Below are 70974 nucleotides of genomic sequence, written 5' to 3'. Positions count from 1 at the left end.
AGACAGAGGGCTGAAGGTGAACTGCTGCACATTTCCATTGTAAATATTTGTCACCCTACACTTCAACAACTCAGAATACTTTAAAAATCTCAGCAAGATGGGAAGTTGTAAACTCCACAGAGGCAAAACAAGAAGACTGTGACTCCTTCATGTGCTGAGTGTTCACATCCTGATCATTACCCTCATACACCCACTGCACTGTGTGACTGCACTCATCAAATGTCGACACAGAGCACTTTAACTTCACCATATCAGTGTCCTTATGTTCAGTCACTAGTGAAGATAATAGATATTGTGAGAGAAAGACAACAAGAGTAAAATTAACTTCATCACTGTAATCATAATGATTGTAAAGTTTCAGTATATTGTTCTAGCAAGACAGTTTGAGCTAAAAACATGATACAGTGAGGTGATGCTACAGCAGCTGGAAAAGATGGCTGTTTTTGTGGTCTGAGACCTGTTAGTTTCTCAATATATCTTGTAGGTTAGTTTTTCTAAGAACTGAAGCGGAAGTGCTTTAAGAAGAATGGGTGCAACAGCAGCAGAGGTCTGAAGGTAACAATGATGTAATTAACACCAAGACCACAAAAGGCTCACAGTAACAGGCAGGTCAAACTTTAACAGCTTACCAGACAAAGAGAATACTCCACCTCTGCTCAACTTGTATTTTGACACTTTTGTACCACAACAAGGCAAACTGAACCCAGAAATACATTGCAAACAATATTAGATACATGCTTAAAGAGAAAAACACTTAGAAATTAAAAAAAGCTTTTAACTTTCATTCAACACTAGCACAACCATCCCTGAGCTCTGCCTGAGCCTGGTTGTGACTTCATCAACAATATCTTTGAATTACTAAATCCCTTTATGGACAAAAAGCTTTTTATAACAATACATCCTGGAATTTTTCATGGTTGTATTATAAGAGCTGGATAGAGTGCCACCACTCAGCCTGTAAGGCAATGTTTCCCAGTGGCCACACGTGGTATTGCAGAAAAAAAAATCCCCCTGCACCCCGGAAGGCATTTCCCCATCAACCATAATTATAAAAGAGATGTCAATGAAACTGTCGACAGGACACCTCAAACTTTAAAAAATAGGTCAATTAGGGTTCTGTGTAATATGAAGTTTTAATCCATGGAGGTTTCATATTTGTAAAACTTATCTCAAGCAGAGAAAAGCTATTTAAAATCATGTGATGTCTATTCCTCGACTGGAGAAATCAAAAAACAACAAATTATGATTAGAAAATATCACATAATTATAATATACATACAAAAAAAAGAAACTAAGCACAACAGATTTCTCACCTGAAGATGGAGGGCTGAAGGTAAACTGCTGCATTTCTCCAGTGATATCATCTATCAAGTTACACTTGAGTAACTCAGCAAGATGAGAAGTTGTAAACTCCACAGTAGCAGAACAAGAAAACTGTGACTCCTTCATGTGCTGAGTGTTCACATCCTGATCATCACCCTCATACACCCACTGCACTGTGTGTCCACATTCTCCATATGCAGACACAGAGCAGTTTAACGTCACCTTATCAGCGTCCTTATGTTCAGTCACTGGTGAAGATGGAGATATTATGAGAGAAAGACAACAAGAGTAAAATTAACTTCATCACTGTAATCATAATTATTGTAATGTTTCAGTATATTGTTGTAACAAGACAGTTTGATCTGAAAACATTATGATATAAATACTCACTGCTAACAACAGACAGATAAACCTGAGAGTCTTTAACTCGTTGCCGTCCTGATGTGTCGTACTGTCTGCAGCTGTAACGACCAACATCCTCAACTGTGACCTTCTTTATAACCAGAGAACAGTTTGCTGTAACACTCAGTCTGTCTGATTTAGCTCCAGTATTTTTTATCTGTCCAAGTTCAATCAGCGCTACTGCTGCTGTGTGTCTTGAATGCCTGAAGATCCAGGTAGTACTGTCACATTTATCCTGATCAGTCATCACATTTTCACAGGACAAAGTGGCTTCATCTCCATCTCTGACAGTGATGTAGAGGAAAGTTTTACCAGTTACTGTTGTTGAGAATTTAAGAGAGAAATGTGATAAATGAACTGAAATAAGAATATGACTGTACGTTACAAACAAACAGCATACTGTATGTGACTGTCTCGGATACAAGAAAGTTATTAAAAAGAAATACCATTGTGCATTATCTTACCTGTAAACTGAAGCCCCAGAATCAGAAATAAAAACATTTTAATCCATCTGAGTTCAACCATCGTGCTTCTCTGTCTTTCTCTCTGTCTCCTCTCACACTCATAGCTCTCAAAATGCAGACATAAACTATCTACTTCCTGTCATAAGCGGGGCGTGCCTTTGTGGCTTAAGTCTATTTTTCACACTTGTTGGTCATCACCTCTTTGTAGGTGGAGTATATTATTATCATTATATAGAGAGACCACATCCTTTCCACTGCTGTATTTCAAACTACGTCATGTTTATGAACATGGTCTCATCACATAATTTCACACTAACTTGCTGTGTGGCAGATACATCCTCTTGGTTAAGAAGATAAAATACTTAATTGATCCCTGTGAGAATATTGATCCTCTGCATTTGACCCATCCTATACTCACACACTAGGAGCAGTGGCAGCCACAGTGCAGCACTCTTTTACTGACAGGAGTATTAACATATTTTTGATGGTGAGGGGAAACTGGAGCATCCCACAGAATTGTAGAAGATCGTAGATAAGATGGTATTTTAGTGGGCTGAAACCTGTACATTTCTCCTTATAACTCTAAGGTCAGTTTTTCTGAGAACTGAAGCGGAGGTATTTGGAACAGTAGCAGAGGTCTGCTGGTTTTACCTTCTAACAATGATCTAATTAACACCAAAACCACAACACTCACACTGACAGGCCATGGGGTTTGAAAGAAGGCGGTGTGCATGAGTGCAGCAGCTCTATGCTCTGTGCAAGAGGTCACAGCAAAGACTGCACTTCCTGTGCTCAGGACGTACAACACAGAAAGGAAGCTGCTCATGGCCTTTTACTGAGCAACAACAGAGAGCCTGCTAATGTACTGCAGACCAGGGTTATTATAGTTAACTAAAACTAAAACTAGCAGTGAAAAAGTAATTCAGTTAATTGAAATAAAAATAAAAATGATAGTTTAAAAATAACTAAAACTAAACTGAATTACAGACAAAATCAGCTTAGTTTTCATTTTCACTCTCTGTTCAGTTTGACTTCTTGAGATAACAGGCTTTTTCCAGTAGGTGGCAGCAGAGCGGGTACATGCTTGATGTGCATGTTGCGATTTTCTATAAAGAAGAAGAAGAAGAAGTTCAAATCGGAAAACAATACACAGCCTAATATGGGAATATTTAGAGTCCAACCCCGCAGTAGATAAAAGTGTGGCGATGAAGAGTGATAGGAACATTTGTTGGATACAGCTAAAAGGGGCAAATCCCACTAGTGTGAAAGTCCACCTCGGAGGCTCTCACAGAGAAGATAACTAACATAAGCTCAGCCAAAAACACAGCAAACCTTACCTGAGTGTTGGCATTGTTTCTTCCTTTTCAGCTTCAACAAATCAAGGCTTTCCTCTTAACTAAAACTAATCAATTCCACAAAATAAAAACTAAACTAAAACTATTTAATCACTTGTTAAACTCACTAAAACTAAACTGAAATAAAAAAGCCAACTGAAAAGAGGGATGAAGACTGCAGAGAAAATCACAAGCGGCCTACTGCCCTCTCTGGAGGACATTGCCACATCACACTACTTCAGCAGAGCCACCACCATCATCAAAGACTCCACCTACTCAGGTCACCACTCCTGTGAACTGTTACAGGTCGGCCAAGACTGGGACGCCAGATTCAGAGACAGTTGTTTCCCTCAAGCAATCTGCACTTTAAATAAGGTAAAGAACTGAAGACAGTGTCAACTCATGCTGCTACACACCCACACTTTATGATGTGCAATATACATTATTTATTTATTCCATTCTATGTTGTGTGTTTAATTTTATTTAATGTTGTATGTTTTAGTCAGTGTCCTGTGTGTTTATGTTTGAACCACAGAGTAGAAACTTTAATTTCATTGCATGCATATACAATGACAACAAAGGCAGTCTAATTTAACCAGATAAAAAAAACATCACGTTCATCTCTGAAAATCACCACTAATACCCCAGCAGTATGTTTCTGATGATAACTGGTATGCTTGTTAGTGTGTGTTTGTCCCAGAAGTGTGTCCCTCCCAGAATCAGTCATCACTAATAACCTCGTCTCCAGTAGCTCTGTGTAAGGCAGACGCTACTGAGCATGTGTGGGACACAGTTCTGTTCACACCGCTGTGTTAACATGGCAATATTTACTAATTAGCATTACACACAATGTATTTTTTTATCAGTTTAAATAGTACACAGTTGCTCTTAAATCAGGACAGTTTTAATTTTGACCTGATGGTGGTGTTATACAGTATGAAAGATCATGGCAGCCTGCAAGGAAAATTCTCGATTCGTACTCAACCTGAACCAGACTGCATGGTCCAGTCATCTACACAAACATCTTCGCCTGAAAAACACGAATCGATGCCACCCACTGTATGTTTTCTTTGGCTGCACTTCGTGCCAAGAGCGTGATAAACTGCACCTTCTGTCCGGCGCTATTTAATGTGGTGACTCAAAAGCACACAAATACATTAACCAAGTGGAATGTTCTGGACCTGAAACTGGATGGTCGAACAGGCCCATATATCTTCTGTGTGCAGATGCTGACCTTAACTGACCTGTGGAGGTTTGTATTCCAGCAGGCATCATGATTCATATGATTAATTTGTTAATTTGTCAATTAAAATCAACTGTTTGTGACAGTGGCTCCTACGATACTGTAAATGATCTTAGAGTCTAGTGCTTGGTTTATCCATTTTAGGACTTCTTAGGCTCAGCGCTTCATTACCATTGTCCACAAAGTCCAGTTTAGGCTGTTATGAATCTAACAATAGACTTGATAAACTTTAGAGACTGACCTCCCAAAAAAAAAAGGTACATCACAGGCTATGTGGACAGATTTCCTCATTCAGAGGAAGAGGGTTGGAGTGGGTCTCCACCCACTCAACACTTCCTTTCCACCGCTGTATTTCAAACTAGATATTTGTATTTAGGAGCAGCTTGTTGTTGGGGGAAGCTTGAACCTGACTTGTGGACATTTTCATTCCAGCCCAAAGAGCCTAAACGAAGTTTTGCAGGTGACTCAGGTGAGCACTGGTGGCTCCTGACGTCACCCTCCATTATATTTAGTTTTGCGGTATTGCACATATGGTCACGGTGGCTTAGCATGGAGAGCAGAGCAGAGGCTGACAGCTTTACAGAAGCTTTACTCCCTCTGGCAGAAAATGACTCTCAGGCTTTTGAACATTAAGACTCGATTTGGAAGTCTGACACAGCAGCTGGTCGTCATAACAAGCCGTCTCACCCACAATCACTTCTCAGGGTTACCGACTTAACGGGATTTTTCTCCCAGATTCCCATTTGGAAGGCAGACAGAGCTGTGTGCTGCTGAATGCAGAATGAGATGAGAGGAAATCTTATACTGTGACTCCTCATCTGTACTTCCTCTTTTCCTTTTGGCATTCCTCTTCCTAAACACCACCACCTGACATTTAAAAACAGGGGAAAGAATTAAACCAATTTGTCAAAGAGGAAACATGCAGGTATCAAGGTATCATTTCAGGAGATAGTTCTTCTTCTGCTGATTATTAAAGGTACCGCATGGAGCTTTCCAGTAAATGTACATATTAAGGATTTTTCACCAAAACGTGTGTGTTCTTCAGGCACAAATAATTGTGTTCAATCTTTTTTCCCCCCATTAAACAGTAACTTAACCCTAACCTCTCACCTTGCTGAAGTGATGCACAGGTGTACATCAGGACCTTGTGACATCACTGCTGTGTGTGTTGTCACAGGCAGCGGTGGAGGAAGTACAGAGACCTTTTAAACTAGAATTACAACAACATTTAAAATACCCCTTTAACCCTAAATCTGACAAATTTGTACTTTTACTCTGTACATTTTAAAGTATCACAAATAAATAACCCTCTTGAGCTTTTCACATTTTTATTATTATTTTCTTGTTTTATTGTTATTATTTAACTTCCCAGCCCACTGTAAATGTTTTGATATGAGACAATATGTATCAGTACAAAGAATGAGCATTGACCTTATTGGACACTGTAATGACAAATCATTAAATATTCAGAATTTTTCAATATAATCAAAAGAAACATGAATGAAATGTGGACGCTTCTTAGACCTCTACATCATTAGAATTTTTAAGACATTTAATGCTATTAGGAAAACAAGAACAAATTTGTGTTTATCAAAACTGAATGAATAAATAAACACTGAGACTTTAAAATATATCCAGAACTTGAACCTTTGTGTATTTAGAAATTATGTCAGACACGTTGAGAATATTCCACACATCCTGTAAATATGCTTTAAAAAAGAAAGAAAAGACAGTGTGTGATTGGCTGTTTGTCATTCAAAGAAACTTATATTACTTTATATTAATCTCTAAATATGGAGAAATCCTCTAGAGAGTAAAAAAAACACAGCGTCACTCTCCTGTAATGCAGTGAAGTAAAAGAACTGATATTTGAATAGCTTATAAATATACTGTCAGTGCAGTGAAGCTGTGTTACTGGAGTCTGACCTGCAGATGTCGCCAACAGTCTTCTCATCAGTCAGCTGATTTAAAAAAAAAAAAAAATCTCTACTGTTGAATCTCTCACATGGACACATTATTATATCTTAAATGGCTCCCGATCAGAAAATGCTTTTAAACACAGAATGACTTGTTGATTTAGAAGAAAGCATTGCATGAGTTTTTATGTTTAATTTTCAGTATCCACAAAAACTGTAGAGGAGGAACAAATATGATTATAGCAGTGAAAGCAACATGAGGACAAATATTTTAAAAAGAAATCTAAAATTACAGTAAACCAGAAATCTTTATTTTTGAGCTGTAAACTTAATATCATGGAAAACATTTATGAAATTAGTTTTCTTATAGGATGCAGTTCTTCTGTCTTTACGAACAATAGTTAATGATTTCTCTTTTTATTTCTCATGTGTTTTTATGTGATATTAATTATCTTGTGCTCTAACGATAACAGAGCAAATACAATATTTGTAGTCTTTGTTGATTCTTTGCTGGAAAGAACAAGAGAGAGATTTATTGTTATTATTATACAAACAGGGATTAACTGTAGACAACAACTAAATCCAAAAAATATCAATATTTTACATTGTTGTTTGTTTACATCAGCAAGAAAACAGGCTGATGTTTAATATGTACAGTTATGATCAAATGTGAGTCATCTATACGTCAAAGTCTTCAATATGTGAATACACCAGGAAAAAAGGGTTTACAAAATGCTTATTGGGTCTGTGTGTACCTGATATTACTCATGTTGGGGGGACATGAATCTATTTATACAGTTAATTTGAGGGTGAAGACTTGGTATAGGGAAACAAAACAAATAACAGCAAACAAACAAAAATAAAAAAATAATAACTATTCATGTTCAAAAAGGGAAATCAAGAACTTTTCCAGTCCTACCCCTTTTTTATATTCTAACAATCAAATCAAAGTATTAAAAACGTATTAAACAAAAGAATCAAGACAACTAACAAAATGAATGTAAATCAATGTAATGTCCTCTGAAGTGAGTGAGTGTGTAGGTGCACGTGTGTGTGTGTGCTCTGAATGTTTTCCAGCGGCAGCAGATAAACAGACTGTTTGTTGTGGCTCAGTGAGCCGCCGCTCATCTGCAAATCCACTTTTCTTCTTCTCTCACATTTTGTGTCACTTCAGCAAACAGCAGGAAGGCTTCAGTCCAAACTGCTGCAGCTAACCGCACGTTATCTAATGCTAACTAATGCTTATGGATGTATTAAAAGAGTTGGGTAGGGCGCTGCTGCTCAGCCCTATCAGCCGATGTTTTTTCCCCCAGTGGTCACTCATGGGAATTGCAGCTAAAAAATAATTTTCTCCATAGACCACCACTGTGGAAGAGAAATCTGTAAAACTGTTGACAGGACACTTCGAACTGCAAACAAAGTATATTATGATTCTTTATGTTATGAACTTTTGATTCATGGATGTTTCACATTTGTAAAACTTTTCTTGAGCAGATAAAAGTCATTTAAAAATGTGTTACTTCACCACAATGTAAAGTCTATAGGCTGAGCACAAACCCGTGGATAGGGCCAGCAGAGAAACACTACTGCGCATATTCGGTGGGCCACATAATGAGGAAGCAAACAAGGAAGCTAGAAACTCTTTTTGGCATGTGCGCTATGGCTGTCACTTTTTATTCGAGATTTTAAAACATTCGTTCTAATGGATGAAAAGTTCATATTTGTGCTGTAATGAACTGTTAGAAATTTAAGCTGCAGTCTGCAAATCATACCATGTGAAGTAGTTTTCCTTAAGATCCAAAATATACAGCCTCATTTGACCACATATTATTTGGCACACTCAACCTTACGTGCGCTAGGGAGGGGAGTGCACATTAAAAAATAATTAGAATTTGATTTCATTGCACCAGTTTAACAATTCTGACTGAATGGGTGCCATTTTTGGTCTGGCGTCTGACTACGAATCTTACACAGTTGTGACTCCTGTTTCATCACTTTAGACTTACTGTCACTTCTAGCTCCATAAAATATGATATTAATCAGATAGTAATCATTATCACAATTTGGGATTTCCATCATTAAACTGTAATTGTCTTCAAGCCTCCATTAAGACTGAAGATGTGCAGAAAGTGACTCCCAAAACAAACTCATCACAGACCGTCAGACAGTCAACTTATCTAATTGCATCATCTGGAGTCTCACTCACACATTACCTGCTATAATTATAAACATCTTTGGGGAAGTTCTGCAAAAAGCAGCTGGTTTCCTGTCATTTACAGAGACAGCTGGATGGATTTCTTCTCCACTGATCATTTTGAATTCAGTGATTTTTGAACCTGAGAAGATGCTTGTATTATATATTTTCTCAGTGAACTCCAGAGATCAGCCAGTCAGCCGATCGCTAGCCTCCAGTCAGACTTTGCTCATTTCTTGTTTGCATAAGAGGAGTTTGTCTACGACCGTTTCTTTACACTCTGTTGGTTCTAAAACTTTTGAAATCAGATAAGATTTAATCACCGCAGTGGACAGCTGGTGGTCAAAACCATTTCCAACAACTCTTCAGGAAACATCTTTATTGATCCCCCACAAACAGATTATGTTAGTGTTTACTGACTGAGCTCTGCCATAATTTGTTCTTGTGGTAAATGTCATGTCATTCAATATTTATTTGTTCTTGAATAATATTGTTTTAAGAACCAGGGTGCAAACCTACAAACAGACTCCATTTAAATAAGATTTTTTTTATTTTATATATGTTAAGTGTTAAATATGTTCAGTTATAGGTTACAAAGCAGCATTTGGAGTCCTGTCCTAAAAATTTTGCAATTAATGTGTACAGTTGGGAATTTGGTGCAAAGCAAACAGTGTTTTCAGCTTTTTAAAGACACAGGCTGATGGATTTCTTTAATATTTAACCCCAGAGGATGCTTTTTGTCCTCTCAGCTCTCAGATTCTTTGTTAGGAAGTTTTGAAAGCTCACTCAGTGTTTGCAGCCACAAAGAGCTGCTAATTTGCTGATAACATACAGCACAGATGTGTTTATCACTCCACTGTTTGCTTTACATTGAATGGCCCTGCTTGTGGATGTTAAGTGGAGGTCAGGAACATGGCAGCAGGGATTTTAGCATGAGTGAGAAGGTCTTTGTATGTAAATTGAGCTCTTTGTCATGTTGGCTGTTGCACATTCGCTTGAGCCTGCATACACTGAGAAAAACGTAATATGGTTTTATGAGTAACGTTTGAAGAGTAAATGTCTGAATTAAACATAGACATTCTTTATTCAATGTCACTTTTGAAAAAAAGACAACCTTGATGACGAGGACATGAGTAAAAGTATTTAAATTTAACATTCCTGTTTTTTTTCCACAACACAACACACATATATCATATTCTGCTTTTCAGATTAATATTTAAAACAATAGTTCTGGAGTTACAGCAATGCAAATATGCAGTACGGAAGATGAAAAGTGACAATTTACATCATCATTATAATAATAAAATTTATTTAAAGAGCACTTTTCAAGTTACCCAGTGCTTCACAAGGCAGCAAAAATACAGAAATCATAGGATAAAAATGTATTAAAAGAGAACAAATAAAAGCAATTTGAAAAAGCAAGAATAGACAAACCATATTTACTATATGCTATGCTGACTTGGCCTTGTCGTGTTTACAGGGAAAACTGAGCTTTTTAAAACATGATGGCAGTGGTGCAGCATTTAATCGGAGGAGGAAGAAGAAGAAACACATCAACAGTAACAACAATGGCGGAACGTTTCATGCAAGTACTCTTTATTGTTTACTTTGACAGCTTGTTTAGAGTTAATCGTAGCTATCTACCACCTTTCTCTGCTCAAACTGCTGGAATTTGCTCGATATCAACTGAATGGCAAGAACCGCCGCAGAAACAGAATGTGTTTGGTTCCCTTTTTTATAATCTGCATTTTCAAAATAATTGCACGTATAAATTGTACAGTAGGGAGCAGACACATTTGACTGTTTCTTCATCCTTGGTTTTCTGTGGCTGACTTACTCGTCTGTCCTTGGCACGAGTTGGAGTATTTCCTGTTTTGAGATTTATTCAAAATGGACAAAGGTACTTGAGGAAATGAGCTGTGAAACTTCTGATGTAGACGCATGCCAAAAAGGGTGCTTTCAAATTTAGATCGATTTATTGTAGATGTCATCTTAATCTAACATGCCACTTTGATCATTTTTGTCACATTTCAGCTGACAATATAATATTAAACCTAATTTAATACTTCCTCATTGAGTGGAACAGAATGGCTAAAAGTATTTGCTTCTCTTACGATAAGCTAGGCGGTATCAGGAGGAAGTTGACTTCGTTTGTGTGCATTAGGAAAGAGGATGCAAATTTTAATAATGTATACCTTAACTTTTACTTGAGGTAAAAACAAAATGTTGTAAACACCCAAAGACTAATTTGTTTGCTCATCACAAATATTAGAAATCATTTATTAAGCTTGCTGATTTAAGCTTTGTCTACATACGGGCGGGCCACCACCGATGCAACCATTGGCGGGGCGTCCCTAGACAATTTTTCTTTGTTTAAGGGGGTCACAAGCAGGAACAATCTGAAAAACTGTGCTCGATCCTCTGATTGTCCAAGGTTTTATGATCAAATTATCGAAAAGCAGCATAAATGACTGTAAATGTGATTTTCTTCTTTCCAAGTGTATAAATGCATAGAGATAGATAAAGATAAATTACAATATTGGTGTCTCCCTACCTTCAAAGCAGTTCGTCCAACATTGAATTCATTTTAAAATGCTCTTCATTTTAAAACTTCAAATTCATTTTGAGGCTCCAATGATCAAAAGGTGTCCAATTGTTTTGATTTAGGAAGGCGTTCAGGTTAGTCAGGACACAAAAACTCCCAGAAAACCGAAATTGGGAGCATGAGTTATGGGTAAGCCTTGTCAAACCCTTTATGTCAAACTCTTTATTTTAAATTCTAGTTCAGCTCCTGAAGATATCAAATATATCAATAGTTTGGTGAAATGGGTTCAAAATGAATCAGAAGAGACCTAGAATATTTCCATTTGATAAAATGGTGTGTAAAAAATAAAAAACATCTTCATCAGCACTGGATACATAGGTTAATATTTAAAGGATTTTCTCATAAAAACGTAACTTATGAGGACGTTTGAAGGTAAAATAAAGACCAGATGTGGTTAATTCTCATAAACAAAGGCACATCTCTGCGGCGAGGTGCGACACGTTTCTTCGGATTCGCCGCCTCGCTGAGCTTCTCCGTTTGCTTAAGAAAGCAATCAGCACGTTATGAATAATAATGACCTTTTTCTGACCAAGAATAATGGGAAGGCTGCATGCCGAGCTGCTCGAGGTCAGAGCTTAGCGAGTGAGGCTGTGTTTGGACAAGCAGCGTTTACCACACATACACACACACATGCATACATATGAGGGATGTCCTCACAGCTTCGCATGCACTCGTTCTGTACAAACCGTGTAAGAAATAAAATCAGACGGCCTTTTAACACCTCATACATCAGCCTTACAAATATATTTGTATTTGCATCTCAGTACTGTCAAATATGGAGCAAATATTCCAAAGCTGGTTTGCGTTTCCGTGAGTTAGATAAATATTCTTAATGTGACATGATTACATATATTACCTACATATTACATATAAGAAACGTATGATTTTGACTTCAATCTCTACTTACGACACACACCGTGTTATGCTACAATATCCAGCATTTCTTTTATATTTGTCTTTATCAATCTGATTACTTTCATTTAACAGGGACAATGTGCAATACATTTATTGTTCCAGACATACTGTGGCTAAAACCATATATCTGTCGGGCAGAGGCCTCCAGTGATGTGAAAGTTACCAGAGTTAAAGATAAAGATTTAGTGACACCTGTAGGTCAAACGTTACACTTCTCACACTGAAGTTCATGACAAAACACCTCTTAAACTAAGGAACAAATTCCCTGTTCTGCCTTAGCTGAATAAAAATGCTTACGTGCCAAAATTAATGATACAATATTTTAAATATTAACAATGTAAAATGAATCATGTTGAAGTGCTCTCAACAAGGTGATAAAATAAAAATCACTGGCGCTTAGTGTGTGGTCATCCTCCCTTTATATGTCACTTCCATCTTAGTGTACATTCACCAGATTACTCATGGTGAACATGCTGACATTAGCATGCTAACAAGCTTACCTGCTAAATGTTGCACACCAATGTTAACGAGCTAACAGGCTAAACGTTACTTGCCAGTTGAAGGCATGTTAATATTCCCAACTTCAGCTGAAAACTCAGTTTAAAGGCAGCTGAGGGTGACAACATTTTGGCACTTTTTGTGATAGTGGTGAGGGTGTTGTAGTCAAACTGAGCTACGAACAACTTTAACCTTTCAAGACATGCTGACACTGCACAATTGGTAATATTGAGGCATTATTTATCTTGATGTCATGTTGGAGAAGTGCTGGTTTGCAAAGACAAGAGCCTTTTGCCTGCAGCTCTTTATCTACCAGCTGACTGTGCCTGTTTCTCCTGGTAGCATTAATGATTTTTAACATTTACCACTGATCTGTTGACCTGAGAGGACTGAATATGTCCATATTCAAATCAGCATATATATAGCATATATAGCATATATTTAAGGGGTATTTTCACCATAGAGTGTCTCAACACACTTTACAAAAATAATTGATAGATTCAATCATACTTTTTCTAGTTGCCTGTTATTTATATATTTATACTGTTAGCTTGTCACATGTTAAACATGGTAAAGAGTGAGCTCATCAGGAGGGGGGTCTTAAAGAGACAGGAGCTAAAACGGCCTGTTTCAGACAGAGGCTGAACTGAGGGGCTGCATAAAGGACCAATATAAGATAAATGAGGAGTTGTTTAACTATGAATTATGCAAATATATTCAAATAGAGCCCCAGAATATAAATATAGGAAATGTTCAGAATATGTTCCCTTTAAGATAGAAACTACTACCATCATGTCTGTCTAAACCATAGAATGTATAGAAGAAATGGACGTAACATCTGTGACGTCAACCATTGGTTTGTGGAAGCCAATAGTTTCGGATCTGGGCGGAGCGGGGGAGGTTGCTATGGTTACGAGGGCTGGATCTCGAGGACATTGGTCAATCAACCTGTCAATCACGACGTACCCACGTCCTAATGCATACCCTGCTTTATCATCAAATATAAAATCAGGGAGGCCAAAATTTCACAAATGAACATCATACTGCATTGAAGAAGGCTTTAAACTAGCGATTGAGACCATAAACACATTTTGAAAACGTTTACTGAGGTTAGAAATCAAGTGAGAAGTTGGTGAATTCTCCATTGACTTGTATAGAGACGGAAGTCCTTTTGACACCAAAACGGTCACCCCTTGGTGGCCTTTTGATAGAATGCAGTTCTAAGTTACTTCCGCGTTGGCCTCATTTCAGAGGACCGGAACTCCCCGCCTGGTCTAAACCAACTTTTATTTAACTGTAGCACCAAAAACAAAGGCCTGCTAACCTTAGTGACAAATGCACTGTGTAGCTAAACTGGGCTACACAGTTCAAGAGATGTCAGCACTCAGAAATCACTGTATATCATAACTTTAATGGTGCACAGCTGATGCCTGTTGAGATGATTTGTTTCAGCTGGTTTTAATCACCAGCAGATTCCTGGCCACTCACAATTGTGACAGCAACACTGAGGAAAGCCTAGAGCTGATATATGTCTGCGTGTGCTACTGTGCACCACTACAGTTATGATATAAAGCGATTTGTGAGTGCTGACATCTCTATTTGTTTACTCTGATTTTTTGGACTGGCACCTGATATTCTGAAAAGAGAGCATCAGTTCTTTCGTTTAGTTGGCTACACAGTGACCATGGAAAAACTCTAAAAGTCAAGCTTATACTAAAAGTTTAACCCAGTTTAACGATATAGAGCTAAGCTCAACAAGCTGAGCCTAAAATAGCCACTGAAAAGATATTAAAACCTTTTGGATTTAGGCAATAACACAGTCTTATCTCTGGCGTCACCCACAGGACAAAAAAGACAACAAGCTGATGTGAGTAATGCAAAAATAATTCAAAGACTTTGTAGATGATTTATGAGGTGATTGTGTTTATAAGACCCCACATATACACTATAGTAAATGCCTTTTTTCCGTAATATGAACAAAATGTGTTTGTCTACAATGAAAACTCTACAAGATACCTTTACGTAAAATTGCTTTTCTTTGGCACTTCAGTTTTCAAACATTAACAGTGAGCTGGGAGGAAATTTTGGGATTTGAGGTGTAACTTAACCTACATTTTTTTCACCCCAGGTCTACAACACAAAGGCTGTGTCTCTAAATTTTATGTTAATTTGACCAAATTCTGAGTCTGTGCTGCTCTGTTTGTCTCCTCACCTCCCTCCTGCTGCTGTCAGAGCATGTGTACACTGAGTAAACCTCCACATGCTGACGACCATCTTCCGCATATTTGCACTCAGGGCCCTCGATTGATTTCCGGAACAAACTTTGAGAAAAACACTGCTGACAGGGTGAAAACCAGCAAACGTGTCTTGGCTTAAAGGGAGGGGACTGTTTTTTATTTGGTTTATTTAAAGGATGTGTGTCTGAGACAGGGATGTGTGCTGCGGGAGGTCGAGGTGAGGTCATGTGGTGATGGACATTTAGACGGACAGCAATCAGAAACAGCAAGATGAGGGAAAACTCAATGAACACTAATGTCACCTGCCTAAATAAATGTCACACATGTGCCTTTAGCTGCTAGAAAACTGGTTAGTCACTCCCAGCCTTTTTAGTGTGACATTAATTAATTGGTATACTACAAGTGTTATTTTTAAAGTATTATTATTTACAATTCTGCATATGTTCTAAAACTCGAGCATTGATGTCGAACATCTCCCTCAAAAACTGAAATTTCTCATTGGTAGCTGATTTCTCTTTTTAAAGTAGAAAAACACATTATTCTGTCCACATTGGATTATGGAGATATCCTGTATGCTCATGCTGATGCCACCACTGTTAAACCGCTGGATGCTATCTACCACAGTGCTATTTGATTCATTACAGCAGGCAGCTATCGCGTCACACCCCTTTACAAATGACTCATTTTACTATGATTTTAACATTACCTGCCCTGCTCATTTTAATCCTTTCCGAAGCGTGTATAAGCATAATTTTCCACCCACCACAGTAATCATTACAGCTGCAATGACCAACTGTTTTTCAACTAACTCTCTGCTCCTCCTGTCATTTAAATCCCATCTGGAGTGATGCCCGTGTATTTTAACTCTCTGGAACCGAGTGTACTGTTGCTACACTAGACCATGTTCCATGAAACATTGCATACTTTTAGAACTGTTCATGATATTGGTAAGCTTGTGCTTCTGTCTGAACTGTGAGATTTTCAGCTTTCCGAGTCACCTTGAACGGTGCCTTTATGACCATCAGGGCTGATTTACCATTATGTATCATGTGATATGGGAACAGAAGCTTTCTGGCTTCACTTGAGACTTTGTGTGTACTCACTGCACAACAAGTAAAGGACTACTGTCTTTCATATTTTAGCAGATTAGGTTATCTATTTTCTACTAATATATAACACTTTGATTTACTATTAGAGATGATACTGACTAAAAAGTAAAAACATCCAGAACAATATGCAAATACATGGCTGTATCCCATAAAGGTGGATTTACACCAAACTTCACATGGAGCTCCAAAACACCATGGATGTCGGTCCACTACTTTGGTCCAGATTGAATTATCTCAACAACTGCTCTGTAGATTGCCATGACATTTTGTACAAACATTCACAATCTCTGCAGGATTCATTTTGCTGATTTTGGTGATTCCCTGACTTTTCTTCTTGCACCACCAGCAGATTGACATTTTTGGTCCTTGTTGAAATGTCTCAGCAATTCAAGGATTGATTGCCATGAAATCTGGCTCACACATTGATGTTGCCCTCTTGATGAATTATAATAACTTTGATGATAACCTGAATTTTCATCTAGTGTCATCATCACATAGAAATTTAAAGTTGTCCTTAACTCTGAATCATATCCAACGTAAATTAAACCCTAGTCTCCAGTAAGGGTTGATGTTGTGGATTGGTGTGAATCAGTGTGTTGTCTCTGACTTCCAGCCTCCCATGTTTGCTCAGCAGCTTTTCCTCAGCCTGGATGAGTGAGCGGCAGCAGCCAGATAACTGGAGGCTGCAGGGTTTTTAATACAGTTAATCATCCTCTCTGCTCTGCTTTGTTCAGCGTCAACATCGGTGACGAGGATCCGCAATGTTTCGTGTTGGCTACATGGGTGACACGAGGCCACGGGTCAGAAAACAGAAGCTTTCATGTTTCTCTGCTACCAGTGTTCAGGCTTCATGGTGGATTTGCTGCATTTAACTACAACTCTAACTTCAACCCTAACCCTAACCTGCTCTAACCCTAACACTCTAAAAACAGCGAAAAAAAGCTGCTCCACCATAAAACTTGATACTTTATACTTGATTTGTTTATATGGACAAGGCACGTTCATTTACATTACTCACAACTGCAATTCAATGTGATTTCTGTAATGCATTAAAAAACACTGCACTGTATAAAACATTACAACACATAACGAAACATAAAAATCAAATTAAAACATATCCACAGCCAAAAAATACAAAATTTACATATAAAAATGAAAGGTAGATAATGAGAAGTGCTTTAGATCCAATTTAAAGTGGCATTAATTACGTTATTTGATCATTTTAGAGGCAGTGGAACAAGTTATAAACACTTCATGAAGTCGTTATGGCTAATGTTTTAGGGTTAGGGTTAAAACAGTTAGATATTCAGCAGACTCAGGTCAACATTAGCATTTATTTGTGTCCTATATATAGTCTCTATTTAACGCTTGTTTGGCCTCCACCAACTGAAGAAATATTTGGATCGTTAGCTGCTAAATGTTTCACCAACTAACTAACTCTGTTTTTCTACTGTTTAGTGTATGCCAGGTACTGTTCAGTGAGATTATGAGCTTCTGGACACAAGGCTGAGGAGATTGAACCAAAAAAGTAAACTTGTCCTGTGTAAAATCCTTTCTCAATGAGCTGAAAGATACTAGAAAGGTCAGAGCTAAAGGGAACAACAATCAGTCTGGTGATAAATATTTTCAGGCCTCTCACTACAGGCAACCACTTTCACATTATACATAGTAGATCCATTATTAATACAGAGATGTTGATTTGTGCAGCTTTAAAGGTAATTAAAGTCAGTTCTTTTGTTCTTTTGTTTTTGCAGCTCTGTGATACCTGTAATTAAATACTGGTTTGATATGTTTAGTTTGGACTGTGTGAACAATTATTAGACGACTACCATATGATATTAAGAGTTTATAGATATTATAGATTAGCAGGAGACTAAGTATTCAATATAAACTTCGAGAATATTGATTTCTTATCAACAATTCATTTTAATTTCAGTTCAACATTAAACTCATATCAAGAGTCACTCTTGTAGTTACTTTGAAACCATTATCACTGGATTTTAATATTAGAATATTTTCAAGTGCAGATTTAAATTAGTGTTTCTCATCTTTGATCTCAGTGTAAAAAATAGTTTCCTGCTCCAATGTTGAAGTGATGAGAACAAACAGGGAATTTGTGGTCTCACAGTGGTGGGACGTCTTTGAACCACAGATATTTAAAAGAAAAAACGGGTCCATGTTAGATAAACAGCAGTTTGCCATTCATGGAGATGCACAATGACGCTTTCTTAAGGTGAAAAAGAGCTTAAGCGTCAATCTGGTGCCTTTCAGACCTCCAGACCGGCCACCCAGAGAGCTCTGGATCTGAGGGTTTAGGGTGGGGATAAAAATTGGCGGGGCAACGGTCAACTATGGCTAAACGTCAGAGTTATTGGCCTAAATAGCATCTTCATTCTCCCACATTTGAAGTGCAGAAGTGCTCTTCGAGTGCTGAATATCAGGCTGAATATTTAGCTTTTTTTAAAGATGAACTGCAGTGCCACGTGCAGCACTAAACTCTGCCAACCGTCTGTAGGCCCACGCCATCCAGCCAAATAAAACAAGCCAGAGCAGGTCACCTGACAGTACAGTTTTACAGAGAAAAGGCTTTAAATGACATGAAACCAGTTATATGTAGTGTTGTCTAATAGCTGGCGACGCAGACCCGCCTCAACAAAAAGGCGGCAGAGACGGCGCCTTGATTCATGGGAACGCAGTGGCTCTGCCTTTGTGGCGGCTCCTCCACTGAGCAAATACTCCAAACTGTTCATTCCCCGCCGGCCCTTTCTCTCCTTCAGCACATTGTTTGTGCCCTCGCATTTCATTCAGGCTGGTGGGGGAGATTGCTCTCAGAGCCACTGAGCAAACAGTGGAGAAAGGAGCCTGCCATCTTTACTCTGTTCCCAGGAGAACTTGCCTTTTTTATTTTTTTATTTGAGCTCCAAGCTGTCGAGCTGAGCCAGGAGTTTGATGTCAGAAAGCTGAATTAATTGCTTTAAGCCAAAGGGGCGGGCCCGTCGTCTCCAAATGCTCCACGAAATGTTTTATCGGAGATTATTAAAGCTTTCTCGTTACACAAGGTGTACAAATATTGGGCCGTAGAAAGAGTCCAATGTTGTTTTCAGCCTTTTATTTATGGTTTTGAATAACTTCAAACAAATAAGAAAAGAAAAATCGTGAATGTTTTGCTCGCTCTAAGTGAACAGTTTTTAAGGATTATGTCTAAAGATTATTTTAGTTGTGACTTGCCTCCAGAGAGAGAAGCAGGTACACAAGAAAACCCAGTATAGTTGGCAAAGGACCATGAAACCAATATCTCAGCATGGCGGAGCACATTTACAAATCATGTAATTCACATGACAGCGTATGAAAATCAGACTTGCAGATGATGATATTTTTATTTATATTATTTAAGTCATGATGTTGTTGTGTGATGCTGCATTTCTAAGTGTTGATGGATCTGAAAAGCCTTCCTAAACATACGTTCCTATTGTTTTCTCCTTCTCTGGTTCAAATCTTGTAAGAATTGATTTCATAAGGAATTCATTTTTCATACCCAAAACAACTCAGCAATGCACTTCTGTAAAGTTGAGGGTCTCAAAAGAGACAAATTATTAGCTTCCTCCTATTTTACCAGAAGTAAGAATATGTCTCTCTCCCTCTCTCTCTCTCTCTCTCTCTCTCTCTCTCTCTCTCTCTCTCTCTCTCTCTCTCTCTCTCTCTCTCTCTCTCTCTCTCTCTCTCTCTCTCTCCCTCTCTCTCTCTCTCAAGTTAATTTTGGAGGCAACAAGGGTCATATCCAGAGATCTCCAGTTATTTATGAGTTATGCACTTGTTTTTATCTTATGCACTTGTTTATATCTTGGAGAGTGAATGTTGGTGTTTTCGTGAGACCCACCGAAACGAATTCCAATCAACTATGTCAACATGACAATAAAGTATTGAATCTTGAATCTTGAGTAATCTGACAAGAATAGTTTGCATTACCAACAAAATAAATAAGAAGCTCCAAATGAAGCTGACTGACCTGTATACTGTCAGGAGAGAGATACAACGTTAGGCATCTCAACAGAGTTCTCATCTTTTAGTTTCAGTCTGAGACTGAAAGGTGTTATAGATTGTCTTATTATTCCTATATAAACTATATTTTATGTTATGTTCTAATATTTTATGTGTAGTTTTAGGTATTTAATCTTGTTTCTTTTTGCTTTACTTCTGTACTGACGTGTATTATATACTTAAAAGTGAGATATTATGCCTTTTTTGTGATTTTGTTATTGTTATTTTATACTGCTGTACCAAAACTTGAGGTAAACATATGTAGAAATGCTCCCTGCAAGTCAAAATTCAGGGATTCAATCTGGTCTGAACTGTTCGTTTGCAAAGTTACCTCCACTTCCTCCTTGTGATGATGTCAGCGTGTTCGCAAATGGCCAGAAACAACTGTCCGTCTTGTAGCCTTTGTTGCTGAGGTGGTTCTTTTCGCATATTTCAGATCAGATTTCAGCTCCAAACAAGCATTTGAGAAGTTTTGAAGTTAGGAATTGTATTTATAGTTTGTTTACGTAGCCTGCAGGAGCTAAAACAGCCGGTTTCAGACAGAGGCTGAGCTGAGGGGCTACAATAAAGAGCCAGTATAAGAATATAAATTTAAGTATATTTTATTTACCTGTTAAGGGTTTTTAATTTCAGTGGTATCCTGTTACCACATTATTCTATTTTTTACATGTTCTTGTGCCACTTTTATGTTTTGGTGAGCCAAAGGCAATTTTCCACTCTAGTAGACAGAACAATTGTATTAAACTATTTGCTCCCACTTATTTATGTTCAGTGAGTAATCCATCAGAGAAAACACAACACAAGAACATTTCTGTTTAATTCTTGTTATTGTGTTTTTATATCAGTGCTGCATGAATGTCCAACTAAATGTGTTAAACTTCAAAGGAACACTGGTGTTCTCCGTTGATGTTTGGGTGTGGTTTTGGTGTTTGCCTTTAATTCTTGGCTGTAAAGAATGAAACCTGACTGGATATAAGTGAGGTTTCTAGCTGAACCTCTATTGAAGTGTTTAATATTCAACATGAGCCGGTGTCTGTTTGAACGTCATGCATTGATCCTGTGTGTAAAGTTAATGAACAACCTGCCATGTCTGCAGACGCTCTTTTCTCTGAAAGCTCTCAGACAGCTCATGAAAACCCGTCCGGGGGTCATTTCACTGCTGCCTCCCCGTCTGCAGCTTTCTTCCAACATCACGATCATCAGTTATATTTCATAACAGGAAAATGTTTTATGATTGGAGTCAGACTGAGCGGCTTTGGGGTTGACCTCGACTCTACAGGTCAACTTCAATTCCTGCAAAAACCAAATTCTCTTTCAGGCTGCTGAACCAAAAAAAAGCTGTTAGCAGCAGTAGAGGAATTACTTCTTTACTGCAGTAAAATGATTGATGTGTCATGGAAAAATACAGCATTACAAGTAACAGTTAACAGCAGTATGTTTTTTGGGTTACTTAATTAGTTGCAGTGCAAAATTTTATAAACTATATGTTTTGTATATTGCTAAACAACTGACAGCTGTGAATTTAACATACTGAAAATCACTGTTTAAGTACAAAAACAAACAAAACCACAGCTGCAGTACTGGGTTATCTTTTCCCAGTATTAATGGATTGATTTGACCCAGTATAGTCAAGTCAAGTCCATTTTTATTTGTATTCCCCATTATCACAAATCACACATTTGACTCAGGGGGATTTACAATTTGTACAGCAATACAACATCCCCTGTCTTTAGAGCCTTGATTCAGATAAGGAAAAACCCCCCTAGAAATCCTTTAATGGAGACAAAAGTATAAGTGTTATTTTTATATTACTGTTTAAACAAAATCTTATTATTTTTCAGCCACTTTTAGACACAACAAGCTTACCTTGAAATTGTCACAAAGATTACACAATCACTAACAAATAGTGACATGTTAGTTCAAAAATAGCATGAGTACTGCAACCATAGCAGATGATTAGACAACATGTCAGCAGCTCTCAATCCTCAGCCCACTGCTTCTTATTAAATTGAGCCACAAATATGAAGACAAATCCTTTAAAAAGCTCAGTATTTTCCTAAACCAGCTGGACACTGCTGTAAGTAGTGCTAGAGTCAGTAGCCTTGCTAGTTGGGTAGTTGGAGGGGGGAGGGGGGAGTAGAAAACAAACATTTCGTTTAAAAACAAAGATGTTGCATTTACTGTCATGAAAACCTGGAAAAGCAAGCAAATATACCGATTTGAGAGGCTGATAGCATATTTAAGTAAAAAAATAATCTCACTATAATTAATTTTTTACCAATTGATTAGTTTGTTAATTTTCAGCTCTAGAGACTACTGCTACTACTACAACTGCTACTTAATCTATCCATCCATACATAAAACACAACTATATTCATTAGTACCTAACAGACCTCACAACCTTTTTATAACTGAGCACTTTTAGATTAAATACATGACTTAATTTAGTAGAGAACAGCCTTTAAATGGCAAATCTCTTCCACAATCAGTGACAGTTATCTGTCATATTATCATCATATTTGAACACCCACTTGGTCATTATACCTGCACGCCACAATGAGCAATAATATGCTGATTAATATTGAATAATGGTGTTTCATAATGTGACGACGCTGTGGTTAAGGTCTGGTTAGGTTTAGGCCCAAAAAATACTTAGTAAGATCTTGGTTTTAGTTAAATTGATCACTTTCCTACTTTGTTAAAGATACACAACCTTTGGGTTAGGGTTAGGGTTAGGGTTAGGGGTTAGGGTTTAGGGTTTAGGGTTAGGGGTTAGGCCAACTGTAAACACCACAACAGAAAAATGTCCCACATTGCGGTTTAACAAGCAGCAAAGGGCGGCCTCCTGCAGCTAAACAGGAACAGCTCCAGTTTTTGCCATCAATCTATCTACGTATCTATCATCCACTCAACCCACCTCCTCCTCAAATAAAGAAGGGTCTATCTACAGTCTTGCAGGCCTATGAGACACTTTACTACAAAACAAACGTAATTGTAACTACAGTTGAATTTTAAACCTACACTGTCATTTTTCTTGTGAGGACAGGCTGGTCTGTCAGTGCAGATAAACATCACGTCATGGATCAAGTGTTTGGTTATGGATGGGTTGACGATCACTGAAGCACACTGTTTACATCAGCTTTTTTTTAGAGTCAATTAAAATAAATTTCCCCTAAATTATCAACATGTATTTAACAGAAGTCTAAAAGGAAAATGGATGGACAACATCTGAAGGAGTAAAGCTTATTTAACCACAACTGTTATGTTTTCATTTTGTAATATAAAACATTTTCATTGATTTACAAAAATATACCGTATATATATTTAAATCCATTTTTTTGAGGATTTGAGGAGTGAATATTTTAAGTCAGTGGAGTCTGTCTGTTCATATATCAAATGTTTGAAACATTTTGCCAAGATTTTTAGGTTTTTAGATAAATATCAGTCTTTTCTTACCAAGACAAAACATATTAACAGATTTTTTATTTAGTGATAAATTTTAATAGGTATTTGATGTGAGGCCTACAGTACAAGTCCTCTTTACCTCCTCACAGTGATTTTGATGAAAAGTTGGATGTTGTCCATGTTATTTTTCCTTTACTTGTCAAATATACTGCTCCTATTTTACAAATAACATCATGTTTTTGAATATTTAATGGTGTATCTTTTCAAAAATCATCAATTCGGAAGCAATGATTGAAACATTAAGGTAAAAGGAGACAATACCGCCTCCCGGTTCAGGAAGAAATCATCTATTCAAAGTGTTTTCATCCCATTATAGACGTCAGTTATTGTTTTTTGGTAGCAGCATAAATGGTAATGTCCAACACTGAAATATCTCATCAGCTATTGGTTGGTTGTTGTGAAATTCGGCACAGACGTTCATCATCCGAGGAAGATGAATCCTCAAAACTTTGGTGATCCTCTGTCTTTTCCTGTAGCGCCATCACGAGGCAAACATTTTTGTCTTTTAGTGAAATATCTCAACAACTATTTGATGGATTAGCCATGAAATATGGTGCAAACGTTCATGGTGCCCAGAAGCTGAACTTTCATGATTTTAGCGCCCCCAGCTGGTCAGTTAGAGTTATCCTTTGAAATATCTCAACATCTGCTGGATTGATCGGCACAATATTTGGGGCAAACATTCTTGTTCCCCAGAGGATGAACCTTCAGAACTTTGGTGAACCTCTGACTGTTCCTCTAGCGCCACCCTCAAGTTGGAATTTGTGGTTTTGAGTGAAATGCCTCATCAACTATTGGGTGGATCGCCGTTACACTTCGTGCAGACATTCGTGTCCCCTTCAGGATGAACTGTGATAACTTTGGTCGTCCCTCTAGCTCCAGCATCAGGTTAAATGTTTTATGACCCTAATACCTGCAAAACTAATGACAAGCAAAGCCTAGACTGTACTTTTGTTTAGTGCTAATTGGCAAATTTTAAAATGGTAAACTAAAAATAATGAACATGTTAAACATACCAAGCAGCACCTATAACATGTTGAGGCTGAAACCAATGTAGAAGCACCTTAAATTGACTCCCATTCAGACAATCTTAAAGAGGCTCAATCTCTAAATTCAGGCCTCTAATAATTGCTAAACATCTTCTTAGTGTACTGACATTAGCTCAGCAGCTTCACATCATGGCTGTGAACTCTGTTTTTCTCTTCTCCAGTAAAAGCTAACATCACCTGTACCCAACGTTATGGATCTAAAATCTTCCCGTATTAAAGGTTGTGACCAGCTGACCTGTGAAGTCTTATCTGCTGCTGTCGAACATCACTTCTGTCTGACGTTAATGAGCTGCAAAAGGAGAACATTTCACCTTTCCAGTGTCTATTGTTCTTGTTGTTATCTGCTGACAGCTTTATCTGTCTCTGCAGGTGATAATCAAACCTTTTAGTGCTGATGTCGCCTCTTTACCGAAAGACTGGATCTAATGTTATTAGCAGGTCTGTGTGTGCATGCTGGGACGGGTCATTTCTGTGTCAGCGTGTTTTGTCTCTTACTGCCAGTGGTGGAACATGACTAAGTATATTTACTCAAATACTGTACTTGATTACAATGTTGTTGTACTTTACTTGATTCTTTTCATTTGCAGATACCTGATGCTTCCACTCTACTACATTTCAGAGGTAAATGTTGTATTTTCTACTCCACTACTCCACTATTCTCCCCCCACGATGTAGATACCAGAAGTAAAACAGATGAATATATTTGATATTTGTAATTCATTTAGATATTGTTTTTTTCAATGCAGCATTAAATCCACTTTGATTAATTGTTGTAAAATAATATATGTAATACAAACATATAGTCTATAATTATAACACTGAGTGGGGCCATTTTTGAAGCTTTTACTTTTGATACTTTTAGTCAATTTTGAACCTAATGCTTATGTACTTTCACATAAGTATGACTTTTAATGCATCATGTTTACTTGTTAAAGGACTATTTAGTGTACTATTTTGTATTAGTCTCAGTACTACACTGCAGTAATAACTACTACATATTTTACCCATTTCTTGCATATTTGTACTGATTTTAGATTACTCTAAAGATCTGTTGTCACTTCTGTTTGTCATTCATTAGAAATCTGTGTTTTTTGTAAAACAGTAAAACATGAAAAATTGGAAGATTGCATATTTTTCATATGCAATGTATACAATAAACAGAGTGGGAACATTTGCATAATAAGGATGTTTACTTTTTAATGATTTAGGTAAATTTTGCAGCTAGTATTTTTGTACTGTTACTTAACCCTTTCATTCACTCAAATCTGACCCATTTCTACATTTTAGAGTAATAAAAACACCCTAAACATTTTTGGGGCTGAAATTTTATGAACCAGAAAATATTTTTTAGGAGTAGATTTTTATGCACTTTTATGGTCAACAATACACATTTTTGTACAAAGAGAGTGTTTCAGGTTAAATTTGACCTGTATTTATTTAAAACTTTCAAAAATCTACATTCAAAAATGTAAATGACTATGGCTCTAATGGTCTCCTGTTATTAGATCATGATATACTTAATAGGCTTTTAATAAACTGTAAGCCTAAATAATACACTCTGCTCTCTGAAAGCTTCATTAACCATTAAATCACCCATTTATTGATGACTGATGAGATAATTGACGAGTGAAAATGACATTTCAGAAATTTAGAGTTAGTAACTATAGAGTATTAACAATGTGTAAGGGTTAATGTAGCCTATTATTTCTCCTTTTATTCAAGATCTCGATACCTCTCATCACTTTTTACTGCCCAAATAATGCGTCTGTATTTAAAAGACTAACTAGACCTTTGTGAGTTACGCTGGAAAGAAAAAAACTGGAATAAATTAAATAAAACATATAAAAACAGTAAGTTTTTTCATATAAAGATGTTTATCTGTTGCACGTATACAAACACACTAATGACAAATCCTTCAGGCCTTCAACAAAACACTTTCTCACATTTACAAATGTACAAAAGTCAGATGTATATTTCAGGAGGAGTTCATTACGGGCCTCTTGTGTACACGCCGTGGTAGTAGTTGGTGTCGGTGTGCACGGGATCCAGGCCGGTTTTGGCCGCCACCAGCGCACCGGACACCGGGCAGCCGTAGCCCCCGTACTGCACCGCCGGGTCCAGCTTGTGGTGCTGCGGCTCGGACATCAGGTTGTTGATGGAGAACGGGTGGTTGAAGGAGTAGTGGTGGGGGTGGGGGTGGGGGTGGTAGGGGTCCGGTGGTTTCAGGTGGGCGGCCTCGTGCAGCAGCAGCGGGTGATGATGATGATGATGAGGATGATGGGAGAACAGGTGTTGTGTGTGCGCGAGCGGGGAGGGCACACGCACGGGGCTGGCGCGGCAAGGTTTTAAGTCGACGGCTTTTACATCCGCACTGGAGGTCGGAGGGGAGGAGGAAGATGAGTGAGGGGAGTCTGATCCACTGCTGGGGACCGAGCCACCCTCCGAGCCCGGTTTACCCCCCGGTTCCTTGTCACCTGCACCGGACTTCTTCTCGCTCTTGAAGCGCTTTTGCCGACGGAGGTAGCAGCCATTCTCAAACATGTTCCCGGAGTCCGGGTGCAGTGCCCAGAAGGAGCCTTTCCCCGGTTTGTCCGCAGACCGGGGAACCTTAATGAAGCAGTCGTTAAAAGACAGCGAGTGTCTGATGGAGTTCTGCCACCGCTGCTGGTTCTGCCGGTAAAACGGGAACAGGTCCATGATCCACTGGTAGATCTCGTTTAACGTCAGCATCTTGCAGCCGGACTGCTGGATAGCCATGGTGATCAGGGAGATGTAGGAGTACGGCGGCTTGGCGTGCGTGTAGCTCCGCCGGTACGGTTTGGGATCCCTTGATCTGATGCTGCAGGCCTGTCCGTATACCGGGCTCATCACCGGCACGTTCCCGTACGGCGGCTGGCTGATCGGGCTCATGCTCAGGCCAGTCATCCCGCCTCCAGCCTGCACGGCCCCGGGGCTCTGAGAAACCCCGGTTGACATGGAGGACTGGCTCACTCCAACTGGGTTCATATAGGAATGCGCGTTCATGTGACCGGTGCTGGTTATGCCAGGCGCGCTCATGTAGCTGCTCATGGAGTTCATGGTCAGACCGGAGTTCATGTTTGCTGCTGCAGTGTAACACTGAGACACAGAGAGACAGAACAAATGTTAATGAATGCAGATATATTGAATTATACACTAATAAGAGTTTTATAAACAACACAATTAATTATCAGAGCTGATTACAGGTGATTTATTCAGGACCGTCATGATTGTAATACGAATGAAAGCAACGGATAATAATGAAGGATTTTGGCCGAATAATTTAAATTCTATAGTTATTTAGGTTAAACGTGTTATGTAGTTGTATTTAAATTAAGCGTTTCGTTGAAGGACAAATAAAAACTTCTTTAAGACTCAACAGAACTGAACTTTCTTGGGATTTCATTATAATATTTACTTTAAGGAGACGTAGCCTCTTAATTTCAGACATCATTTCAAATGCTGTTTTAAAGCCAGGCAAAGAAAATATTAAATCCTGTTGAAAAATACTGGATAAATTAAAGAAAAGATGTGGAAAAATCCCTTCAGGTTTCTTCAAATCCTGAATTTTAAATGGACTTCAGTGTCACTAATGATAAGGCCCTATTTTATAAGTAAATCAGGTTTAAATAGTAATTTATTATTATTATTATTATTAATTATGTAATATTATGGGGATGTGATCAACACTGATGCTTCTTATAGCGTATGTCTTTATTGTTAACTAATCATAATAAAATGCATAATGGGTGCGATAAGAGCCATTTGACGCCCATTAAAACACAGTCATCTACCAAAGTCGAATAATTTAATCTGACAAACATAAAATGGTGAAATTTCATTTTTATGGAGGCTAACTTGTTCCCAGAAAAGCTGTTAAATAAAACCGAGTCAATTTTCTTTTTTTTTTAATTTACATTTTAAATACGGAGTCATCAGTTTCAGCGTGTTTTCATGTCAACTTTGCACTTTTAAATACGAAAAAAAGGCTATGGTATTTAAAGAGTAATATTATTTATAGACAGCCTATTAAAATTGAATGAATGAACTTCAGCTGAAGATTTGTTAGATTTGTTTTAACGAAAGTTTTCATTTAAAAAAACAGATTGGATGAATTTTGTTCAGAGTTCGTTGTGGATATTTTCGTTTTTGCTGTAAAATTCACATCAAAAATGATCCTCGAACGAACCTCTAATCTATTTTAATCTCACTACAGAAATCAAACGTGGGCAAACATTACCAAATTAATCACAATAGCTAGATTGTAATAATGTAAACTGATCATAGAAACGAACAATTCATATTTTAATTGTAAAATAAAAGATCCAAAAATCTTTTCAGGCACGTAGGCTATATGAAATATTTAGTTGAACTTATTTAACTCTTTAACACGTGGAAGGATGTGAGTGAAATACTGTTAGGCCTGGAAGAACAAATACATTTTGTTAAAACCCTCAAATATAAATGTATGCTTCTTAACAGAGTTTATCTTCCCTGACTCAGAGAAACTATCTGCTTCTAATCGATCATTAATCACTGAGTTAATAATCTGTCTGATACTCAGCGGAGTTCACGCAGATGTTTTTCCCGGTGTAACGTGCACGGACCTCGGTCTCTCCGTAGTAGCTGCTCCAGTCCGGATGCTCGTGTCCCTCCATTTTAACTGCGCTCAGCATCGTGCACGCTCCAGCACAACAACCGTCCAGCAGCTTCACGCGACGCGGAAAAACAAACACACACACCCGCCGGTCCTCAGCTGGCAGCTCGTCTCCGTCCGATGTATCCTGCAGCTTCTGACCCGGGACAGGCGCACAGCTGCCGGGCAGCGAGCAGCGACTGTGACCGCGGGGACGGTTCCTGCTCACTGAGTGACGCCGACACCTGCGCTCGCGCTACTGAAGGGCCAGTAGCCAATCCGGTTCGTCCCTCAGACCCTCCTCGAGCTCACATCTTGATTTGAATATTCTGACATCACCACGAGTCTCCCGCCCTGTGGCCTACCGCCGTCTGACCCGCGAGACCGTGACAGTGAATGATGGCTTTACCTGTCCAGCGTGACGTCACTCAGGTGACTTCATACCTCACGTTACACCTAAGGCTTATTTTTTTCTTTTGTGTTTGAAATATTATTATTATTGTTGTTGTTGTTGTTGTTGTATAGCAGTAGTAGTATCCCATTCATCCTGCTTATAATAATGACAATAATAATAATAATATTTTTTACTGTATTATTACTTAACTTAAAACTTACCTTATATAAAACTTGTATTAATCATAGCTCATTATGTTTCCACTATGTTTTATGTTATTCTTTTTACAGATTTTATCTTATTTTACTCAAAAATGGATATTTTATATATTTTACTGTCTACACCATGAATTGCTGGATTTTCTTTTATTAGATAGATAGATAGATAGATAGATAGATAGATAGATAGATAGATAGATAGATAGATAGATAGATAGATAGATAGATAGATAGAAGAGAGAGAGAGAGAGACAACAAAATGGTCACCAGTCACCCAAAAGCTGTACTAATTTGAACAAATGTATATACAGTAAATAAATAATAATAAAATACTCTGTGTGCAAAAATCTAAAAGTGCACAGTTTAAAAATAAAACCACAGACATTAAACAGTCTGATGGTAGATGGTAGAAAATAATTTCCTTTTCTCCTATAAAGCATTCTGTAACTCTGTTTCTAAAGGTTTTTTTAATTCCTGAATTATGGCCTCCAGATTCATTTAGACTCAACTTTATTGTCATTGCAGACAATAAGCAGTTGGTTTAGTTGGTTTAGTTAAGCTTTATTTACTCAGGAAATCTCAGTGAGATCAGGAACCTGAGAACAGATAACAAACACAGGAGGACCACAATAAAACTGTTCTTTGTTCTCTATCACAGTCACACAACAGCTACCATATATACTCACACACACATTCAATGAAACAATCACAGACATTATAAAAAACAATATAATTTAAATAACATGCAGGCTTATTAGCAGATAGTACAGATGAATTAATGTAGCTACAGATTAAACAATAAACAGTAAAGTAAGAATAGACCGATAACAATAAGATGAACAATAAAGAAATATATAAATCATAGAATACATAAGAGAAGGTGAAAAATGTAATAATGAATAAAACATAATATATTATAGGTGTATTAGTGACACCAAATATGGGTATAAGTCAGTTTTTCAAGTCTGCCTTTAAATAATACTCAAAAAATTAAATCTTAATCCTTAAATAACGTTTACCAAAAAACTAAATTACTACACTTCCTCCACAAAATAAATAATATCATGTGACAGGATCGAAAGGACCTCGAGGTCAGAGTATTTTCTCTGACATTGTCATTTCCGAGGTCAAATCGACAGTCGTTAATTTGTGCAAACATGAATTTAAATGTTTTATGAGGCCTCAGCCATCCAAATGAGCCACATGTTTTGTTACAACCCTTCCACCGCAACACAACTAGACCATGTGGTACTAAAAATAATTATGAGAAACAAAAGAAAAATGAATAAAAATGTTGAATAGCCTTACATTTAGATAAAGTCACACTGGAATAAATGACAAATGTCCTCACAATGACAAAAAGATATCAGTGAAGGGGGAAGGTCTAATAACGAGAGGCCGACGGTGGAAAAAGCCTGATCACCTCTGGATTTTATAACAGGAAGAATGAAGAGCAGTGAGTGGTCAGCAGATCTGAGAGGATGAAGAGTTCAGAAAGATAAACTAGTGCTAATCTACACAGTACTTTTAAAAAACATAATCTTAAAATGAACTCTGTGTTTGACTCGAAACCAGTGACGAGAGACCAGTACAGACTAGATGTCCACAAAATGAGGACTGTGGACTTTGTTCCACATCACAGTGTGTTGGAAACTCCTCCTTTTGTCAATGAATCTCATTCGGATCCAAACCAAAATTGAACTAACAGACTTGTGTTTGCAAAATTGTTAAAAACACATCAATGAGCCACATTGCTGCACTAGGTGACATGTTTGGGCAGTGCCAGCTCTGACTATGTTGGTGCTCTATATGTGAAATTTTAGATTGGAGCCCTCCAAAAAATGCAACAATAATACCTCCAGCCAGACAAAGTCCTCCCAGTCCTCCAGACAAAAAGGCATGTTGGGGTCAAAGCACCATTCAATGGCAGTATCTGATGTACATTTAGTTTGGTGACTATCAAACTACATGAAAACCTACAGAAGTCAGAGAGGAAAAGGGAAAAGTAAATGAGAAAACAAACAATCATATCCCTCTCATTTGGAGACCAATACAGCCTACACAGTATGCCATGGGCCACCCCTGAGTTTGGTCATGTTAGTCTGTTTAAAGATGGCTCCAGAGACTATTAACAGTAATCATGTTTTCAGTCTCTAGGGAGTAGTTCTGTGTAACCACTGAGCATGTCCAGGAACATTGTTCAGTTACAGCGTCATTAGCTTGTTGTGCGACACATCAAAACCTCTTGACTTTGTACTACATTGTAAATTTCTCAACGAGCTTCAGTACAAAGTCAAGAGGTCGTGAGATGTGGCTGTAAACATCTTACACAGTACTACTCCCTAGAGACTGAAAACATGACCACTGTTATTAGTCTTTGGAGACATTTCTAGAGACCAAACTCATCATAATGAAGGAACATGTCACCCAGTGCAGAGGTGTGACTTATTGATGTGTCTTTAATTGTTTTTGGACAACAACTGAGGTCTAAGGCTTGGAGGAATACGATATATCAGGCTTTGGATACGGTTTGGATCCAAACATGAGATTTATTATTAAGAAAAATATAGAAAATACAGAAAACCTATCCTTTAATGGTCAAGGGGAAAGATTACAGCAAGTGAAACCTCTTTCAGTGTTCATATGGACACCGGTGAAGAAATGCATGCTGGTAAATCCTTATAGAGACCAGCAGAATGGAGGCTGTCCAGGGTCTTCCTTGTTACTATTTGTGGTCTGACAGTGTGTGTTTACCTGCTGCCGAATCTGAAAGGACGACAGGACGGATGGTACACACAGCCGAGGTAGAGGGGACGAGAGGAGTGGGACCACCATGCTCTCTGCACACACACGGCTTGTCCTCCCTTTGTGAACGTCAAACAACCTAAAATATTTCCCTCTTTTCCCTTTTTTTTTTTTTTGCAGTCCTGTGTTGCTCAATGATCAAGTAAGACTGTCAGGCAGCAGAAAGAACACTGAAATATTTGTGTGCTAAAATCTACACAAGTAATTGAAGAGTAGCTCATATTAAAAAAATAATGAAACAAAAATGCAAAAAAAAAAGAGCACAGATACAGACATCATATACAGGATACTTGGTGTTAAAATATATAAATGCATGGAAGGATCTAACTCTATGATATAATTGTATGTAAGTCAAAACTCAGGATTTTTATGTAAGTGTCAAAATGTTCTATTACAAACTACATTACACATAACTCCATATAGGAATGAGCTAAATTTGTGTTAAAAACTGATGTTATCTCTAACAAATTCACTCAGATTACTCCTGCTGCTGTATCCTGATGTGTTTGTGGCTCAGCTGAGCAAATAGCGTCTCCTATTTGAGTCGAGCACAGCTGGAAGTCTGTTGTGAGTCCTGAGGGAGCAGAACAGACCTGCAGGCCTCAGACTGTCCATTTAATCGAACCTACAGCAGGTGTTAACTCACCTGCGGGAATAACTGAGTCCACATGAAGGAAGATTCATCTCCAGAAACCACAAATGAGGAAGAGATGAAGGAGAGATGGAGGTTTCTCTGGGAAAAAGAAATAACAAATGAACCCGTAAGTTGTTTTTTTTTACCTGGATGTTTTATGAATAATTGTGAATAATGAGTGTAATTTTTAAGTTATTATTTTAATAGTGCATTGAAAATCTTTGCTGTCTTCTCATTATTAATTCAACTCTTTGTCTTTTACCTGCAGACATTTCTCAGGTGAATCTGATTCCTTTTCCTGCATGATCTCTGCTCATTGCTGCACATTGTAACACTGTAATACTGACACCTGCTGGTGAAATCCTGCAATGACAGCTGCATTAAATTCAAATCTGAATGAGTATTGTATTTTTATTGACATAAAATACAAACAACATAGTAAAGATGTGTGTAGCTGGAGAACTCTCGGATCTGTATCTGTTTTACTATAAAAACAAAGGGTTCACTAGTTTGAAGATGTATTTTTTTTCCTGTATATTAAAAATAGTTTTTTTTAAAAGCATTAACACATAACATCTGGGTAAATATCAGATTTAAAAAATATATTTATATTATATATATTTATAATAATATTTTAAAATACTATATACTATTATTTTGAACAAGTATTACTTATGTTTTTGAGACATTCAGATTAACATAAAGGGAAGTGTGTCCGAGAGGGGCTTCACTTAAAATCAGCTGATCAGTGTCCTTTATAGCAGGAAAATCAACTCATCTTTATCTTTTTAAGTCCTGTCCTGTTAGTTATATGTTTAGCTTGTAGATGAACAGGCTTTAATATGGTTGAATTAGATTTTATATATTTTACTATAGCTGTGACTTGAGTACACATGAACCAACATCAAGCTCAATCATCATATTAAAATAAGAAAAATACGAGATAAATGTTTTTATTGAGTCAGCTGGATACCAGCAACATTTAATAACTTCTCCACAGAGACAAAAACACTCACTACATGAATAAATTAGGGCTGAGAGATGGACTCAAATACATATCACAATACTGACTACCTTCTGTTCTGTATCACATCAGGAAACTCTTCATGTGTAAAACTGAAATGTTTTTTGTTAAATTAAATTACATTTCTGTGGATTTTGTCGTCCTTTTACAGTGTAGTTGAGCTGAGAAGGGAGCGACCACAGTGACTCCTTAAACATACACATCCACATGAAAATGGTGTTAAAACAGCTTTAAATGACTTTGATTACAATGTTGTATCCTGTTCCTGAGACCAGAGGTAGTGTATGATGTGTCCTCTCCTTCACTTTCTAACATTTCGTGTCCCCTTTCAGGCCTGAAGCAGCTCAAGTAGGAGTCTCAGCATGGTGACTGGATCCAAGGCCGAGACGTTAAGACACTACTCCAGAAGAAGGCCACGTTTAACAAGAAGAAGACGTTCGGCCGAGCCAGGACGGGAAGCAAAATGTTCGGGAACAAGAAGAAGTAGCTGTTGTTGCGTGGACTGTAAAATGACGGACACCTTCAGTCCTGTTTGGCCGCCCAGGCTTCATGGTCTCTCTCTCGGATGCCGTAGACGCCGGCCCACTCGTTGGACTGGTAGTAAACTGAAAGGAAACAGAGCAGAAACTTGTTTTCAGACCCTGACATGATCTGAAGAGAAGCCATATTTAGGTAATTTTGTAAAAGGTCACAGTCCAATTTGGTACATTATGTATTGGGCCAATCATTTATTTCTTGTCACATTTATCAATATTAGTAAGATCTGTTTAAACTGCAACCCTCAATTTTTTAACAATGATGTGAAGAAGTGAATCTTCAGTTCAATCAGTATCATGTTGGATTGTCACCTCTAATGAAACCTTTTCCTCTTAACTTCTGTCAGTCTAATCTCAACACAAAGACAGAGATTGGGTATATTTATGATAGAGTATGAATATCTTCATCTGCTGCTCTTACCTTCAAGAACTGATGGAAACCTCCTGTTCATGGTGCTCCTGAAATCTGCAGGAGCAGGAAAGGAAATATGACTTTTTAGAGTAAATTCTCTATATTTATAGTGAGTTTCAGCTCATTGTTTCACTTTCCAGCTGCAACTTTACTGTTTTTGGTTCACTCTCTGTGCTCTCATAGCATTGTTTTTGGAGAAAAAGCTGTTAAAAAATAGTCACTGTGCACTACCTGCTCAACACCAAACAGCAAACAGACACAGTTAGCTGTAAACTAGCTAGTGAACATAGTGGAGCATTTGGCAGCTAAAGAGTCAGATATTTCCCTCAGGAGTTGATAGAGAGCATAAACAGAGCTAAAAGAGAGTGAATATTGGATTTACATTCAGCAGGTGGAGAGAAACAAAGCTTTAAGTAATTGATAATGTTGATCAGTAACTGTCTGATTGTTTCTTTTGATCCCAAATGGCACAAAAAGGGTTTAATTCATACAAGCAGCATTTCTGGGACAAGCAACAAGGGAAATTAGGAATCTAATATACACCTGTTTCAACTAAATAAACCCTGATTTTCTCTGCAGTTGAGGTAAATGATATTCACTATCCGAGGGCTCTTCAGTGTGAGTCTTAATACTGATGATTCGTTCAAAGAATGTAACCAATACCTCGACTGTTGTTCATCTTGTGGAACAGAGCGTAAGCCCCGAAGACGCCCAGCAGCTCCAATGCGATCACTCCTTTCATGAGTTTCTTGGCCAGAGGCTCCAGAGGTTTGGGAGGCATCTGTAAGAGAGATCAACACAAAAGAAAATGTTATCGCAGCATAACACATCAATTCAGAGTCTGAACTATCATCTATAACTGAATCAACATTATGAGTCACTTTTAAAAAATTACAATCTGGTTCCAGCATCTCAAATCTGAACATTCTCTGGTTTCTTTAATCCTCTGTGACAGTAAACTGAATATTTTTGGGTTGTGGACACAAAATAATACATTTCAAGATCTCATCTTGGGCTTTAAGAAAGAGAGTGAGCTTCAGTTTATTATTTATTTTAATTATTAATAATCTACTGATGTCATATAATATATCAGTCAAAGGGACCAAACCACTACTTTTACTGTAATACTTCATACTACATCACTCATAATACTGCAGTACTTTTACTGTAATACTGCATACTACATCACTCATAATACTGCAGTACTTTTACTGTAATACTGCATACTACATCACTCATAATACTGCAGTACTTTTACTGTAATACTTTAACGACATCACTCATAATACTGCAGTACTTTTACTGTGACAGTACAACTACATCAGTCCATAATAATAATCAATTGAGTATTTTTACATTGCTTCTTCTTCCACTGCAGTAAAGTAATGTTACATATGAATTAAATCCATTAACATAGCAGCATCTTCATTTTGAGACGTTAAACATAAACTACAGCACTTTTATCCTTCTTTAATAAACTGATTACTTCTCTTTACGTGCTCCTCGTTTAAGATAAACTTACCTTTAGATTCTCGGTAGATAAAACGACTTAAGGTCTCTTAAATACAAATACAAACACGAGACGTTACTCAAATTAAAGGTGAAATCTTGTGTCAGAGCGTCCTTGTGTTTCACCACCGGAACTAAATGCAAACATGCTGCTCCTTCCTCTATACGGAAGCGCTGTTCTTCTTCTACTCTAATGTTTAAACGGCAGCCTGCATCTAATATGTTTCACTTACTGCCATCTAGTGGATTTAACTAATACCACATCCCAGCTTTCAGGAAGCTCGGTTGGTTTTTTTGTTGTTGTTTGTTTCTTTTCGTTTTGGGTTTTTTTTTTTTGTTTTTAAGTTTATAGTGACGAAAAATCTAACAAACAGAACAATTTCCAGCACAAATTTACTTTGTGACTGAGCAAAAACAATAAAGTAAAGTATAACACAAGAAAAAACAAAAACTGGAAAGCCATAGGAGAAAAAAGCAAACAAACAATCAATTACAATTTTCTGGGGTCTGATTAAGAGAAAGAAAAAAAACTGACAAATGCTTGTACAGACATTGTGCCTTTTTAGATTTGATATCTTTCAAGGAGTCAAAAAATATAGAAAGGTCTTTAAAAAAAAACAACAGGAAATGTGGGGTAACATTCATGAATTACGAAAGTTCCGGTAAAATTTAGGAGGCGGGACCTTTGCAGGAACGTCCTCTCATCTCTCTCAGTCATAGTTGGTCTCAAACAGAGGTGGACTCTCTCTGATGTACTACACTTTTGTATGCCACAGTGTCACGAAATGGTCCACTGCAGGTGTATGGAGAAGGGCGCACATCATGCCGTCTCTCTGATGTGAATATTTTCCTCCAGCTGTTAGTCTGTGAATGTTCTTATTCATCCACGCAAGAACTGATGAAGCCCCTTGGCCAGCTCCAATTCATTATGCCATCTTTTTTGGGGTTTAGTTTATTTTATTTGGCCTACGATTGGTTAATTCTTTGTCCACAGATGCTTACTTGTGAAAAGCAAAACACTTTGAATAGGCCTATAAAGAAAAGGGAAGTGAATGTGTTACAAGTTTAGTAATAGAAAAATGGGAGGAGGAGACACTTTGCTGATTATAGGAAGTAGATAGTGTATTTCTGCATTTTGAAAGTTAAGAGTGTGTCAAGAAGACAGAGAGAAAGACAGAGAAGAACGATGGTTGAACTCAGATGGATTAAAATGTTTTTATTTCTGATACTGGGGCTTCAGTTTACAGGTAAGATACAAAAATATGCATTATTACCGATGGTACTTTATGAAATAACCATTTTACTATTTAACTCGTAGATAAAATGGTTGCAGCTTTTTGATTTTTTTAAAACTCTATCTTCACCAGTGACTGAATATCAGGACACTGATAAGGTGAAGTTAAGCTGCTGTGTCGACATGTGGAAAGTGCAGCCACACAAAATACTTTATGCTCATTAGATGCTTGGTCGTAAAATGCAAGAACCTTTCAATATCAAGAGAAGGGAAGTAAATATGCTCCACCTACAAAAGGTTACAGGTTTGGTCATTTACATGTGATAAAAATAGGAGGAGGAGGAGAAAGTTGGCTCATTATAGGAAGTAGAGTAGTGTACTTCTGCATTTTGAGAGCTAAGAGTGTGAGGCGAAGACAGAGAGAAAGACAGAGAAGCACAGCAGTTGAATTCAAATTGATTTAAATGTTATAATTTCTGATACTGGGGCTTCATTTTATGGGTAAGAAACAAAAGTCTCAATTATTACAAATAATATTTTACTTAATAATCTTCATATTTCTGAGACAGTGAAATATGCTGTTTATTTTTAACATTCACACTACAGTCATATTCTTATTTCAGTTCATTTATCACATTTCTGTCTTAAATTCTCAACAGCAGTAACTGAACAAACTTACCTCGACATCACTGTCAGAGATGGAGATGAAGCCACTTTGTCCTGTAAAAATGTGATGACTGATCAGAATGAATGTGACAGTACTACCTGGATCTTCAATCATTCAACAAACACAGCAGCAGTAGAGCTGATTGAACGCGGACAGATTGGTAAAAATGCCAAAGCTAAATCAGACAGACTGAGTATTACACCAAACTGTTCTCTGGTTATAAAGAAGGTCACAATTGAGGATGTTGGTCTGTACACCTGCAGACAGTTTGGCAGAACCAGACAACAAGGTCAACACTCTGTGGTGTATCTGTCTGTTGTTAGCAGTGAGTATTTACATCATAATGTTTTCAGATCAAACTGTCTTGTTAGAAGAATATACTGAAACATTACAATAATTATGATTACAGTGATGAAGTTAATTTTACTCTTGTTGTCTTTCTCTCACAATATCTCCATCTTCACCAGTGACTGAACATAAGGACACTGATGAGGTGAAGTTAAACTGCTCTGTGTCGACAAATGATGGGTGTAGATATACAGTGAAGTGGCTGTATACAGGAAATGAACCGGACAAAAATAACAACGAACTACAGACATCACAATCTACCTGTTCAGCCACTGTGGTGTTGTCGACTTCTCATTTTATTTACACATCAAATTATAAGTTTTTGCAGTGTGAAGTCACAAATCTCAACAGTAAAGAAGTGCAGCTGTATAACTTCAGTCCTCTGTTGTCAGGTAAAAAACCAGGTGAGAAGATGATGAGCTGTTTATAGTAACTTTATTCTATTCTTTATTTTTTAAAACTGTATTTGAAATATTTTGAGGTTTAATTTGGTAAAAATCCGCCTGTGATAAATATGAGGTGTTTTTTTCTCCCTGTGTAGAATTTTAAATACATTTCTTCTTTGTTCATTCATCCAGGAAATGATGCAACAACAACACCAATGACACAAACGGCTGATGTAGAGGAACCATCAACAGAACAAAAAAGTAAGAAGCAGGTTCAAAAACTTTACAGATAGTCCATCCCATAACAAACATACAGTATATCAAAAAACTTTATTTATTTATATTTATTAATACTGCTTCATTAACTCATTAACAGGAGTTGTGGTTATCATTTATAAACCTGAATAAATAGATTTGTTTAAAAATAATTAAAGTGACAGCTGCTGTGTTCGTTAGTGTCATTTAAAAAAAATCATCCTTTTCATCATATTTATCTCATGTGACAGAATCATAATTTTGGGATTGTAATTTTTGTGCTGAGATAACACTTTTCATATCATGACTGATCTTTCAACATGTCAAACACAACTGTGCACCAGCATTCTCCTGCCACAAGAAAAACTACTTGCTCAGATAATAGAAACATTATCTCATTATAACATATTTCTCTATTAGAAAACGTGTTACAACGATAACTTTTCGTTTTAATAGTTGGTGTTTTTATTGTGACAAACACACAGAGTGGAAAATATCCTCACATGTCTGCCTGTTGATAGTGACTCCATCTATGTAGTTCAGGCTGTTGTCAAACAAATGCTTGAAATGCCATACCATTAAATCCACCTTCTGGACATAAACTGTGGAGGCACATATGTGTAACCATGGTGACATATATGTTCATCAGCAGTTACAGTTTTCCACAAACAATCAAAAAGCACAGAGCAGTTAAAACAGTGCTTTGTTGTGCTTGTATATCAGTTTTTTGTTAGCAGTAAGTGAAATGTAATGAGCGTACAGTAAATATCTCCCCTGATATATAACCCTAACCCTTTTTCATCCTGTTATTTTCAGATTTTCCAAGTTGGATAAAGTTCATCATTGCGGCTGTGGGTTTAGCATCACTTTTAGTTTTAGTTTTGGTGCTCATCAGATGGAGGAAATCTAAACGTGAGTAAAATGACAAACAAGATATTTTAATAAGTATGGACATTCACTGTTAAAGGTAAAGTCAACTGTTTTGTCTTTTCAGGGAACAAAACAAAGACGGATGAAAATGTGAGTTCAGAAGCTGATTTATCAAATATTTACACAGTTATGACTTCTCAGAACAAATCAGAGTTTTTGATATTCTGTTTTAAATGTGACATATTCTACATATTTCTACATATTATATTAATTCAGTAATATACAACAATATTCAGTTCCTTTTATTAAAGTGTGCACAGTTGTACCCAACAACAGGGGGCAAGGTGAAACTGTCTGTGGTAAATTACTGCCAGCCAAGTAGCAGAAGAAGATGTTTTTCATTTGTTAGATAGAGTTCTTGTGCTAAGAATTGAGTGTGCCCGATGTTACTAATGAGTTATAAAAGGTGAAATTTTCCTATATAACCTCTCTGACTTAACCTCAGTAGACTTCTCGCAGATTAACAGCACATTTATTGGTCAGCACAACTGTTAGATAAAAACACACATCAGTACAGCTACTTGCCCTACACATCAAAATAGCAATATAATCAACACAATGAAGCAGACGCCATATTACAATAGCTGTGCATTACTTCTCTACTGTGTGAGGTACATGGCTAACAGACTTGGCAAGTCTTTGCGTTGCAGTTGGTTCAGTCATAAGTTAAGCATTGTATACATTCCGCCACCAGGTGGTACTGTAGAGTCGGTGAGAGACGAGTTGTGAAAGCGTCGAGAGAAGAAGAAAACTCATTTCAGTTGTACATATAAGTCCAGATGTCACTGAGCAGCCATCATATTGTCTTCACTGCGTAGGTTGATCCTGAAGAAGGTGTTTCATACGCCTCCGTCAGCTTTACCAAGAAGAACAACAGTAAAGCCCGGGTAAGCTCAGCGTTTGGTTATACAGCTACAAAGGAAGAGAAAAAGGATGGAGATAAAAAAGGAAATATCTAGTTCATTTCAGTTAATGAATATAATCAAAATGATGACTTTCAGATCTCCCGTTAAGTTATGTGGATTTTGGCTTTTTCATGTCTTTATAATTCATGTGTGGTGTTGTTTCCCTTTTGTTTCCCAGGTTCGTGGTAATGATGAAGAAGGTGATGCAGTGACCTACAGCACTGTGAAAGCTTCCTCCTCTTCTGCTGGAGCCTCCACTGATCCCAGTAACCTCTACGCTACTGTCAATTAATCCAAAAAATAAGAGGCCACAGTGTTCATATCATTACATTTCATTTATAACGGATTAGTTAAAGCTTTAGCAAAGAAATTAGCCTTTACTTCATAATACAGACTGTATCTATGTGGGGAATTTGTCTATGCTGTGAAAACCTTATAGATTCTATGACTATGATAGAGTTATCAATATTTATTTCTGTAAATAGTTTTTTCTACAGAAAGACATGTGGTAAGTAAGACACCCTTAATGAACTCTCTATCAGGCCCTTTATTGAGCTCAGTGATTTATCTACTGGTGTTGAGTGAAAGTTAAAATCTTAGTTTTCACTGTTATTTTGTTTCTTATCATTTTAGGACTTCACTGAATTCTCTAAGCATGTATCTGGTATTTGTTGAATGTCATAATTTAAACACGTATGTCTCTGTTCAGTTTACTTTGTTGTGATACAAAAGTGTCAAAAGACAAACTGAGCAGAGGTGTGATGTGATCATGTGACATTGCTGACTTGGACTAAATAAGTGGTGTTAAATATTAAACATCTGAATGAGTGAAACCTGAGAGATTCAAATAGGTTGTAGATTCATTGTACAGTTGTAGAGTTTAAAATATATGTTAATATGTTTCATGCTTCTTTCAGACTTTTGTGGAAATTAACATTTTTGCTTGATGAATTATATATTATATTGTATATTATATTTGAGAAACACAAACTCATACTTCTTGTTGCTGTTTTGTTTGTGTAAGGCAGACCGCTCCAATCCAAGATCTTAAATTAACAGGCTGAACCTATAAGTGTTTGACCAGCCTGTCAGTAGCTGTGGCTTGGTCTCTGTGAACAGCTCACCTCTGTGCCTCTTGCTGTGTCGTTGTCTCTGTTGGAGAATCTAGTAATTAGTACCAAGTACTAGATGTTGGCTGTGCTTGTCGTTGCTGTATAGATATTTTGTGGTTGAGTCATTCATGCCACCTGGGATCTGGGCCAGGGCTAGTTTTATGTTCTTTTCCTGATGTTAATACATGTAGCATCTCTATTTTTAAAGCCAATAGGAGCAGAGAGCTAGGTCAAGGCAGTGAGGTTTTTTCTCATTGTTTTCTTTTTCTAGGTTAGTTTTTAGCTCCAGTTTGGGGGTCCTTTTTTGGTTATATTTGTTTTTTACTTTGAGCTGCATCCATCTGTCCTTTTCTTTTGGCACTTGTCCCTTTTGGTTGTGTATTATTTTTTAAAACATCAGACTTTCTGCTAATAAATAACTTATTCAAACCTTTTTGTTTTTGCATTTTTTTGCCCCAAGCGAGCTGGGTGGTAACACTGTGACTCTGAGCCTCATGTGGCTGTAGTGGTCATGTCTTCATATCAGAGGTCTGCTGCTACCCACATTCTCACTAAAACACTTCCCCATTCAGTTCTCAGAAAAAATGATCTCAAAGGTATAATGAGAAACTGACTTATTCCAAAAATACACCACTTCTCTCTCCCAACTGCTGCAGTATCACCACGTTGCCCCACGAGAGTCAAATTATGTCTTTATGCTATTTTGTCTGTGCTTTCTACTCCATGCTATCTTATGAAAAAAGGCTAGTTGCTTTTTTATGATCTGTTGTTTCCACATTCTCATCAAAACACTTCCATCTCAGTTCTTAGAAACTAACTTCAAAGGTACAATGAGGAACTAACAGGTCACAGACCTCTGATACACCATCTTATCTTTTATCTATTGTTGTAAAAGCATGTTTTGTCCAGCAGGGGGAGTAGTAAGATAACTAGTAGCACTGTGCACAAAGGAGGCTGCCTGGACTATAAATGAGCAAAATACATTATATGATACATTTTGGTTGATAAACTTTTAACATCTTTTTTTTAAGTAATTATCACCTGTTAATGTTTGATAAGCAGTATTATTTAACATCTATATCTCTGTAGTTTATTTTTATATTCTGGTATTAAAGTAATTGAAGCAAAATGGAACAATATTCTTGTGAGACAAGTTAAAAAGATGAAATAGAAGAAACTGTAAATCAATCAAAGGAAGCTGACTGTTTAATATTCATATTGCATTTTCAGAGCTATCTTAAAGTGTGTATGTGCTACTGTTCAGTAAATGGGGATTTCATTCATTTATTTGTCCCATGACTGGTTAATTCTTTTTCCACAGATGCTTTCTTGTAAAATGCAAAAAACATTTGAATACAAAGAAAAGGGAAGCTAATATGCTCCACCTACAAAAAGTTACAAATTTGGTCATTTGCAAGTGACAAAAATATGAGGAGAAGACACTCATTATAGGAAGTGGATAGTTTACTTCTGCATTTTGAGTGCTAAGAGCGTGAGAAGGAGACAGAGAGAAAGACAGAGAAGCACGATGGTTGAACTCAGATGGATTAAAATGTTTTTATTTCTGATTCTGGGGCTTCAGTTTACAGGTAAGCCACAATACCTGCATAATTACCAAGAGTATTTTATTTAATAACCTTCAATTTACTGAGGCAGTCAAATATGCTGTTGTTTTTACATTCACACTACAGTCATATTCTAATTTCAGTTCATTTATCACATTTCTCTCTCAAATTCTCAACAGCAGTAACTGGACAAACTTCCCTCATCACTGTCAGAGATGGAGATGAAGCCACTTTGTCCTGTAAAAATGTGATGACTGATCAGAATAAATGTGACAGCACTAACTGGATCTTTGTTTCAACTAACACAGCAATAGTTGAGCTGATTAAACTTGGGCAGATTGGTGAAAGCGCCAAAGCTAAATCAGACAGACTGAGTCTTACAGTGGACTGTTCTCTGGTTATAAAGAAGGTCACAGTTGAGGATGCTGGTCAGTACACCTGCAGACAGTTTAAATCAGGACGACAACAAGGTCCAGACTCTGACGTTGATCTGTCTGTTGTTATCAGTGAGTATTTACATCATAATGTTTTCAGATCAAACTGTCTTGTTAGAACAATATACTGAAACATTACAATAATTATGATTACAGTGATGAAGTTAATTTTACTCTTGTTGTCTTTCTCTCACAATATCTCCATCTTCACCAGTGACTGAACATAAGGACGCTGCTGAGGTGAAGTTAAGCTGCTCTGTGTCGACATATGATGGCTGCAGACACACAGTGAAGTGGCTGTATAAAGGAAGTGATTTGGACATGAATACCAGAGACAGACAGACATCACAATCTACCTGCTCAGCCACTGTGGTGTTGTTGACTTCTCATTTTATTGACACATCAAATTCTAAGTTTTTGAAGTGTAAAGTCACAGATCTCAACAGTGGAAAAGTGCAGCTGTATAACTTCAATCGTCAGTCGTCAGGTAAGAAACCAGGTGAGAAGAGGATGAGCTGTTTAAAATAACTTTATTCTAATAAGAAATATAACAAACTATATCTGTTAATTGGTTAATTTAGAATAACAATGTTTTTCTTATTTAGTCACAGCAGTTGCTAAATAATGTTTATCTTTGTCATTTTAAAGTTTGTTTTGTTTTAATTTAATCTGTCAGGTGAGGCTGCACCAACAACAGAATCTGAAACAACAGAAACACAAGGTGAGCAGCAAAGTCACTCATATGTATTCAACATTTTATTAAATGCATTCAATCACTGCTGGCCCTAGAAACATATTTAAACAGAAACATGTTTATATCCCTCCACTGGCTCCAAGCTGCTGCAAATTCAGAATCCCGACACACGCTTACAAAACAGAACCAAAAACAGCTCCCACCTACCTGACCTCCTTCATTCAGGTCTACACTCCCTCCCACTCACAATACTCTGCCAGTGAAAGGCACCTAGTACGACCACCACAACAGAGCCCTAGGTTGCTGCCCACACTCTTCCCTTCAGTGATTCCCTGATGGTTGAATGAGTTACCAAACTCTTTTCAATACACAAAGTCCCTCTCAGTCTTTTAGAAAAAGCTAAAGACCCAGCTATTTCACAAACACCCCTGCACTTGATGGACTGAGCAAAAACAAAACAATAAAACCTTCCTCTAAGCTCTCTATGCATTGCATCTATACCTGTTGGTACCAATGTCCCATGGGACTCAAATTTAGCTTTATGGCACTGATGCGTTGTTCTCTCTTGACTAGATCTCTACTTATGTGCGTCACTTTGGATAAAAGTGTCTGCTAAATTAAATTATGAATTGTCATGAACTGAATACGGAAGATGAGACACATTTAGAAAGTTCTGCTATATCTTAAATTATCCTCACACTTACAATGAACACGTTATATTTCTACGTATTTCCGTTAATTGTTCAGCAGAGTTAACTGACAACATTCCTCCTTTAAGGTCAGAGATGGAGATAAAGTCCCTTTGTTTTGTGAAAATATGTTAAATGATTAGGATGAATGTAACAGTACTACCTGGCTCATCAGTGCTTCGGGAAACACAGCAGCACTGTTTGAAAATGGGCAGATTAATAAAGATGCAGAAACCAAATCAATCAGACTGAGTGAACTGTTCTCTGGTTATAAAGAAAGTCAAAGCTGAGGATGATGGTTATTACAGACAGTTCAACAATTCCAGACGCTAAGTATGATTTGTCTTAAAAAGAGTATCAAGCAGTTAAAACAGTGCTTTGCTGTGCTTGAGTAAATATCTCCCCTGATATAAGTCTCCTCTTTTTCATCCTGTTTCTAGCTGTCTGTCATTTTTTATAACATGAGGTCCAGCTGCAGCTGATATCTTCATTTCTTTATGAGCTCTTCAGCACATAAAGAGCAGCAATGTGCAGCATGCCTTCAATAATATAACAAGTTGTTTTTCTGAGAACATTTTCTTGTTATATTAAGAAACTGAGCAACTATTTGTCACGATGGCAGCAATACGCTGCTGTACAAATGCAACTTGTTAATCTTTTATCAACATGACCTCTGTTTCCACAGCTCACATGAACCTGCTTCTTTAATATGACAACCTGCCAAAATATTCCACATGTACATACTTCCTTTACTTTCATGTTGTTTCTCTGATTAATTCTCCACAGCTTGTACAGGTTGTTCTGCTCTGAGCTACATAATGTTGGTGATGCGTGTGGCTGAACTCGTCCTCATCACTGTTGTTACTGTTCTTCTCTTCAGAGCTCGAGGTGAGAAAATGTTCACCAACCTTTGTTCAGTCTGATTAACACAAACTGTAAGTTTAGAGCTGAAATGTTCCTCTGATTTGTTTAGCAGGGAACCAGAGACCACCTGATGACCACACTGTGAGTTGATGTATAAAATCAACTAATAACGTCCATGTTACTGTAATGCAGGACTGTGAATGTCTCACTGTTTGTGTTTGTGCAGGTTTCTTACTCAGTAAGAAGCAGAACAGCGAGGCGTTCAGGTCCAGCAGCCAGTCAGGTAAATATCTGATGGTGCGTTCAGGGTCTGCTGACTCCACTGTGACCTGTGTTCAGTTTTAAAACTTCAACAGTCAGCTGGGAGGAAAATCTGGGAGTTTGAGGCTCTTTCAAATTAATTTATTTGTATATGTGAAATTATTTGTGACTGTATTGAATGTGCAGCAGCAGAAACCTAAAGGTGAAAGAAGTGGGCTTGTGATTTGTTAGTTTTCAGTGTGAGTGTGTCAGACTTTGTGATTCTTTGTGTTGTTTTTCACAGGAGATGAATGATGAAGATGATGGTGCGTTGAACTATGAAAACTTTGGAGAACTTTCTGCTTCTGTCAGACTCCGCTGATCAACCACTTCCAAACCATCAGCTCACCAGAGAAACGACTCCCTGACTGTTATATCATTAATATCGTCTCAGTTTTACATGAGTAGTTGAATTCTTTACATAAAGAAAGAATCATAAGATCACTTTGAGATTTTGGCTCCTTGAATATTTTGTTGTTGTTCATCAAATTAAGAAATGTTAATATGTTTTATGTCCTGAGACCCTTTTATTTTTAGTTGAATAAAAATATTCAAATCTAGATTTTATCTCTAGTTATGTAAGAAGCAAAGTGTGAATTTTATTAAATGTATTTTTCTGCATTATTTTCCCAACTTTTCTCATGTTTTCACTTATTTAACTCCTTTAAATCTGCTTCAAGTGGAAGAATTGAGACTTTAAGACTTTCTTGGATTCATATTTAATTGTACAGAAGAACAGAAGAATTTTAACTTTTATTTATCATTGTTGTTCAAATGTTTGTCAGGAGTCCGACGTGTTTCCTGCAGTCAGTAACAGTCTTCTCTTCATTATATCTTGTAGTAATATAATATGCAAATAAAGAAATGTTTAACATTTAATTCAACAGTGTTTACAAACAGTGTTGTGCTAGGTCCAGCAGCCAGTGAGCCGTTCTCACTAAAACACTTCATACATCTCTCATTTCTAAGAAAGTTTAATAGCAAAGCTCAAATAAGGAACTAAAATGTGTCAAACCACTAAAACATCATCTCATCTGTTCTTTCCAGCAGCTCCAGCATCACCATGTTGCATCAAAGTTAAATTCTTCATCAGTCTGTTCATGTGTGCTGTCAAACATCAGCATGAATCCTGTCTGTTTTCTAATAAACACTATATACAGAAAGAAGAACAGTTGCATTGCTACATTTATCTTACATAACAATGTTCACATGTTCAACTTCCTCAGTTCTTGTCTTCTTCCTGTCACAAGGTCAAACACGTCATTGACAGAAATGCATCATGGGACTGGAATATGGCAATATGTCCATTTTTAGAAGGAAATATCTCTTTTAATGGTGAGTCACTGGAGACATTATGTATTAACACTCACTCACTCTCTCACACACTCTAATATCTAATCCTACATGTATATAGATATTTTAAAGATATATATGCCACAGACGCTTGCTTGTAAAATGCAAAAACTAATGAATAGGAAAACTTATATGCTCCACCTACAAAAAGTTACAAGTGAGAAAAATGGGAGGAGGAGACACTTTGCTCTTTATGGGAAGTAGATAGTGTATTTCTGCTTTCTGAGATCTATGAGTGTGAGACAGAGAGAAAGACAGAGAAGCACGATGGTTGAACTAAGATGTATTAAAATGTTTTTATTTCTGATTCTGGGGCTTCAGTTTACAGGTAAGATACAAACATCTGCATTTTTACCAATGGTACATTATTTAATAACTTTAATTTTATTGACACAGTCAAATAAGCAGTTCTTGTGAAACATTCACACTACAGTCATATTCTTATTTCTGTTCATTGATCACATTTCTGTCTCAAATTCTCAACAGCAGTAACTGGACAAACTCTCCTCTACATCACTGTCAGAGATGGAGATGAAGCCACTTTGTCCTGTAAAAATGTGATGACTGATCAGGATAAATGTGACAGTACTACCTGGCTCTTCAGTGGTTCAGGAAACACAGAAACAGTAGAACTGATTAAACGTGGGCGAATGAAAAATGCCAAAGCTAAATCAGACAGACTGAGTGTTACAGCGGACTGTTCTGTGGTTATAAAGAAGGTCACAGTTGAGGATGTTGGTCTTTACACCTGCAGACAGTTCCAAAGAACAAGACAACAATATAAAGACTCTGATGTTTATCTGTCTGTTGTTAGCAGTGAGTATTTACATCATAATGTTTTCAGCTCAAACTGTCTTGTTAGAACAATATACTGAAACATTACAATAATTATGATTACAGTGATAAAGTTAATTTTACGCTTGTTGTCTTTCTCTCACAATATCTCCATCTTCACCAGTGACTGAACATAAGGACACTGATAAGGTGACGTTAAGCTGCTCTGTGTCGATATATGATTGGTGCAGATACACAGTGCAGTGGGTGTATCAAGGAAGAGTCTTGGACATAAATAACAAACAACTACAGCTATCACAGTCTACCTGTTCAGCCACTGTGCTGTTGTTGACTTCTCACTTTATTTACACATCAAAGTCTAAGTTTCTGCAGTGTGAAGTCACAGATCTCAACAGTAAAGAAGTGCAGCTGCATAACTTCAGTCCTCAGTTGTCAGGTAAGAAACCAGGTGAGAAGATGATGAGCTGTTTAAAATAACTTTATTCTAATAAGAAACATAACAAACTATATCTGTTTGTTTATTTGATGTATTTTAAGTTTTAAGAACAATGTTATTTTTTTGTTATTTAGTCACAACAGAAAGTAATCAATGTGTTTTTTCTGATTTTAAAGTTTGTTGGTTTTAATTTAATCTGTCAGGTGAGGCTGCAACAACAACAGAACCTGAAACAACAGCAACACAGGAAGGTGAGCAGCAAAGTCACTCATATGTATTCAACATTTATTCAATATATTTACCCACTGCTGAAAACAGCTGTTTACTAGTGTAGATATAGACATTCTCTCCCAAAGACTTTTAATCAGTTCAGATTACAAAAATACATTTTATTAATGGAAATTAGTCCAGTACTCTGTCATTTCATCTTCACACGTTCAACTTCCTCTTCTTATTTTAAGGAGGTCAAACACGTCATTGCCACAAACAAACCTTGGTACCAAACACAGTGCACTTATTGAATCTTAATATGGTTTAATATGGCTGCTCTGAATGCAGAAACATATTTCTTTACCTTGTGATCCATGATTACATCCCAGTTTCTCAGGATCTTGAACCAAAGAGCCTGAAGAACAACAAATGTGCAACTGTCCAAATACTAAATGTCTGGACTGTACATGCAGCAGAGTAAGAAAACATCACAGGAAGAAGATGACTTATCTCAACACAACAACTACAACTAGAGCCAGAACTTCCAGAGAAACATCACAATCATTATGATCACAGTGATGAAGCAAATGTTACTTTAGTTTAAACAAAAAACAAACATTTTGTGATTCTCCACAGCTGCTCTTTTAACTCTTCCCAAGGTCACCATAAAAAACCTTTGTGGATGCTGCTTTTAGCCAAAACATCCTATAACTATGGATGACTCTGCTGTTAAATATTAAACCTGCTGACTCAGAGGACAGATTTAAACAACAACTCAAAACATAACTTTTAAATGTTAAAATGACTTCAGACTGATGTAAAGATTTAACCAAAATATTTGTGTATTTTATAGAGTTGAAGTTTTAAGATTACATTTTAATACTATAGTATACTGAAGATGATGAACATGAAGTATTTTCTCAGTGTACAATTTCTGGGCTTTGTTCATTTATCCAGGTGTGAAGGCCACACCAATAACAACTAAATGTTGGTTCAACAATTCAAAGCAGCGCAAAGGCAGCTACAACCAAAACACCTGCAGCCACAGCAACTGCAGCTCCACCAACATCTTTTGTGTATCTATCTCTCTGTCTCCTCTTTTGAAGTCTCAAATATGAATATGAGACTCACACGACATTCAGTTAGCAAAGACATGCAAGAAAAACAACTTTATAAGAACTTAGTGGGTTATTTGGTTTGTATAATTAGTTAATGATAGTAATGTGTCAAAACTTACTAACACATAATATATGTACCTTATGTTTATCATGCATGGAGAAATTAAAACTCACCAGGAAGAAAACATTAATGCTTTCAGTCCTATTTAAACCATGGGGTCATGGTATACTTGTGCCCTCCTCTGGCGGAAATGAGTATTACAACAAAAAACTGTTCTTGAGTCAGAAAAACAGGACAGAAAATAACTTAGATTAAATTTAGAAACGGGATCTCTAGAATAAATAAATAATAATCTCACTTACCTTTCAGAACCTTCATCCATTCAAGTTTGGTGGTTGGTAATCGCTGTGGCTTCAGCAGCACTCATAGTAGCTACTGTTGTTGTGGTGGCCATCAGACGGAAGAAAACTACTGGTGAGAAAGTCCACAGATTAAACTTTTTTTTTTTAAACCTGGATTTCCATTGTTCAATCTAAAGTCGACTCTCTCTTTTGTCCTTCAGGGAACAACACACAGATGATTCAGGGACTGAGTTTAAACCCTGCAGTGACTCAGTCTGGTTTAGAAACCAGTCAGGACACGGTGAGATTACAAACTTCACACAGTATAACATTACACTTAATTACATTTGCTCCTCAAAATGTGGCAGAATGACAGAAACTCCTGAGTCTAACTGCAGTCTGTAAGATGGAAGAAAATAAAGTGCAACTAGAATTGAATTGAACTGAAGAGGTGGAAGATTGAATCCATATAAATCCAGATGTTACTGAGCAACCATCATGTTGTCTTCACTGTGTAGGTTGATCCTGAAGACGGAGTTTCCTACGCCTCCATCAGCTACACCAAGAAGACCAAAAGTAAAGCCCAAGTAAGCTGAGTGTTTGGTTAGAGTGCTATAAAGGAAGAGAAAAGTTCCATCTGGATGGAGAGAAAACAAAATATTTAGTTAATTTCAGTTTCTAAATAGAAGCAAAATGATGACAGCTCCGCTTGAGTTTTGCTTTTTCGTGTCATTATGTGTGATGTTGTTTGTTTCCCAGGTTCGTGATGATGATGGTGGTGATGCAGTGACCTACAGCACTGTGAAAGCTTCCTCCTCTTCTGCTGGAGCCTCCACTGATCCCAGTAACCTCTACGCTACTGTCAACTAACCCAAAAAATAAGAGACCACAGTGTTCATATCATTACATTTCATTTATACAGTAACTGATTAGTTAAAGCTTTAGCAAAGCAATTAGCCTTTACTTCATAATAGAGACTGTATCCTTGTGGGGAATTTGTCTATGCAGTGCAAACCTTATAGCTTCTATGACTATGATATAGTAATCAATATTTATTTCTGTAAATAGCTTTTTTTTTACAGAAAGACATGTGGTAAGTAAGACACCCTTAATGAACTCTCTATCAGGCCCTTTATTGAGCTCAGTGATGTATCTACTGGTGTTGACTGAAAGTTAAAATCTTAGTTTTCACTGTTATTTTGTCTCTTATCATTTTAGGACTGAACTGAATTCTCTAAGCATGTATTTGGTATTTTTGAGAGTCATAATTTAAACTTGTATGTCTCTGTTCAGTTTGCTGATACAAAAGTGTCAAAAGACAAACTGAGCAGAGGTGTGATGTGATCATGTGACATTGCTGACTTGGACTAAGTAAGTGGTGTCACCTTTTAGACTCAAATATTAAGCATCTGAATGAGTGAGATCTGAGAGATTCAAACAGGTTGTAGATCAATTGTACAGTTTTAGAGTTTAAAATAGAATTTAATATGTTTTGTGCTTCTTTCAGACTTTTGTGGAAATTAACATTTTTGCTTGGTGAATTATATATTACATATGAGAAAAATTAGCAACAAGTAATATAAAATAAAAACAAATGCAAACACAATCTTCTTGTTGCTGTATTTTGTGTGTAAAGCAGACACCACTGAGCATATGCAGGATCTTGCTTCTGTTTACAGCTTCTTTAGCTTGTTGTACTACATATCACAACCTCTTCACTTTGTACTGAAGTTCTTTGAGAAATTTACAATGTATTAAAAAGTTGGGAGGTTGTGATATGGAGCACAACAAGCTAACAACGTCCTGTCAACACAACTGCATTTCTGCACATGCTCAGTGGCCTCACACACAACTACTGTCCAAAGACTAGAGACAAGGTCTAAGTAACCACTAGGTAGGTTATTAGTGATGACTGATTCATGTACACACTTCTGGGACAAACACAGAGCAGCAAGCACACCAGTTATCATCAGAAACATACTGCTGGGGTCTCACTGGTGATTTTCAGAGATGAAATTATTCTCTTTGTCTGATGCCTTGATAAAGTTTGGCCTGTCTGTGTGTTGCAGCCCTGCATGTGTGTGTGTGTGTGTGTGTGTGTGTGTGTGTGTGTATGTGTGTGTATGTGTGTGTGTGTGTGTGTGTGTGTGTGTGTGTGTGTGTGTGTGTTTATATGTGTATTTATCTTCTCCAGTGCTTTCCTCCTATGTCAGTCAGTCTTCGGTCCCTGTGGCTCTTCCCATTTCCTGGTGGCTCTCAGTGGTGATTCTGATTTGAGCAGTTTGTACCTAGTCCAGCACTCCAATCCAAGCTGAACCTGTTTGACCAGCCTGTCAGTAGATGTGGCTTGGTCTCTGTGAACAGCTCACCTCTGTGCCTCTTGCTGTGTCGTTGTCTCTGTTGCAGAATCTAGTAATTAGTACCAAGTACTAGATGTTGGCTGTGCTTGTCGTTGCTGTATAGAAACTTTGTGTTTGAACTAGTGTTGAGGCATTCATGCCACTTGAGATCTGGGCCAGGGCTAGCTTTATGTTCTTTTCCTGATGTTCATGTAGCATCTCTATTTTTAGAGCCACTAGGAGCACCGAGCTAGGTCAGGGCAGTGAGGTTTTTTTTCCTTGTTTTCTTTGTTCTCTAGTTTTTAGCTCCAGTTTGGGGGTCTTTTTTTCGTTATATTTATATTATATAATTTTTTTTTTTTTTGGTTATTTTTTTTAAATATCTGAATTTCTGCTGATAAATATCTTTATTTAACCTTTTTTTTTTTTGGCATTATGTTCCATCCCTTGCCCCAAGCGAGCTGGGTGGGAACAATGTGACTCTGAGCCTCATGTGGTTTTAGTGTTCATGTCTTCATATCAGAGCTCTGCTGCTGTTGTACCCACATTCTCACCAAAACACTTCCCCATTCAGTTCTCAGAAAAAATGATCTCACAGGAATAATGAGAAACTAGCAGGTCTCAGACCAGTAATACTAAAACAGAATAAATGTCTCTACAACACAAACTACTGTACAGACTCTGACAGTTGAGAGCATCTTCACACGTTCAACTTATTCTTATTCTTATCTTATTTTTAGGAACGAACACAGTGTGTACTTTTTGAATCTTAATATGGTTTAATATGGCTGCTCTGAATGCAGAAACAGATTTCTTTACCTTGTGATCCATGATTACATCCCAGTTTCACAAGATCTTTGTCAGATGTCGCAGTTATGTGATATGTGTCTTAGCCAATATTAGGATGCCACCTAAAATGTCAATTTTTAGAAGAAAATCTTTAAATGTAACACGTCCTGTGGACTGGATGTGAGTAGAAAAAGTGGAGACATGCACCCTGAACTCCTCCAATATCTAATCCTATATGTATATAGATATTTTATCAGATACCACAGAGTTTTGTAAAATGCAAAAACCTTTGAAAGTAAAGAAAAGGGAAGCTAGTATGCTCCACCCTACAAAAAGTTACAAGGGAAGAAAAATGGGTGGAGGAGACACTTTGCTCATGATAGGAAGTAGATAGTGTATTTCTGCATTTTGAGAGCTGAGAGCGTGAGAAAAAGACAGAAAGAAAGACAGAGAAGCACGATGATTGAACGATGATTAAAATGTTTTTATTTCTGATAGTGGGGCTTCAGTTTTCTCATTAAAACACTTCCACCTCAGTTCTTATAAACTAACTTCAAAGATACAATGAGGAACTAACAGGTCTCAGACCACTGATACACCATCTTATCTGATTGACTCTTCATCTGTCAACTGTTCATGTAACATCACCATGAATCCTGTCACGACTGAATCCTAATTCGGGTTGAACACATATTTTATACTTTTTACTCATCAGACATCGCAGTTATGGTTCTTAACCAATATCGGTACTCCACAGAAATCGAAGCTTGTAAAGCGCAGTTTCAGGAGCGGAAACACACCCCAATTACACCCCTTCTGGCTCCTATATAAGCAAACCTAACCCTCTTCCTCCTCTTTCGCTCTCGTATTCAAGTTTCACGTGCATGCAGTCTCAGTCAAGCTTTCATGGTCATCCCAGAAACAGATCGTACTTCCCGCATAATTGCATTAACAAAACAAAACTACGATTACTACTCCAAGAGCCAACTCACCACGGATCACGAAATGCAGATCAACCCGTTCGACTTGACTGAAGATTCGTGGAAACCGGTTCTCCTCTTGTCACCCAGCAGCAGACCGCAGCCAAGCATCCCGGCAGAGCGGCTGCCCTCAGCGAGACCAGGGAAGCAACCGGGTCTCCCGCGCTTCCGGGTTTTCGCCAAAGCCAATCACCGCCCGGATCGGCAAGCATGACGTCACAGAGCCCCGTAACCCCACGGCCACATTCCCCCCTACTCATTCGACTCAGACTTGTCAGTATTTATACCAACGGCACGAGACATCAGTTCTGCATCATACCTTATCCATCTCCACTTCTTTGTGGTAAAGAATTCGTAATTTATTTAAAGTCACTTCCACGTTGTCTTTTTCCATTTACCAGCTGCAAGTTTCTCATGCAGCTAGTCTAATGTCACTTTGCCATTGCACACCGTTACATGCACGTGCACATTACAAACACCGGGATGCACGTTGCTAGTACATCTAGTCAAACGTCATTTAAGCATCATCTGCCATTAAACGCTTAGACAGGGACAGCGGTCAACATGATGCCAGCAACCCCTTGCTGTTTCCTCACTCCAACCGCAGCGCAACACCTTGCTTAGATAGGGATGCCTAAGATCCATGCTGTTTCCTTAAATCCAACAGCAGCATTTCGCTTTGACAGGGACATCAGGCACCGGGATGCCAGCGACTCATGCTGTTTCCTTAAATCCAACAGCAGCGGTTCGCTTAGTTGTGGACATCAGGCACCGGGATGCCTGCGACCCAAGCTGTTTATCTGTCCAACCACAGCACTTCGTTCCAACATCAGGCACCGGGATACCCGCAACACCTGCAGCCTGCTCTAGTCAAGGCTTCTGGCACTGAGGGCTGCCAGCACTCTGCTTCAGCCCGGACATCTGCCACCAGGATACCAGAGCCCCCGCTGTCTCCTCATCGAGGTACCAGGATCACCCATATTTGACTACACTGATCCCTGCAGCTCATTTCTCCCAGGCAGTGACACTGGGATGTCATTGCCCCCAAGCGCCACTCCCGCAACTTCAGCAGACATAACCATGCAAGCCAATTTTGGGGGTTCCTTGGTGGATGATCGTTCTCCGCCAAATGGTCAGCTGAGACCACCCCCTTTCACACGTTTAACGTAACTTACCTGTCGTTCCATCCCGTCACTACGACCATTTCATTATCAACGTCCCTTTCACACGTTCAACGTAACCTACATCTTGTCCTATCTCGTCACCATAACTATTTCATTATCAATGCCTCTTAGAGCCTCTCTTCATCTCCGAATTCAGACAAGCGCCTAATCATTCCTGGCTATACCAGCAATTTCTCCGCGTATCATCGTCGCACCATTCCTATGATCCACTCAGTCTTGGTGGAGGTTTTTGGGGGTCCTCACTGCCCGGGCGCTGCAGTGGATCGTTCATACAGCCTCCCCACACCGCATCAAGAGCACAAATGATTCGTTCAAATCTTGTTAATAAAGTTGTCAATGGTATCTCGTTGAAACCCTTTTTCTGCAACGTTTCTCATGTTTATTGCTTATTTAACACCTTTAAATCTGCTTTAAAAGGCAAAATGTAGATCTTTAGACTTTAAGACTTTCTTGGCTGCTTTTTCAGATGCAGCAGCTGCAGCTCAGTTTCATGTTTTAAGTGTACAGAAGAACTCATTTTAACTTTTATTTATCATTGTTGTTAACATGTTTGTCAGAAGACAAAAATGTGTTTGGTTTGGATGAGTCTTTCTGTAGTCAGTAACAGTCTTCTCTTCATTATATATTCTAATAATATAATATACAAATAAAGAAATGTTTAACATTTAAGTCAAAAGTGTTTTGTAATTATTTTATGCACAAACATTGTTGTGCTGCTGTTGTTTCAACGTTCTCACCAAAACACTTCACACATCTCTCATTTCTAAGAAAGTTTAATGCAAAGATAAAATGAGGAACTAAAAGGTGTCAAACCACTAAAACATCATCTTATCTGTTCTTTCCCAGAAGCTTCAGCATCACCATGTCCCATCATGAGCATCAAGAGTCAAAGTTTGACTCTTCATCAGTCTGTTCATGTGTGCTTGCTCCTCAAATCCACTATGTATATAGATATTTTATCAGATACTACAGATGCATGCTTGCAAAATGCAAAAACCTTTGAAAGTAAAGAAAACGGAAGCTAATATGCTCCACCCTACAAAAAGTTACAAGTTTGGTAATTTAGTGAGAAAAATGGGTGGAGACACCTTGCTCATTATAGGAAGTAGATAATCTATTTCTGCATTTTGAGAACAAAGAGTGTGAGAGGAGGACAGAGGGAAAGAGAGAAGCATGATGGTTGACCTCATCTGGATTAAAACGTTTTTATTCCTGATACTGGGACTTCAGTTTACAGGTAAGATACAAAAACCTACATAATTACCAATAGTACTTTATTTAATAACTTTAATTTTACTGAGACAGTCAAGTATGCTGTTTGTTTTTACATTCACCCTACAGTCATATTCTTATTTCAGTTCATTTATCACATTTCTCTCTCTCTCAAATTCTCAACAGCAGTAACTGGACAAACTCCCCTCTACATCACTGTCAGAGATGGAGATGAAGCCACTTTGTCCTGTGATAATGTGATGACTGATCAGGATAATTGTTACAGTACCTGGATCTTCAGGCATTCAAGAAACACAGCACCAGTCATGCCTATTAAATTTGGGCAGATTGTTGAAAATGCCAAAGCTAAATCAGACAGACTGAGTCTTACAGCGGACTGTTCTCTGGTTATAAAGAATGTCACAGTTGAGGATGCTGGTCGTTACGCCTGCAGACAGTACGACAGATCAGGACAACAACAAGGCCAAGATGCTCTGGTTTATCTGTTTGTTGTTAGCAGTGAGTATTTACATCATAATGTTTTCAGATCAAACTGTCTTGTTAGAACAATATACTGAAACATTACAATAATTATGATTACAGTGATGAAGTTAATTTTACTCTTGTTGTCTTTCTCTCACAATATCTCCATCTTCACCAGTGACTGAACATAAGGACGCTGCTGAGGTGAAGTTAAGCTGCTCTGTGTCGACATATGATGAGTGCAGACACACAGTGAAGTGGCTGTATGACGGAAGTGACTCGGACATAAATATCACAGACGTACAAACTTCACAGCCCACCTGCTCAGTCACTGTGCTGTTGTCAAATTCTCATTTTACCTATGAATCACATTCTGCGTTTTTGCAGTGTAATGTCACAGATTACAACAGTGGAAAAGTCCAGCTGTATAACTTCAGTACTCAGTTGTCAGGTAAGAAACCAAATGGAAAGATGATTTGAAAACATTTTATACTAATAAGAAATATAACAAACTAAATTTGTTTATTTGATGTATTTTAAGTTTTAGAACAATGTCACCTTTTTCTTATTTAGTCACAGCAGTTGTTAAATAATTTGTTTTTTTCTGATTTTAAAGTTTGTTGATTTTAATTTAATCTGTCAGGTGAGGCAACAACAACAAAACCTGAAACAACAGCAACACAAGAAGGTGAGCAGCGAAGTCACTCATATGTATTCAACATTTATACAATGTATTTAACCACTGCTGAAAACAGCTATTTACTAGTGTAGACATTCTTTCTCAAGGACTTTTAATCAGTTCAAATTGTAGTTCAAATTACAAAAAAGTAGATTCATAAAACACTGGACAAGATGGTGTTACTATCCATTGTGCCATTAGATGTTTTACACATGAGTCACATGAGCTTCCTTGATGGTGAGAGTGGCGTGTGTGTGTGGGGGGGGGGGGTGTACCTTGTCAATTTAGGACACATCGTCAGTAGTGTTCCTTCGAATCACGGGGTGTTTCGGCCCTTTAACACTAAACACCCTCATCAAAGGTGGCCAGCTACGGGGTGATCAAGCCCGAGCTTGTGTCCCATATTGATGGAAATTAGTCCAGTACGTATGTTGTATTTTATAATGTATTCGAGTATATTCAATAAACCGAAATCTAAACCTAACATCAAAAGCTCAGCAACAGAACAAACTCATGAAATCATGAGAAATATCTTGAGCAACTCACCTTTATTAAGAATCAGTGACACATAATCAGGTGTCCATCCTACATGTTCAGTGTGTTCAGTCTTTGTCAGGCTGCTGTGACCTCTGACCTCTGACTGTCTGTAGCTTCTGTTATTGCTGATCAAAAAGTTTTTGACTGTTTGGGTGAAAATGGGATGAACTATGTCAACTTACAGTGAATTCAACATCTGACAGAAAACAGAATAATACAGACTAAATGTCTCTACAACACAAGTATGAGTCTTAATATTCAGTTGTTTGCTTGTTACAGCATTAGATTGACTCACTTTGTGTTTTAAAGGCAGAAACATGTTGCTGACACATAATCAGGTCTCCATCCTACATGTTCAGTGTGTTCAGTCTTTGTCAGGCTGCTGTGACCTCTGACCTCTGACTGTCAGCAGCTTCTGTTATTGCTGATCAAAACAGTTTCGTCACTGTGGAGGAAACAGAACCAAATATTACAGATGTAAAAGTAATAATTAGTTTTTTCAGACTGGAAAAATTAACTCTGTCAGCTTACCGTGAATTCAACACCTGACAGAAAACAGAGTAAAACAGACTAAATGTCACAATGTCAAAGTGACACCACACTAACTGAAGGAGGTAGAAGGCTCTCCCTGTCTCAAGCCATCATCCCCGTCGGCCTTAAATCAGCCATCATCATCCCGACTCCAAAACACCAGCCAACAGCAGCCTGGATGAATAAAACCTTTGTGGATGCTGCTTGTCCTAAAACTATGGACGACTCTGATGTTAAATATTGAACCTGCTGACTCATGGGCAGTTTTAAACGACGACTCAAAACATAACTTTTAAATGTTAAAACTGACTTAAGAACGAATATTTGTGTATGTTATAGTTTTGAAGTTTTAAGGTGACATTCTTTCTCTTTGACATACTGCAAATGATAAACATGAAGTATCTTCTCAGTGTGCAATTCCTGGGCTTTGTTCATTTGTCCAGGTGTGAAGGCCACATCACCAATGACTAAATCAACAATTCAAAGCAGCTCGAAGGCAGCTACAACCAAAACACCTGCAGCTACAGCGAACACAATTACATCACCAGGTAAATCAACATTTTGTGTATCTTGCTTTAAATTATCTCTTTGTCTGTCTTCTCTTTTGAAGTCTAGAGTGTGAATGTGAGACTCACACTTGACAGTGGATGGTGATATATTCTCCCATTCTTAGCAAAAATAACTTTATTGAGACTTAGTGGGTTGTAGTGTTTGTTTAATTAGTAAATGGTAAAATATTCTGTTATGTTCAAACTGACCTAGATTTAGTCACAATTAAACACAAATATACACCATTTCGGATTTTTAAAAGGAAAAGAAGTTGATTATCCCTTTATAATGCACTTACAATGTAAGTGATGGAGGACAAAATCCACAGTCCTCCTTCTGTTAAACTGCTGTGACCTCTGACCTCTGGCTGTTAGCTATGTCTGTTATTGCTGATCAAAACAGTTTTGTCACTGTGGAGGAGACAGAACTAAATGTTACAGATGTAAAAGTAAAAAGACTGGATAAAAATGAACTCTGTCAGCTTACAGTGAATACAACACCTGACAAAAAACAGAATAAAACAGAGTAAATGTCAAGATGTTGAAGTGACACCACACTAACTACAGGAAGTAGATGACGAATTTCTATAACACAATTTGTATGCAATTTCTGGGCTTTGTTCATTTGTCCAGGTGTGAAGGCCACACCACCAATGACTAAATCAACAATTCAAAGCAGCTCAAAGGCAGCTACAACCAAAACACCTGCAGCTACAGCGAACACAATTACATCACCAGGTTACTCAACATTTTGTGTATCTTGCTTTAAATTATCTCTTTGTCTCTCTCCTCTTTTGAAGTCTAAAGTGTGAATGTGAGACTCACACTTGACAGTGGACAGTGATATATTCTCTTATTCAGTCCAACTTATTTACTGTCTACATTCACAGTTACAAGAAACATTAACAGAAGAAAGGTTGGGTATAAGAAACAATAGTAAAAGTAAGAAGTGAATCTAGTTTAGCAGCAAGATTTTTGAACAGAACAGTAGGAACAGTAGGAACTGCAGTCAGGAAGCCCTAAAATGTATGCAGGGTTTGTTGTTGTAATACTTATTTCAGCCACAAGAGGGTTCAAGTGTACCACTACCACATGTTCTACATACAGAAAAAACAACTTTATTGAAACTTAGTGGGTGGTAGGGTTTGTTTAATTGGTAAATGGTAAAATATTCTGTTATGTTCAAACTTACTTTGATTTAGACACAATTAAACACAGAAACAAACCAGATTTTTAAAAAAGAAAAGAAGTTGAACAGGAGGCCAAGTGAACATTAAAGCTGACAACAACTCTCTGGCTTTATTTGAAAACAAAAGTTTATTAAAATGTGTGAAATGGATCTATAGGTAGTGCTGGTACTGGATGTTGGAGGGTAACAGATGAAGTATGAGTATAAAGAAGGCTGTGGTTCAGCAGTTATGAGCTCTGGAGCTGCAGTCACATCAGAGGAGGGAGGAGATGACCCTGCAGTCAGCTGATGAGCTAGAAGGTCCTGGTTCAGTAGAAATTGCTCCAGAATATTTAAATAATGAAAGAAAAGATTATACATTAGAAGATTATTATTATTATTTAAATATAACCATTACAAAGGTACATTACATATATCTTCCAGACCTATATTTAACCACACAATTAATACAACGTTATCAAAATATTCAAATGATCCAGTTATCTAAATATGTCCAAAAATGATCTACGGAAATACAATTTAACGTGACTAGAAAAATAATGTTAGCCTGAAATTATTTGGGGCATTTTGGACACACGAGGTTAGGTAGGTAGGTTCATTAAAACAATAAAATAAATACAAATAATAAATTGTAAACTAAAACTACCACTTTTATGTTACAAGACAACATTGGGTGCTAGTTAAGCTAGCCGTTATGAATTATAAATGAGGTTACAGTTCTAATCATGTTGATGCTGTTCATGCTAAATGTTTCAGCTAAAAATAATAATGTGCAAGAAAATGGCTGTCATGTCATTTAATCAGATTCAATAAACAATAACAAACCTTTATACTGTGATAGTTTTCCATTTTCAGTTTTCTCTTCTTTGGCTGTTCAGTGCCACTAAATGTTCAGAGCTGCTCCGGATAGAAACACACACTCTCCCTCCTGGACAGCAGAGGCTCTCCTCTCTTCTTCATTTGGATTGAAAAGTGATTTATGAAAAATTTAAACACCACAAGTGTTTAAATATCACATTTATATAGTTGATGAAGTTAATCTAATGAAGTTTTAATAGTCCTTATTACATCCTTACCGTAGCATTACCTACTGTGTGGCTAGCTTACCATGGTTACACACCTACTGTGTATCTTAGTTACCATGGTTACACAGAGTTCGTTGCTGCGGCTGTAAAACAGTAAATAAATAGTTTGAACATCATATAACTCCCACGAAACGACTCGTATCGCTATAAGCAGAATTTACCCAGCTGTCTGAAGTCTGAAGAGCCGCACAATTAATTAATTTCTTCCGCATTGAAGTTAGCGGATAGCTACCGGAAGTTAGCTTCTCAACCAGCAGACGTACATTCATCCAGCCAGTTCAGGAAAGAGGAAAGTTCCACAGCTGAAGATAATGTGAACAGAGATTTATATGGCAGTAATAGGCGTACTCGGTATTGTGTCAACTCGTTTGGGAAGGGCTTAAATGTGATGGTTTATCAACTATATGTAGAAATCCCGGACTGCAGTGTGAAGAGCTGGCAAAATATAAAGTCTCACTGATCGTGTGGCTCCCCCTAGTGGTTGTGGCCCTAAACAACCGCATAGATAGACCATTGATGTCACGGGCCGGCCCTGCTCCACACTGCATGACCATAATCAGATGCAGCTTTGTTGTAGCACTAAATACTTTATGTTCCAATAAAGTTACATTTTTATTATTATACATAGACCCTCACTTATGTTAAAATTCAGATAATTGTGTGTTGAGTGTTTTAGAAACCTACAATAGCAGATTCAACATATTTCCTTTTGTTAAAAACTTAATTTTTTTCACATAAATTAATAATTTCATGTCTCTCTCTCTCTCTCTCTCTCTCTCTCTCTCTCTCTCTCTCTCTCTCTCTCTCTCTCTCTCTCTCTTTTAAAGTCTACAGTATGATTACAAGTATGAACTGTCCGAACTGTCACATTTTCACTGTCAGACTGATGCTTGTATGTGGGTAAACATATTTTATTCAGTCAGTCAGTCTCAGTTACTGTGTTCAAACACATGTCTGAGTACAGTTGAGTGTTTTGTGATGCTCCTCACAGTGAATATTTGTAATTTAGTGTTTTGAAATTAAACCGGATTACCTTTGTACAAGAAACATTCACAGAAGAAAGGTTGGGTATAAGAAACAATAGTAAAAGTAAGAAGTGAATTATTTTTCTAGTTTAGCAGCAAGGTGTTTGAATAGAACAGAAGGAACAGTAGGCCCTAAAATGTCACAATAATTCAGATCAAACTTAGAAACTGGATCTCTAGAATGAAAAAATATCTCACATACCTTTCAGGGACTTTTCCAATTTGGTGGTTGGTAATCGCTGTGGCTTCAGCAGCACTCATAGCAATTGTTGTTCTTGTGGTGGCCATCAAACGGAAGAATACTACAGGTGAGAAAGTCCACAGATGAAACTTTTTTTGAAAAACCTGGATTTTCAGTGTTGAATCTAAAGTCAACTCTTTCTTTTGTCCTTCAGGGAACAACACACAGACGATTCAGGGACTGAGTTTAAACCCTGCAGTGACTCAGTCTGGTTTAGAAACCAGTCAGGACACGGTGAGATCACAAACTTCACACAGTACAACATTACACTTACTTACTTGTTGTCGCCAAAAATGTGGCAGAATGACAGAAACTCTTGAGTCTAACTGTAGTCTGCAAGACAGAAGAAGATAAAATGCAACTAGAATATAAATCCATATGCTACTGAGCAACCATCATTTTGTTTTCACTGTGTAGGTTGATCCTGAAGAAGGTTGTTTCCTACCACCCCAGCAGCTAGACCAAGAAGACCAGCAGTAAAGCCCAGGTAAGCTGAGTTTTTGGTTATACTGCTATAAAGGAAGAGAAAAGTTCCATCAGGATGGAGAAAAAAATATATATATTAAGTTGATTTCAGTTAACGAATATAATCACAATGATGACTTTCAGATGTCCCAGCTCCTGTTGAGTTATATTGAGTTTTGCTGTTTCGCATCATTATGTATGATTTATGATTTATTTATGATATTGTTTCCCAGATTCATTATGATGATGATGATGATGATGATGATGATGATGATGATGATGATGATGATGATGCAGTGACCTACAGCACTGTCAAAGCTTCTGCCGGAGCCTCCACTGATCCCAGCAACCTCTACGCTACTGTCAACTAACCCAAAAAATAAGAGACCACAGTGTTCATATCATTACATTTCATTTATACAGTAACTGATTAGTTAAAGCTTTAGCAAAGCAATTAGCCTTTACTTCATAATAGAGACTGTATCCCTGTGGGGAATTTGTCTATGCAGTGCAAACCTTATAGCTTCTATGACTATGATATAGTAATCAATATTTATTTCTGTAAATAGATTTTTATACAGAAAGACATGTGGTAAGTAAGACATCCTTAATGAACTCTCTATCAGGCCCTTTAGTGAGCTCAGTGATGTGTCGTTGGTATTGAGTGAAATTTAAAATCTTAGTTTTCACTGTTATTTTATTTCTTATCATTTTTGGACTGAACTGAATCCTCTAAGGATGTATTTGGTATATTGAGTGTCATAATTTAAGCACATGTCTCTGTTCAGTTTGCTTTGTTGTGATACAAAAGTGTCAAAAGACAAACTGAGCAGAGGTGTGATGTGATCATGTGACATTGCTGACTTGGACTAAATAAGTGGTGTCACCTTTTAGACTCAAATATTAAGCATCTGAATGAGTGAGATCTGAGAGATTCAAACAAGTTGTAGATCAATTGTACAGTTTTAGAGTTTAAAATAGATTTTAATATGTTTTGTGCTTCTTTCAGACTTTTGTGGAAATTAACATTTTTGCTTGGTGAATTATATATTATACATGAGAAAAATTTGCAACAAGTAATATCCAATAAAAACAAATGCAAACACAATCTTCTTGTTGCTGTATTTTGTGTGTAAAGCAGACACCACTGAGCATGTGCAGGATCTTGCTTCTGTTTACAGCTTCTTTAGCTTGTTGTACTACATATCACAACCTCTTCACTTTGTACTGAAGTTCTTTGAGAAATTTACAATGTATTAAAAAGTTGAGAGGTTGTTATATATAGCTCAACAAGCTAGCAAAGTCGTTTCAACACAACTGCATTTCACACACAGAACTACAGTACTGTCCAAAAACTAGAGACAAGGTCTAAGTAACCACTAAGTAGGTTATTAGTGATGACTGATTCATGTACACACTTCTGGGACAAACACAGAGCAGCAAGCACACCAGTTATCATCAGAAACATACTGCTGGGATCTCACTGGTGATTTTCAGAGATTACCTTATACTTCTATTTCTTGATGATTGCAAACTGTTGATCCCTCTCTTCCTCTCTGTCCTGCCTGTAACCCCTTTGCCCTTGAAAACACTGCCCAGATGGTAGGGTTCCTGTTTTTGAAGAAGAAGTGTTCAATCCGGTGACCCGACCTTTTAACAGCAAGTCTGGTCAAAACCAACCTTGTTCCGTTTTTTAATATAGGAACCAAAATTACCTAATTATGTACCCTATCCTATAAAAGAAAATCTGTTTCTCCTTTTTCTTTACAGTTTCGGGGTCCTTTTTTGGTTACATTTGTTTTTTGCTTTGAGTTGCATCCATCGGTCCTTTTCTTTTGGCACTTGTCCCTTTTGGTTGTGTATTATTTTTTAAAACATCAGACTTTGTGCGAATAAATAACTTTATTTAAACTTTTTTTTTTTTTGGCATTATGCTGCTTCCCTTGCTCCAAGTGAGCTAGATGGTAACACTGTGACTGTGAGCCTCATGTGGTTGTAGTGTTCATGTCGTCATATCAGAGCTCTGCTGCTGTTATACCCACATGTACCCACAGATATAATGAGAAACTGACATATCTTATTCCAATAATACACCACCTCTCTTTCCCAACTGCTGCAGTATCACCACGTTGCACCACAAGAGTCAAATTATGTCTTTATTATTCTAAAAGCGTTGTTTGTCCAGCAGGGGTAGTAGTAAGTTAACTAGTAAATAGTAATTATCACCTTTTAATGTTTGATAAGCAGTATTATTTCACATCTATATCTCTGTAGTTTATTTTTATGTTCTGATATTAAAGTAATTAAAGCAAACTTAGAAGTGGAACAATCCTTATTCTTGTGAGACAAGTTAATAAGGTGAAAGAGAAGAAACTGGGAAATATGACTATCAATCAAAGGAAGCTGACTATTTAATATTCATATTGCATTTTGAGAACCATCTTAAAGTGTGTATGTGCTAGTGTACAGTAAATTGAGATTTAATTCATTTATTTGTCCCATGACAGATGCTTGCTTGTAAAATGCAGAAAAACATAATAGATAGGGAAGATAATATGCTCCACCTACAAAAAGTTACACATTCGGTCATTTGCCAGTGAGAAAAATATGAGGAGAAGTCACTCATTACAGGAAGTGGATAGTGTACTTCTGCATTTTGAGCGCTAAGAGTGTGACAAGAAGACAGAGAGAAAGACAGAGAAGCACGATGGTTGAACTCAGATGGATTAAAACGTTTTTATTTCTGATACTGGGGCTTCAGTTTACAGGTAAGATACAAAAATCTGCATTATTACAAATAGTACTTTCATTAATAACATGTTTTTCACATCCACACTACAGTTATATTCTTATTTCAGTTCATTTATCACATTTCTCTCTCAAATTCTCAACAGCAGTAACAGGACAAACTCTCCTCTACATCGCTGTCAGAGATGGAGATGAAGCCACTTTGTCCTGTGAAAATGTGATGACTGATCAGGATAAATGTTACAGTACCTGGGACTTCAGTCGTTCAGCTAAATCAGACAGACTGAGTGTTACAGCGGACTGTTCTCTGGTTATAAAGAAGGTCACAGTTGAGGATGCTGGTCTTTACATCTGCAGACAGAACGACCGATCAGGACGACAACAAGGTCCAGACACTGTGGTTATTCTGTCTGTTGTTAGCAGTGAGTATTTACATCATAATGTTTTCAGCTCAAACTGTCTTGTTAGAACAATATACTGAAACATTACAATAATTATGATTACAGTGATGAAGTAATTTTGCTCTTGTTGTTTTTGTCTCACAATATCTCCATCTTCACCAGTGACTGAACATAAGGACGCTGATAAGGTGACGTTAAGCTGCTCTGTGTCAATATATGAACAGTGCAGACACACAGTGAAGTGGCTGTATAAAGGAAGTGATTTGGACATAAATACCAGAGACAGACAGACATCACAATCTACCTGCTCAGCCACTGTGGTGTTGTTGACTTCTCATTTTATTTACACATCAAATTCTAAGTATTTGCAGTGTGAAGTCACAGATCTCAACAGTAAAGAAGTGCAGCTGTATAACTTCAGTCCCCAATCATCAGGTAAGAAACCAGGTGAAGAAGATGATGAACTGTTTAAAACAACTTTATTCTTATACGAAATATAACAAACAAGTCACAGCAGTTGCTAAATAATGTGTATTTTTCTCATTTTAACGTTTGATGGTTTTAATTTAATCTGTCAGGTGAGGCTGCAACAACAACAGAGCCTGCAACAACAGAAACACAAGGTGAGCAAAGTCACTTGTATATATTCAACATTTTATTGAATGTATTCAATCACTGCTGGCCCCAGAAACATGTGTAAACAGCTGTGTTTATATCCCTCCACTGGCTCCCAGCTGCTGCAAATTCAGAATCCCGACACACGCTTACAAAACAGAAACTAAAACAGCTCCCACCTACCTGATCTCCCTCATTCAGGTCTACACTCCCTTCCACTCACAATACTCTCAACACTCTTCCATTCAGTAGATTGTTCTACTCTGAGCTACATAATGTTGGTGATGCATGGGGCTGAACTCGTCCTCAACACTGCTGTTGACAGAAATCTGCAGCAAAAATGTTTTCTTTTTCTTTCTCTCTGGAAGTCCTGAAACTGATCACGTGTTTGTTGTTATGATACTCATTTTCGTCACAAGAGGGCACACGTGTACCACTACCACATATTGTAAATAGGACTGAAGGCAGCTAAAACACATTTCATTTCTAGACAAAAGAAAGACATGGGGTTGTTTGGTTTGTCTAATTAGTTAATGATAGTAATGTGTCATAACTTGCTAACACATAAAATATGTACCTTATGTTTATAATGCATAGAGAAATGAAAACACACCAGGAAGAAGATATGAAGCTTTCTGTCCTGTCTAATACATGCAGTCATGGTATACTTGTGCCCTCTTTTGGCCAAATAGAGTATTACAATAACATACTCATAAAACCTTTTCTTTCATCTGTTCTTCATTCATAAACAGAACAGAAAAGAATTTAGATCAAACTTAGAAACTGGATCTCCAGAATAAAAAAGTAATCTGACTTACTACTGTACAAATGTAACTTGATAATCTTTTATCAACATGACCTCTGTTTCCACAGCTCACATGAACCTGCTTCTTTAATATGACAACCTGCCAAAATATTCCACATGTACATACTTCCTTTACTTTCATGTTGTTTCTCTGATTAATTCTCCACAGCTTGTGCAGATTGTTCTGCTCTGAGCTACATAATGTTGGTGATGCGTGTGGCTGAACTCGTCCTCATCACTGTTGTTACTGTTCTTCTCTTCAGAGCTCGAGGTGAGAAAATGTTCACCAACCTTTGTTCAGTCTGATTAACACAAACTGTAAGTTTAGAGTTGAAATGTTCCTCTGGTTTGTTTAGCAGGGAACCAGAGACCACCTGATGACCACACTGTGAGTTGATGTATAAAATCAACTAATAACGTCCATGTTACTGTAATGCAGGACTGTGAATGTCTCACTGTTTGTGTTTGTGCAGGTTTCTTACTCAGTAAGAAGCAGAACAGCGAGGCGTTCAGGTCCAGCAGCCAGTCAGGTAAATATCTGATGGTGCGTTCAGGGTCTGCTAACTCCACCATGACCTGTGTTCAGTTTTAAAACTTCAACAGTCAGCTGGGAGGAAAATCTGGGAGTTTGAGACTCTTTCAAATTAATGTATTTGTATAAGTGAGACTATTTGTGATTGTGTTGAATGTGCAGCAGCAGAAACTTAAAGGTCAAAGAAGTGGGGTTGTGATTTGTTAGTTTTCAGCGTCAGTGTGTCAGACTTTGTGTTTCTTTGTGTTGTTTTTCACAGGAGAAGAATGATGAAGATGATGGTGCGCTGAACTATGAAAACTTTGGAGAATCTTCTGCTTCTGTCAGACTCCGCTGATCAACCACTTCCAAACCATCAGCTCACCAGAGAAACGACTCCCTGACTGTTATATCATTTATATCGTCTCAGTTTTACAGGAGTAGTTGAATTCTTTACATAAAGAAAGAATCATAAGATCACTTTGAGGTTTTGGCTCCTTGAATGTTTTGTTGTTGTTCATCAAATTAAGAAATGTTAATATGTTTTATGTCCTGACACATTTTAAGTTTTAGCTTTACAACAATATTCAAATCTGAATTTTGTCTCTAGTTATGTAAGAAGCACAGTGTGAATTTTATTAAATGTCCTTTTCTGCATTATTCTTCTAACTTTCCTCATGTGTTCACTCATTTAACTCCCCTAAATCTGCTTAAAATCTGATAACTTACATCTTAATTTAGACTTTCAGACTTTCTTGGCTGTTTTTTAAGTTGCAGCAGCTGCAGCTCAGTTTCATGTTTTAATTGTACAGATGAACTAATTTTAACTTTCATTTATTATTGTTGTTAACATGTTTGTCAGGAGTCCAACGTGTGTTTGGTTTGGTTGAGTCTTCCTGCAGTCAGTAACAGTCTTCTCTTCATTATATTTTCTAATAATATAATATTCAAATAAAGAAATGTTTACCATTCAATTCAAAATCGTACTGCTG

General features: G+C 37.5%; 3 protein-coding genes and 1 long non-coding RNA gene across 5 annotated transcripts; 2 read left to right on the top strand and 2 right to left on the bottom strand.

The window, feature by feature from the left end:
* Window positions 1-26028: 26028 nt before the first annotated feature.
* LOC128377249 (hepatocyte nuclear factor 3-beta-like) lies at window positions 26029-29683 on the bottom strand. Its single transcript, XM_053337167.1, has 2 exons — window positions 29418-29683; window positions 26029-27909 (listed from the first exon to the last, which is right to left on the bottom strand). The coding sequence occupies exons 1-2, from the start codon at window positions 29484-29486 to the stop codon at window positions 26782-26784; spliced, it is 1197 nt and encodes a 398-aa protein (XP_053193142.1). The 5' UTR covers window positions 29487-29683; the 3' UTR covers window positions 26029-26781.
* Window positions 29684-34572: 4889 nt separating this feature from the next.
* On the bottom strand, window positions 34573-37097 carry LOC128377240 (protein CEBPZOS-like). 2 transcript variants are annotated; one of them, XM_053337159.1, is made up of 5 exons: window positions 36992-37097; window positions 36133-36250; window positions 35479-35523; window positions 35025-35126; window positions 34573-34786 (listed from the first exon to the last, which is right to left on the bottom strand). In XM_053337159.1, the coding sequence occupies exons 2-4, from the start codon at window positions 36248-36250 to the stop codon at window positions 35044-35046; spliced, it is 246 nt and encodes an 81-aa protein (XP_053193134.1). In that variant the 5' UTR covers window positions 36992-37097; the 3' UTR covers window positions 34573-34786; window positions 35025-35043. The 2 variants fall into 2 exon arrangements, with proteins under 2 accessions (XP_053193134.1, XP_053193133.1); XM_053337158.1 differs by having other exon boundaries at window positions 34573-35126.
* Window positions 37098-44474: 7377 nt separating this feature from the next.
* Window positions 44475-70528, top strand: LOC128377597 (uncharacterized). The gene is made up of 7 exons (XM_053337562.1): window positions 44475-44886; window positions 45029-45301; window positions 59246-59290; window positions 69641-69742; window positions 69828-69859; window positions 69945-70001; window positions 70263-70528. Exons 1-7 carry the CDS (start codon window positions 44478-44480, stop codon window positions 70338-70340), a joined length of 996 nt encoding a protein of 331 aa, XP_053193537.1. The 5' UTR covers window positions 44475-44477; the 3' UTR covers window positions 70341-70528.
* On the top strand, window positions 67974-68657 carry LOC128377623 (uncharacterized). The gene is made up of 3 exons (XR_008323336.1): window positions 67974-68072; window positions 68214-68486; window positions 68630-68657. It is a non-coding gene; the product is annotated as an uncharacterized LOC128377623 (long non-coding RNA).
* Window positions 70529-70974: the final 446 nt, after the last annotated feature.

The sequence above is a fragment of the Scomber japonicus genome, chromosome 17, assembly GCF_027409825.1.
Source record: "Scomber japonicus isolate fScoJap1 chromosome 17, fScoJap1.pri, whole genome shotgun sequence".
NCBI classification, from domain to species: Eukaryota; Metazoa; Chordata; class Actinopteri; order Scombriformes; family Scombridae; genus Scomber; species Scomber japonicus.
Note: the sequence above shows the minus strand (reverse complement) of the source record. Positions and strands in the feature narration are given on the sequence as shown.

Excerpts from the sequence above, each read along its gene's own strand:
- LOC128377249 (XM_053337167.1), bottom strand. The coding sequence starts at position 29,486 with ATGCTGAGCGCAGTTAAAATGGAGGGACACGAGCATCCGGACTGGAGC. Across the intron at positions 27,910-29,417 it reads GCTACTACGGAGAGACCGAG|TGTTACACTGCAGCAGCAAA; the intron begins GTCCGTGCACGT and ends TCTGTGTCTCAG.
- LOC128377240 (XM_053337158.1), bottom strand. The coding sequence starts at position 36,250 with ATGCCTCCCAAACCTCTGGAGCCTCTGGCCAAGAAACTCATGAAAGGA. Across the intron at positions 35,524-36,132 it reads CAAGATGAACAACAGTCGAG|ATTTCAGGAGCACCATGAAC; the intron begins GTATTGGTTACA and ends CTGCTCCTGCAG. Across the intron at positions 35,127-35,478 it reads GTTTCCATCAGTTCTTGAAG|TTTACTACCAGTCCAACGAG; the intron begins GTAAGAGCAGCA and ends GTTTCCTTTCAG.
- LOC128377597 (XM_053337562.1), top strand. The coding sequence starts at position 44,478 with ATGCTGTTGTTTTTACATTCACACTACAGTCATATTCTAATTTCAGTT. Across the intron at positions 69,743-69,827 it reads TCTTCTCTTCAGAGCTCGAG|CAGGGAACCAGAGACCACCT; the intron begins GTGAGAAAATGT and ends TGGTTTGTTTAG. Across the intron at positions 70,002-70,262 it reads CAGGTCCAGCAGCCAGTCAG|GAGAAGAATGATGAAGATGA; the intron begins GTAAATATCTGA and ends TGTTTTTCACAG.